Source organism: Tamandua tetradactyla, chromosome 3, assembly GCF_023851605.1.
Source record: "Tamandua tetradactyla isolate mTamTet1 chromosome 3, mTamTet1.pri, whole genome shotgun sequence".
Classification (NCBI taxonomy): domain Eukaryota; kingdom Metazoa; phylum Chordata; class Mammalia; order Pilosa; family Myrmecophagidae; genus Tamandua; species Tamandua tetradactyla.
In genome coordinates, this window is record NC_135329.1 from 94532009 (window position 1) to 94604097 (window position 72089).

The following is a 72089-nucleotide window of genomic DNA, read 5'->3' on the forward strand; positions in this document are numbered from 1 at the left end:
ATGTAAAAAAAAAGTAAAGAGATGAATGAATTTGAAATGTGAATTTGAATGAGAACCCACTTGTACCTACATTTTCATAGCTTTTTTTTTTTCAGTTTCCATTGCTAGCTTCATGGCCCCTGTGGGTGGGGAGTGATTTTAATTCAGATTCACCCTTACCTCAAGGGTGTTGTCCTTTGAAGTGCTACCTTTTAAATGTGAGGTCTCCAATTCTCAAATTAGGCAGGCTCTGAGATTTTACATTTCTTCTCTCATTGAAAAGGCTGTTAAATCAGGATTTTAATTTTGTCAAATCAGCAAATAATTTCAGGGCAAAAGTAGTTTCCTTTCTCTGCTTACTTCTCTGGGTTCCTACTTTCCTTTAGATTGTGGCCTGGTTATTTGTCATCATCTTTTCAGCTCTTTGATGCTTTAAGATGACAAGTAAAATATACTTGAACCAACATTGTTGTTTTTAGCAAGAGGGTTTATCTTTGTAAATTGGTCTAAGTTACATGCTTTAGACTTTCTACAAGCCACCATGCTATAATTCTTTTTTTTTTCTTTCTCTTCTAATGCTCCCTTTATTGTGAAATATAATATATACACACAAAAAAAGCAATACATTTCCATGTACATTTTAACAAGTAGTTATAGAACAGAGTTTAATGTTGGTATAGGTTACGGTTCCACGATTTTTCTTCTTTTTTCTTCTGGCTGCACCAAAACACTGGAAACCAACAGAAAGATCAATATAATGATTCAGCAGTCATACTCATTGGCTAAATTCTGTCTTCTCTGTTATAGTCCTCCTTCTCTTTAAATAACATAAAAACATAAAAGCAATACATTTCAAAGTACATTGCAAAAATTAGTTGTAGAATAGATTTCAGAGTTTGGCATGGGTTACAGTTCCACAATTTTAGGTTTTTATTTCTAGCTGCTCTAAGGTACTGAATTTTAAAAGAAGTGTCAGCATGATGATTCAGCACTCAAATTCATTTGTTAAACCTGACCTTTTCTGTGTAACTCCACCATCACCTTTGATGTTTCTCTCACTCTTTAGGGGGCATTTAGGCTGTGCCTATTCTAACTTTTTCATGTTGGAAGGGTCTGTTGATGATGTGGGATAGGAGGACGGAACTAGCTGATGCTCTGGGAAGGCTGACTCCTCTGCATTTCATGACTTTTCTTGTCCATGGACCCATCTGGAAGTTGAAGTTTTAGAAAGTTAGTCTAGTACATGGAGCCTTTGTAGAATCTTATATAATGCCCTAAGTATTCTTTAGGATTGGCAGGAATGGTTTTGGTTGGAGTTTGGCCAGTTATGACAGGTAGCAATGTTTAACTGAAGCATGTGTAAGAGTGACCTCCAGTGTAGCCTCTCAACACTATTTGAATTCTTTCAGCCACAAATACTGTATTTGTTATACTTCTTTTCCCCTTTTTGTCGGTATGGCATTGTTGATCCCATGGTGCCAGGGCCAGGTTCACCCCTAGGAGTCACCTCCCACGCCGCCAGGGAGACTTATATGCCTGGATGTCATGTCTAATGTAGGGGGGAGTGTAATAGTTTCACTTGCCAAGTTGGGCTTAGAGAGAGAGGCTGCATCTGAGCAACTCAAGAGATTCTCCGGAGGTGACTCTCAGGCATGCCTAAGCTTCTCCACTTCATACATAAGCTTCACGAGAGTAAGCTTCAAGATAAAGGGCTTGGCCTATTGATTTGGGTGTGCTGAATGTTTGGAACAGTATCCAAGGTTTCCCCAGTGGTAAAATCCAGAATTCTTCTCCCACCCCTCAAGAGACTTTGCCAATACTTTTTGATTATCTGCTTAATATCCTCTGGGATGTATGCAGGCATTACATTATGCTATACAGGAGTAAAGGCCTTCCATTCTTATTCTGGGCTCCCTGTGTTTGTATTGTTTAAATAATCTCTCTAGACAGGTTGAGTTAGATTATGTGCTACAGAAAATTTAGGTTCTGGACAAATACAACTTTCTTTGGTCTCAAAGAGTAGATGAGGTTCTAAAATGTAGATAACGTCTTTCTTACCCCTGTATTCTGAATTACCTTAATCCCAACCATCAGCTTCATACTTACCTCTAAAGACCAGGTCATACTTATATAAAGCAGCCCCTCAAAATCCAGAAATAACAACTACCACTCAAGACTAAATGTGACTGCTATGAGAACATACAATCTAGGCCCCAGTTTTCTTATAAGTATTTTCTAAATGGAATCATACAATATTTGCTTTTTTGTTTCTGCCTTATTTTGCCTCACCAAATGCCCCGCACGGTTGTTCACATCATTGCACACCTCACAACTTCGTTTCTTTTTGTGGCAGCACCAGGTTTGACCATATGTTTACACCATCGTTCCCCAATCTTCTCAGTCAGTGCATCTTTCAGCCACCTCCATCTACTGGGCCTCATGTATAATGTCCAACATACAAAGTCAACAGTTCATCAACACTCTCAATTTAAGATAGTTTTATTGTTCCCAAGAGAGAGATAGCCAATTAACACACCCTTACCAAATGGAAAATCCAAACTTCCCCCTAACTCATGTCCCTAATCCCATTTTTTACCCCTGGTGTTGCTATGTACTGTTGCTGTTTTCTTGTCAAACATAGCCCATGGCTTGCAATAGCAGTTTCCCCCCATACCCTGAAATTATACCCTCTTTGCAAAAGAGTAATATCTTTGCAGTAGTTCATGCAAGAACTTATTTATATTTGTAGTGTTAATTGGTGGGACACATGAATCTGTATGATCCCTTTCAATCATATTCACCTTCAGTATGGTAATATTGCTTATATACCCACTAGTGAACCACCTTCACTTCTATTCCCTAACAATTTAGTTCAACCTCATTAGCTAACTGTCCACCCATCTCAAGCTTCTGTGTATCTCTAGGCCATCTATATTTTGTATTATAAGCCTCTGATTTTACCTTTACCATAGTTATAAAAGTGGAATAATACAGTATTTATCCTTTTACATTTACCATGGTCATAAAAGTAAAATAATACAATATCCTTTTGTGTCTGGCTTATTTCACTTAGCATATGTCCTCAAGGCTCATCCATCTGATCATATGGTTCAGGACGTCATTTTGTCTTATTGCTGCATAATATTCCATTATATATGCATATCACATTTTGTTAATCCACTTGTCTGTTGATGGGCACTTGGATTGTTTCCATTTTTGGTGATTATGAATAATGCTGCTATGAACATCGGTGTACAAATCTCTATTTGTGTCACTGCTTTCAGCTCTTCTGAGTATACGCCAAGTAGTGAAATTGCCAGGTTGCATGGCAACTCGATATTTAGTTTTCTGAGGAACCATCAGACTGTCTTCCATAGTGGCTGCACCATTGTACATTTGCTCCAGCAATGCATAAGTGTCCCAATTTCTCCACATCCTCTCCAACATTTGTAGTTTCCTGTTAGTTTAATAGCAGCCATTCTTTATAGGTATGAGATGGTATCTCATTGTAGCCTTGATCTGCATTTCCCTTATAGTTAATGAGAACGAGCATTTCTTCATGAGCTTTTTACCCATCTGTATTTGCTCTTCAGAAAAATATCTATTCATAACTTTAGCCCACTTTATGATTGGGTTGCTTATTTTTGTTGTTGAGTTGTATGATTTCTTTATACATATAGAATATCAAACCTTTATCAGATACATGATTTCCAAATATTTTCTCCCATTGTGTTGACTGCCTCTTCATCCTTTTGACAAAGTATTTTGAGTACAAAACCATTTGATTTTGAGGAATTCCCATTAATCTATATTTTCTTTTGTTGCATGTGCTTTGGATGTAAAATTTAGGAAGCTATCTCCTATTACTAGGTCTTGAAAATGTTTCCCTACATTTTCTTCTAGGAGCTTTATGGTTCTAGTTCTTATATTTAGGTATTTGATCCACTTTGAGTTAGTTTTTGTATAAAGTAAGGGCTATTGATATCTGGCTCTCTCATGCCCAATGATTGAAAACACTATTTCGTCCCAGTTCAGTGGATTTACAGGCCTTGTTGAAGATCAGTTGACCATAGATTTGGTGATCTATTTCTATGCCCTCAATTCATTTCCTTTGGTCAATACTTCTATCTTTCTGCCAATTTCATGCTATTTTGACTACTGTGGCTTTATAATAAGTTTTAAAATCGGGGAGTGTTAATCCTCCCACATTCTTCTTTTTTTTAAGGATGCTTTTTAGCTATTCTAGGTTTCTTTTCCTTCCAGATGAATTTGATAACTAGCTTTTCCAAGTCATCAAAGTAGGTTGGGATTTTGATTGGTACTGCATTGAATCTGTAGATTAATTTGGGTAGAAGTGACATCTGAACTGCATTTAACCTTCCTATCCATGAGCATGGAATGACTTTCCACCTATTTAGATCTGTGATTTTTTTTTTAAACAATGTTCTGTAGTTCTCTGTGTACAAGTCCTTTATGTCCCTAGTTAAGTTCATTCCTAGATACTTGATTCTTTTAGTTGCTTTTTTTTCCCCCTTAATTGACTTCTTGGTTAGGTCATTGCTTGCCTATAGAAAATGTGCTGATTTTTGCACATTAATTTTATAACCTACTACCTTACTGAATTTGTTTATTATCTTAAGTATCTTTGTTGTATATTTCTCAGGAGTTTCCAAGTATAGTATCATGTCATCTACAAATAATGAAAGTTTACTTCCTTCTTTCCAATTTGGATGCCTTTATTTCTTTTTCATGCCTGATTGCTCTTGCTAGAACTTCTAGTACAATGTTGAATAATAGTGGTGATGGGTGACTCTGTCCCGATCTTAGGGGGAAAGCTTTCAGTCTCTCTCCATTGAATCTGATGCCTTTTAGCATGTTGAGGAATTACCTTTGATTCCTGCCTTTTTAAAATGTTTTTATCAGAAAAGGATGTTGAATTTTGTTGAATGCTTTTTCAGCTTCAGTTGAGATGATCATGTAACTTTTCCCTTTCGATTTCTTAATGTGCTGTATTGCATTAACTGATTTTCTTGTGTTGAACCATCCTTCCATTCCTAGTATAAACTCCACTTGGTTGTGGTGTGTAATTCTTTTGATGTGCTGCTAGATTCAATTTGATATGATTTTGTTGAGAATTTTTGCATCTATGTTCATTAGGAAGATCCATATGTAGTTTTCCTTTCTTGTAGTGTTTTTACCCGGTTTTGGTATTAAAGTGATATTAACTTTATAAAATGAGTTAGGTAGTGTTTCTTTTTTCTCATTTTTTTTTTTTTGAAAAGTTTGAACAGGATTAATGTTAGTTCTTTTTGGAATGATTGATAAAATTCCCTTGTGAAGCCATCTGGTCCTGGGCTTTTCTTTGTAAGAAGGTTTTTGATGATTTTTAAAATCTCTTTAGTTGTGATTGGTTTGTTAAGATCTTCTATTTCTCCTTGAGCCAGTGTAGCTTGTTTGTGCATTTCCAGTTATTTGTCCATTTCATCTAAGTTGTCTAGTTTGTTGCTGAATAGTTGTTCATAGTATCCTCTTTCTTTTTTTTAAATTTCTTCAGTGTCTGTGGTAATGGCCCCCCTCTCATTTCTGATTTTGTTTATTTGCATCCTCTCTGTTTTTTCCTTTGTCAGCCTTGCTACTGGCCCATCGATTTTATTGATTTTCTCAATGAACCAATTTTTGGTTTTATTAATTCTATTGTTCATTTGTTCTCCCATTCATTTAACTCTATTTTAATCTTTGTTATTTCTCTTCTTTTTCTATTGACTTTGGGGTTAGTTTGCTGTTCTCTTTCTCAAGTTCCTCCAAGTGAGCAGTTATGTCCTCAATTTTTGCTCTTCTTTTTTAATATAGGCATTTAGGGCAATGAATTTCCCTCTCAGCACAGCCTTTGCCACATGCCATCAGTTCTGATATGTTGTATTCTCATTTTCATTCATCTCCAGATAGCTACTGATTTCTCTAGCAATTTCTTCTTTGACCCACACATTGTTTAAGTATGTGTTATTTGATTTCCACATATTTGTGAAAGCTCTTGTTCTTTGGCGGTTATTGATTTCCAACTTCACACCATTGTGACCAGAAAAAGTGCTCTGAGGAATTTCAGTGTTTTTAAATTTATAAAGACCTGTTTTGTGTCCCAGCATATGATCTATCCTGGAGAATGTTTCATGAGCACTAGAGAAAATGTACATTCTGGTGTTTTGGGGTGTAATGACTTATATATGTCTATTAGATCTAATTCATTTATCAAATTGTTTAAGTTCTCCATTTCTTTGTTGATCCTCTGTGTGGTTGTTCTGTCTATAGAGTATAGTGGTGTATTGAAGTTGCCTAATATTATCATTGAAATGTCTATCGCTCCCTTCAATTTTGCCAACGTCTTTCTTGGTACTTTGGAGCTCCTTGATTGGGAGCATAGACATTTATGGTTGCTATTTCTTCTTGGTTAATTGTCCCTGTTACTAATATATAGTGTCATTCTTTGTCTCTAATGATGACTTTACATTTAAAATCTATTTTGTCTGATATTAGTATAGCTACTCCTGCTTTCTTTTGGTTAGAGGTGGTTGTGTGGCACATCTTTTTCCATCCTTTCACTTTCTATCTATTTGCATCCCTGTGTCTAAAATGAATCTCTTGTAAGCAGCATGTAGCTGTATTCTATTTATTAATCCATTCTGCCAATCTTTAATTGGCAGATTTAGTCCATTAACCTTCAAACTTATTACTGTAAAGGCATTTCTATTTTTTTAGAAAATTTAATTTTTATTCTATTTGTTTATTTTATATTTTTATTGACAAAACAAAACAACACACAAACATGAACATTCTTAACATATGAACATTCTACACATGGTGTACACTCAATGCCTCACAATATCATCACATAGTTGTATATTCATCACCATGATCATTTCTTAGAACATTTGCATCACTCTAGAGAAAGAAATAAAAAGAAAAAACTCATATATAACATACCCCTTACCCTTCCCTCTCATTGATCACTAGTATTTCCATCTACCCATTATATTTTAACCTTTCTTCCCCTTATTTTTTTCTATACTCCTTACCACACCCTTTCATTGATTACTAGTATTTCAGTCTACTCAATTTATTTTAACATTTCCCCCCCTATTATTTCTTTACTTTTTATCCATATTTTTTACTCATCTGTCCATACCGTAGATAGAAGGAGCATCAGACACACGGTTTTCACAATCACACAGTCACATCGTGAAAGCTGCATCATTATACAATCATCTTCAAGAAATATGGCTACTGGAACACAGCTCTACAGCTTCAGGCACTTCCCTCTAGCCACTAATACACCTTAAACTAAAAAGGGGATATCTATATAATCCATAAGAATAATCTCCAGGATAATTTCTTGACTTTGTTTGACATCTCTCAGCCACTGACCCTTTATTTTGTCTCATTTTTTCTCTCTTCCCCCTTTCAGCCAAGAAGGTTTTCTCAATCCCTTAATGCTAAGTCCCAGCTCATTCTAGGATTTCTGTCCCACATTGCCAGGGAGGTTTACACTACTGGGAGTCATGTACCACATAGAGAGGAGGAGGGCAGGGAGTTTGCTTTCTGGGTTGGTTGAGAGATAGGCCATATCTGACCAACAAAAGAGGTTCTCTGGGGGTTACTCTTAGGCCTAATTTTAAGTAAGCTTAGCCTATTTCTTGTGGGGTTAAGTCTCATATGAACAAATGCCAAGATTGAGGGCTCAGCCTATTGATTTGGTTGTCCCCATTGCTTCTGAGGATATCAGGAACTTCCCAAATGGGGAAGTTGAATTTTCCCCCTTTTTCACCATTCTACCAAGGGGAATTTGCAAATATTTCTTTATTCACTGTTCAAATCACTCTGGGATTTATCCGGGCAACACACTGGACAAACCTACAAAATCTCATGCCCTATCCAAAGTTCCCCGTACTTATGGTGTTCAATTAACCTGTCCATATAAGTTATATTAGGAAATGCACTAGTCAAAATATGAATTTTGCACCAAATAAACATTTATTTGCTTTGGTCTCACACAGAAGTTGAAGTTTTAAAATATGAATGACCATCTATTTTCAACACCCTGCAATATTGACATTCCTTTGTTTTTCCTCATGCAAAAACATTCTTTAATTTGTACATTTAGTCATGATTATTGTACACTCTAGGCATTCCTAGATAATACCATCTCAGTCTTTATCGCCTATCTTTCCTTCTGGTTTTATATGTGCCCCCAGCCCTCCTCCCTCTATCATTCTCACATTCAATGCACTTTATTGTGTAAAGGCATCTCTTAAATCCACCATCTCATCCTTTGGATTTTACTGTCAGATCTATATGTTCCTTTCCTTCTTTCTGCTTTTATCCTTTAGGTTACTCTTATTGGTACTCTTCAATTCTGTGCTCTCCTGCAGACTTCCTCTCCTGTCTTTTCTTTTCAGCCGGCAGAACTCCCTTTAGTATTTTTTGTAGAACTGGTCTTTTATTGACATATTCTCTCAGACTTTGTTTGTCTGTGAAAATTTTAATCTCTCCCTAAGATTTGAAGGGCAATTTGGCTGGGTACAAAATTCCAGGCTGGAAGCCTTTCTCTTTCAGGATCTTAAATATGTCATACCACTGCTTCTCACTTCCATAATGCCTGTTAAGTAGTCCAAACTCAGTTGTATGTGGTTTCCCTTGTACATAGTAGATTTTCTCTTGCTGCTTTCAGGATTTTCTGCTTCTATTCAACATTTGACAGACTGATTCTTAGGGTAGGCCTAATTGGATTTATTCTATTTGGAGTTCATTGGGCTTCCTTGATTTGCATATTTATGTCATTTACAAAGGTTGGGAAGTTTTCCCCCATTATATCTTCCACTAATGTTCCTAGTCCTTTACTCTTCTCTTCTCCTTCTGGGACACCAGTAACTCTTATATTTGTGTGCTTTGTTTTGTCCATCATTTCCCTGAGATCAAATTTAAATTTTTTTATCTTTTTTATCATTTGGCCTTTTGAGTTCAAATCTGCTGTTGTGTATTTCTAGTATATTGTTGATTTGGTCTACAGCATCATTAATCTCTGTGATATCTGCTATTTTTTAGTTTTTTCTTTCAATTTCCTCTTTATGCTCTTCTAGTGTCTTCTTGATCTTCTTTATGTCCTTATTTTGCTTTAAAATACAATAAAAATTTACGGATTTTATTTAGTAAATCTATTTGAACAACTTTAATCAGTTTTTCCAAAGTCTGTGTCTCCTCCGGTGTTTTAATTTGGTCATTAGGCAGGGCTGTATCTGTCTGCATCTTCATACGATTAATGATCTTCTGTTGTTTTTGTGGCATGTAAATATCTTGATAAGGTTACTTTGGATGTTGTGTTCCTTCAGTAGTCTAAAGCTTTGTATTTGCCAGGTGGGCCTGGAGCAGGATGTGGGGCATAGGGAGGGGCACAACAGTGCAGTGACTGGTTGCAGTGCTGGTATATACACAGGTTGGGGACTCTACACTGGTGCCTGTGAGTGTGGGGTTTGGGTCACAGGGTTGTCCACATGCGGTGCAGGTGCCGTGGGTGTGAGGTATAGCTCAGGCAGGCCGTGGAGCATGGGAGCAGGTTGCAGCATGGGGGACAGAGAGGTAGGGCACGGCAGGAGTTGGATGGGGGAGCTGAGTGGGTGCATGGGGGCTGGCAGGTGGGCGCATGAAGTGTGTGGGTCGTGAGTGTCAGGGTGTGGAGTACAGGGCACAGAAGCTGGGGCACAGGGAGATTGGTGCGTGGGTGTTTCCTTATGTAGGGGGAGAGGTCCAGGGGGGCCTGGATTCAGGTGTGTAAGTATGTAGGGACAGGACACAGGTCACGGACATTGCAGGATGTGTGTCAGGTGGGTGATTATGGGTGGGTGGGGCCCTGGCACGGATCTGCAGGTGCAACAGTGGGGTGCCATAGGGGTGCCCGCTTTGTGCAGGGCAAAGGCTATGTTGCACAGCTGTGCCGGAGAGTACCTGCCAGAAGGGTACTTGCGCTGTGGGGTGGGACAAGGGTGTGCACATGTGCGAGGCAGGGGGTTGGGATCCAGGGGTCAAGAGGGTCCATGCATGGATACATGGGTGCCCAGCAGGGAGGATGTGGCTGTGTCGGTGCATGGATCTGGGGGGCAGGGCCTTGGTGTGCACAGGCACAGAGCTTAGGGGCAGCGGGGTGGGACTGTGCCTGTGTGGGCTGGGAGTGGGTGTGGCCTGGATGCACAGGTCAGCAGTTGCCTAGAGCGAGGGGGTGTGGTGTGTGTAGGCACATGCATATGCATGTGTCTGGGAGAAGGATGCTGATGTGCCCATGTGCAGAGTTCAGGTGGGGTCAGACAGGATTAAGCGACTGTAAGGTCTGGGTGTGGATGTGGCCCAGGTATAAAGGTCAGCGCCTGCAGCCCAGATGGGCAAGTAAATGACTGCCTGCAGGGGACAGGGAGGGGAAGGTGACGGTTAAGGAGTTGGCTGTAGATACGGGGTCTGGGAGGGGTTGGGTAAGACCATGCGCTTGCGCAGGCAAGGTGGGTCAGGCTGGGACAGGTTTGCAAACATGCGAGGTGTGGGATATGGGGCTGGGATTCGCAAGGAGGGGGTCGTGGTGGAGGGTGCTTGGAGCATAGTAGGGGGCAGGTGATGGCGTTCAGGTGTGTGAAGTGTGGTGAGAGTTACCAATCGCAGGGCAGGGGCGGAACGTGTGAGGGTAGCACATTCAAGGAACAAGGCTAGGCTTTCTTCCTTGTCCCAGTTTCCCTGTCTGTCCACTCCTGACGGCTCCGGCCTCAGTCTGAAAATGTATATGCTAGGCTGTTAGCACTAGCTGGCCAGTCTCCAGTTTTCTGTGTCTCAATTCTTCTGCTTTTTCAACCAGGGCCTCTCTATGTGGTGTAGAAGACCCTCCCAGGTCACTTACACCCTGGAATTGCTCTCCTGGTCTTTTTTCTGTCGCTTCTTTAGCTGTTCTTTGCAGTGAGGTGAACTCCACCCATCCTACTCCTCCATCTTCCCCTATGCTTTAATTCTTAAAAAGAAACCAAACTTTCTTTTGAAATTGAAATGTTCCTTTGGAAGTACCTGGTGTAAAGTCTGAGTGCTCAGAACACCAAACTCAAACTTTCCTAAAGTAAAACTAAGGTCATTAGGTTCCTCTGCATTACATAATTGTCTCCAACATGTTAAAAGAGGATATACATTTTATGTGTAAACTATGCTGGTAGGTAATGATTCCATATCGCTTCTACTGCTTGATTTTTTAATCTACCTGGTCAGTATTTTAAGAGGGCTAAACTTATAGAATTCATCTAATACATTGCTTTCTAACAGAAATTTGTGCAATGATGGAAATTTGCACTAATCAACATGTCTATTGCACACTTGATATGTGGCTAGTGCGTCTAAGAAACTGAATATTTAAATTATTTTACTTTAATTCATTTAAATAGCACACGTGGTTAGTAGCTACTGTACAGGGCAGTTTAGATTCTAAGAGAAATATCTTTACAATACTTCAGAATATTCCAGGGTAAATATTACTTATATAAGAAGGCTACATAAAAAGTTTCATGATCACGGTCTTCTTTCCACATGCTTTGTTTCTTTCAGATGCAATATAGTTCCAGAAACCAAAATGACAGCAAGTGCTATTGCCATAATAAAACAAAATGAAACAAAACAAACAAACAAAAACCAAACGGCAACTAATTCAAGAATATTTATTGAACCACTGTACTGTACTGGCCATATGTCTGATGAAGTTTCTACTTTCTAAATTTCTCATGATAGATGATTTTATAAGTAATTTTCTCCATACAAATACAACTTCATTACTTCAATTTCTCATGGGTATGTTAGAGAAGAATATTTATTTGACAATATACAAACATAGTAAAAACCACTAGCCTTGTGAAATGCCCCAAAGGAAAAAAAAGTCCCATCATTTAAATTGTATGCTGGCATATTAAAGGAGCTCAGATTTCTATACTGAAAAAAAATCTGTTTAACTTTGTCGAACCCAATGCTCACCAAATATGAGGTTAGAATCCCATTTAACCTACAGAATATTTCTTAGCACTTTTTATCTTTGGAACACATTTTTGGAGTTGGATGTTTATTCCAAGGAAATTTACAATGGCATAAATAATCCAAAATACTGGATATCTAGGATAGTATTTCTCAAAGTGGGGTTTGTGGATCTTTAGGAAGCATCGATCTATATACACTTAGCTCACAATTTCTCTGGAGAACATTTAAATTATGTGATTTTAATTACATGATAATCATAAAATATGAATACAAGCATGTTCTGGATCATATTGACAAACATATTATAACAGAATATTGCCACATTATTTCACTTAAGATTGGCTCAGTGTCAAGTACTTCTGTACTTGTCTTAGGTTATTGATTTAAAAAATATACAGGCGGACTAAAATCATCATTTCCTCCAACTGAAGCCCAAATGATGGTAGGGTAGACTGTATAAATGAAAGTTTAATAAGGAAAAGTGGTAAGTGAGTTGAGCCATCATAGCACATAACCTGAAAAGCATGTGTATCTCAAAATAATTTGTTCTGTAGCAATCATTTCAACATTTATGCTGCATTTCAATTTCCATAAAACATCATTTGCATTATTATAATTGAAGTTTATTTATTTTATACTTTTGTTTATGTTTATTTTGGAAATATTTTGGTTTTAGAAATGTATATGAGTTTAAGCTTAGGAATTTTTTTTCTAGTTTTATATTTAGAACATTATAAGCTTTATAGGTTTAAGTATGAATATGATCAAAATATTTCAAGTCAAAATTAAGGGTACAGGGGGTGAGAGGGTAGTTTGGTGGTAGAATTCCTGCCTGCCATGTGGGAGATCCAGGTTAGATCCCAGCCCATGCACTTCCCAAAAAAGAAACAAATGATAAAACCAAATAAACAAAACTTCAACAAATGGTGCTGCCATAAGGGGATATTCACATGGAAAAAGAATGAAATATGACCCCTGTCATACAGCATACAAAAACAAAACAAAATAAAATAACTGAGGGTACAGAAAAATCATTCAAGTTTGGAAACACTGTTCTAGAATATTTATATTGCATTTCTGAATGCATCATTTAGCATTCTTCTTAAAGATAGCTTTTTTAGCCAATACTTAAAAAATTAGTTTGTATTCCATGACTATGTGTCATCTGCTAAATTTGCTATCTGGTCAGGGATAGTTTGTAAAGTATTAAAAACTCAACACAGATAAACATGAGTTGACTGTTTAATATCACTGCATATAATAGAGCTTTGTTAGCCTATTGAAATTTGGGAATTTCAGGGTTATTTTTCCTGCTCTACCTCTGTTGTCTTTTTTTTTTTTTGATTCATACATAGCAGACACATTATGAAAGACATCGTTCATTTAACACCTTTAAGTCCGTGACTCCAAATCCTTATTTAATGACCTGAATTCCAGATGCATGCTTCCAGTGGTCTAGTAGGCATTTTACCTGAATATTCAAATAGTATTTCAAACTCATTCAACCTAAAATTCAATTCTTGTATTCTTGTTCTAGATCAATAGTGTAGCTTACACTCAGTCTCTCAAACTTGAAACTCTTGACATCATCTTCCACTTCTTTCTTTTCCTTCCCCTCACAAAAGCAGTTAGCAAGTTCTGCTGATCTCTCAGCTGGGCAATGGCAATGGCCACCTACCAGATTCCCTGCCACCAGTTACCCTCCGTGACAATCTAGCTTAAAATAGGAAGGACGTATCTGATCTTACTAAGAGCTCTGGGTTGACGTGCTTAAGGCAGGTCAACCCAGAACTCTTAGTGAGATCAGATATGTCCTTCTTATTTTAAATAGGAAATAAAATATGGCAGCACCATTTGTTGAATGTTCAAATTGCTGACTGCTATTTGAACATTCAGGTGAAATGCCTACTAGACCATTGGAAGCATGCATCTGGAATTCAGGTCATTAAGTAAGGATTTGAAGTCACTCACTTACAGGTGTTAAATGAACGGTGTCTTTCATAATATGTCTGCTATGTATGAATCAAAAGCAAAAAAAAAAAAAAAAGACAACAAAGGTAGAGCAGGAAAAATAACCCTGAAATTCCCAAATTTCAATAGGTTAACAAAGCTATATTATCTGCAGTGATATTAAACAGTCAACTCGTGTTTATCTATGTTGAGTTTTTAATACTTTACAAAACTGGGCCAGCCTGGCTTCATTTAGTAAGACTTCTGCCTTACTATGCTTTGAGTTTATTGAAGGCAGAAGCTCTGTCTCATTCATCTCTGCATCCCCAGTGCTTAACAAAGTTTCTGGCATGTAACTGGTGCTTACTAATATGTGGTTGATTGTGGACAGGGTAATAGTGGATGGCTAAGAGCATAGGCTTTGCAATCAGACAGACCTAGGTTTCATTTTTAACTCCTCAGCCACTTACTTAGTTGCTGAGTGACCTTAAACAAATTAACTTTAAGCCACTGATTGTCAACTTTGGCTAAACATTTGGATTGTCCAAGGCATTTATTAAAATGATCTGGGTCCCCTCTATAGCCCAATTAAATCAGAATCTCTGGGTATGTCAACAAAATCCAGTCCCTTTTCTTGATGAAAAGTCCTATAACAGGAGGAAAGGAAGGGCACTTTCTTAACATGATAAAGACCATTTATCAAAAATTGACAGCCAGTACATTCAATGATGTAAGACTGGACACTTTCCCCTTAAGATCAGGAACAAGACAAGGATCTTGTCTGCTCTTCAATACTGTACTAAAAGTTCTTACTGGAGCAATTGGGCAAGAAAAAAGGCATGAAAGGTATCCAAATTGGAAAGTAAAAAATAAAACTATCTCTGCTGGCAGATGACATGATCTTATATATAGAAAACTCAAAGGAATTCACAAGAAAACTATTAGAGCTAATAAATGAATTCAGCGAAGTGGCAGGGTACAAGCAATGCACAAAAACCAACTGTGGTCCTATACACTAGTGATGAATAATCCAAAGAGGAAATTAAGAAAACAATTCCACTTCTAATAGCACTTAAAAGAATAAAATATCTAGGAATAAATTTAACTAATGATACAAAAGACTTATATTGAAAACTAAGACCTAAGTAAATGGCCAGATATTCTATGTTCATGAATTGGAAGAATGACATTAAGATGTCCATATTACTTAAAGAAATATACAAATTCAATGTAATCCTTATTAAAATTCCAGCAGCCTTTTTTTTTTTTTCCAGAAATGGAAAAACTCATCCTCAAATTTATATGGAATGGCAGGGGGTCCTGAATAGCCAAAAAAACAAAAAATCTTGAAAAAGAACAGGTTTGGAGGACTCACACTTCCTGATTCCAAATTGTATTACAATGTGACAATAATCAAAGGATCTGATCCTGGCAGAAAGAGAGAGTTAAAACTATAAAACTCTGAGAACATAACAAGGGGGAAAAATCTTCATGGCCTGGGATTTAGCAATGAATTTTTAGATTTGACACCAAAAGCATGAACAACAAAAGAAAAAAATTTGATTAATTTGAGTAGATTAATTTGAAAAAAAGATTAATTAATTCATAAAAAATAAACACTTTTGTGCATTGAGGGAAATTATCAAGAAAGTAAAATGACAACCTACAGAATGGGAGAAAATAGTTTCAAACCATATACAAGGACATAATATTCAGAATATATAAAGAACTTTTAAAATACAACAACAGAAAGACAAACAATCTAATTTAAAAAATGGGCAAAGGGGCAGTGGGTCAACAGGCAGAGTTCTCGCCTGCCATACCAGAGACCAGGTTTGATTTCAGATGCTTAACATCAGTAGCCATTGGGGAAATGCAAATTAAAATCATAATGAGATACCACCATCCTTGAAGATGGTTATTATTTAAAAACAAAACAAAACAATATAACAAGTGTTGGAGAGGATGTGGAGAAATTGAACTCTAATGCAATGTTGATGGGAACATAAGATGGTACAGCTATTTATGGAAAGCAGTGTGGTGGTTTCTCAAAATGTTAATCATAGAATTATCAGCTGATCTGGCAATCCCATTTCTAGGTTTACACCTAAAGAGAGTGAAAACAGGATCACAAACAGATACTTGTACACCAGTGGTTATAGCAGCATCATTCACAATAGCTAAAAGCTGAAAATAACAAATGAATGGATAAATGAAAAATGCTGTACACACACAATGGAATATTATGTGGCTATCAGAAAAAAATGAAGCTATGAGATATGGTCCCAAGTGGAAGAACTTTGAAAAGATTTGAAGTTTTAGTGCCTTCACACATGTTCCTTACCTTCCTCTTAGCAGAGCTCTCTCAAAATTCAAGTTTCAGCTAAATATACACACAGTCTCTACACCTTCCCCTTTATTCTCCCCCACAGTACTGCTTCACCATTCATTTGTTATTTTCAGCTTTTAGCTATTGTGAATGATGCTGCTATAACCACTGGTGTACAAGTATCTGTTTGTGATCCTGTTTTCACTCTCTTTAGGTGTAAACCTAGAAATGGGATTGCCAGATCAGCTGATAATTCTATAATTAACATTTTGAGAAACCACCACACTGCTTTCCATTGGTGAAATAAGTTAGACACATAAGGACAGAAATTGTATATTATCACTTATAACTTATATGAGATGACTGGAAATAGCAAATTTGCAGACATGAAAGCAGAGTTACAAGGAGGGGCAGATGGGTGAGGTGGGAGAAGAGGGGTATGAGTGTAAAATAAAAAATAAGTAAAAATATCTGGGAGCTCAGACATAACTTTAATAACTCCACAGGTGATCCTAATATGCAGGTTTGAGAACTATTGCTCTTAGCCTTAATATAAAAAGTATTTACTTCCAGGGTTTTTGAAGAGATGAAATGAGTTTATACTTAACACAGTGCTGGCTGGCACACAGTAAAGAAGAGTTAATATACAACCCCAATTTGTAACCCTTTTTCTTCTCAACTGCTACCTTCCAGCCACTCTTGCCTTCCTTTCAAATCCTGGCATGCACCAAGACTTTCCAGCTTTAGTGCCTTCACACATGTTCCTTACCTTCCTCTTAGCAGAGCTCTCTCAAAATTCAAGTTTCAGCTAAATATACACGCAGTCTCTAGCCTTCCCCTTTATTCTCCCCCACAGTACTGCTTCACCATCCTTCAAAGCACATATTCCCGCCCCATTGTGATACAGTGCATCACAACCAAAACCAAAACCAAAACCAAAACCAAGTCAAACAAGTAGAATTGTCTCTAGATTTTGTGGTTCTAGCTAGTGACTAGGAAACTGCAACTTTTTTTTTTTAATGTTTTAAATTTGGATTAGGCTTCCAAGTCCAAGGTTCTTAGAGGCTTACTGTAATGCTTTGTCATCAACCCTTGGGTAATAATTAATGTTAGTCTGACACTATCTAATCTCAACAGGGCAAATAAACTTTTGTGAGTGCTTATATCAGCTAACTAAAGGGCTTTTTTTTTGGTCTATGTTTTCTAATTTACCTTTCAGCCCATTCAATTGAGAGACCAAACAATGGTATCTCGTTAATGGAAAAAACCTTTTTCTGAAGTCATAGAATCACTGATATTTTTACCTATGAAAAGGACCGGAGAAATCCAGACCTATCCCTCATTTTACATATGAAAAAAGAAAGCCTTGGCAAATTAATTTATTTGACATGATTTCACACACACACACACATACACTGTCAAAGAGCTGAAATACAACACAGGTTTCAAGAATCCTTCACCAGTGTTCACTGGTATTATACCAACTTCAACGTGATCCCAAATTATTCTCATTTCTCAATGTACTTAATTTATGTTTGGGCACCAATTAACTTGGGATTTTAATGTTTTGACAATAATTGCACTTAGTCAAATTCATGAATGCTTGACATTCAGAACTCATGTCTCACCATACATTCTTCCACAGTCCAAGTCCTAAAATCTGTTTCTTGTTTTTCCACCTCCGAGTTCTCATCAGAATGTACAGCCCCAGCATATCTTTCTCCTCATCCTCAAGATCTACTCAAAGACCTCATCTTTCCTGAACACCATACTCAAACCTTCTAATCAGAAGAACATATGGCTCTGTGCATTTCTCCTAAGGAGTTTATATTCTGCCTGTTCTATAGTAGGAATTCAGGTATGAACCTTAGCAACTGTTACTGCATCATTCTTGCTTTTCAGGCCCTGCTCCTCATTGTTATAAAAAAATGTTTAAATTAAAATAAATGCTGCTCTAAGGGAAAATTTCCATAAGGATGCTCCTGAAGGCAATTTCTAAGAGTTTGAAGAAGCTGGGCAAGTTAGGCATGAGTTGTTTGAATAGGATTCATGTCACCCAAAAAAGAGCCATGATGTTAAGTCATTTTGAAGTTATTATCTCTTATGGGTGATTTTTTTCTTTTCTTTTTTTACATTCCTGATCCACTCAATATAACTGCCCATATCGTTTTAAACTGGTAGTGTGAAAACTTACAGAAGAGAAACTTAAGAGATAAAGGAAATGTTAGAGAAAACAAGAGTCATATAAATACTTGCCTAGACAAATTTTGTCATAAATTTAGTTTCTCCTTCAATTCTCAGAAATAAATGTACTGACAGACAGGTCAGAAAGATGAAAATTCATCTTATCATTTAGCAGCCCGTAGTAGAAGAAAACAAAAGCTTCACCAACTTCCAGTCGTTAGTAGAAATACTAAGCAATTATCTTAGTCTCAGATTCTACCAAAAACTTTCCTCAAGACCATTCTAACCTGAATACAGGTATAAAATATTTTGGAATAAGCAACCCACAAAGATGAAAAAATGGAATGGCCCAGTAATGTAATAAATTCTAGACGTATTTTGGTCTTGCTCTTTAAAACAAACAAACAAAAAAGGATTATCCTTTTTTTCTTCATTTCAGAGAAGGAAGACAATTCCTTGCCATGCCCTTTGGTCATTTACTATATGGCCTAAAACAAATTTCACAATAAAAAGTCCACAACACTTGGATTATTTCTTGTTCTAAAAATGCAGTTTCAGAGTCAGTGGAAAATAATGTCTATAGTACTTCTTCTGACAGATAAGGGATGAAAAATACGTATTTTTATTTTCTCTACTTTTGTGCAAACCTCTGTTCGTATGAGCAAACTGTCCCCAAAGCATGTTACCTGATTGCCCTTGGGGCACGAACTGTCAAAGACAACCGCATAAAGTGCTGACAGATGGAGAAGAGAGAAGTATCATCTATGCTTCTTATCCTCAAAAAGGTTATGACTTAATAAAGAAAGAGAAAGGACAGCAAAGTCCGGCAAAAGCGAAGATGATATAGAGGGCTGTCCTCAACTGGAAGAGCCTGGAGGCCTGCGCTCCAGGGCCCGCAATTCGGCTCCAAGGAGAAGGACACGTAGAGGACCGCGCCTCTCGGGAGAGTGTGTGTGTCACTGCACGATTCTCTGACACCGCCCACGGGGTCAGGGCACCCTTCACAATCCACAGTCCTCTGGTTAGCAAACAGTTGATATGACAGCCTTCCACCGGCCACGCCTACCAATTTCCTGGAGACCGGAAGCCCTCTTGCCCCGACTCCAGTGCCAGGCGAATAGTGGTGGCAGGAACCGGAAGTTCTTCTTCCCCTATCGCCCTAGAGCTGTCGCGTCGGCTGCACAGGCGTAGTAGAGCTGGAGCAGAGCAGTGGGAGGGGAGAAGGAAGAGGTGGAGGTGGGGAAGGGGATGGTCCCAGAAGATGGCGGAGGCGGGGGTAAGTTGGGGTTTCCTGGCGAAGCGCGGGTGACCGAGTGTTGAGGTAAGCAGCCTGAAGGGGATGACCTAAGGGAAGAGTTGCTGCTTGTGTTTTTGCAGGCTGGGAACCCCGGTCGCAGGTGAGGGGAGCCAGGACCACGGATGGGGATGAGGACCTGGCGCCAGGGCCTATTGGGCGAGGGCTCCTGTTACGTGGAGAGGGGCAGCGAGGTCGGAAAGGGGTCTTCGGGGTCGGGAAGAGGTCGTAGGAGAAGCCGAGGCTCCGCGGACAGTGGAAGAGTGTTCGAGCGTGAAGAAGGCTGGAGGACGCGGGAAGGGCGACCCTGGAGGTCTGAGGGATGAAAGTGGGTACGCTGTCAAGCACGGAGCTGTCAGCACTTCAGAAGCTTGTAGACAGGCCAAGGAGTCCCAGGCTTGGGAGGGAGATAGATCCCAAAAGGTAGGTGGTGCAGTATGTTTCGAATCCGCAAAAGGATTTGTTGACATTGAGTCGGAGTGGAACTTTTGCATTGGGATTGGATATCTTTGGAGTAGATAGGGTAGATCAGTCAGAGAACTCTCGCCTGGGCCTAGAAATGAATTGGTTATAGTTACTGGGGTTTAGGGGCTAATGGGGTTTGGGGAAAGGAATGTGATTAAGGGAGGAGGGAAAGGGTTAGGGTGTTAAAACTTAAGGGCTGATGATCCAATGTCCAGTTAGTATTGAATAAAAGTTGTCTAAGTATGGCGTTAAATAGGGTAGGAAAATACACTGTGAAGAGTCTGTTGTTTTGTAGAATTAATGAGGATATACTTTAAGAAGGAATAGTTAGGCATTTCTTGTCAGTTATCACTTCTCCAGGTAGCAGGGGAAGGTATTCTCCAGTCCTGGTTGCAGAAAGAATGAGGACAGCCAAGCAATGACTAGATTGCATTTTCTTCCAATTTGGGGGTTTGTCCCTGTTAGTGAGCCACTGAATGAAAATGAATAATGGGAATGCTGCCACTATAGGGGCCCCATGGGAAAATATTCGTGACAGGACCCTAGCAATTATCCCCCTTTTTGCTTTCTCTGGGCATTGTGTTCAGTGTAGTGTGTTTTGTCATAGTTCTCAGAACGTATCTGGTGTAAAGTAGCCAAACTGTGATTCATGCACATTTGAGAAAAAGGTTGATTCTTTTTAAACTGACAACTGTTGCTTTTTACATATGGTTTTGCTGAAAAGGAAAGAATAAAATTTAGTTCAGTAATTTAAAGACAGTTTGTTTTCTTTGCTATCAGAAAAGTATTACCAAATGAAGGAGTAGCCTTTTTAGGAACTGAAATTTGACAGTTAAAAGCAATAATGGGATGTGAACCCTGCTTGTTTAATGATTTCTGTGTTTGGGTTTTACTATTGAAAGGAAGGATGATTTGCAATGTCTATAAGATGAACCTTTTTTGTTTGTTTTTCTTCCTAGAAGTTAATTAGTGTCTCTAGACTATGATTCACATTTCTGTGCTTTTATTTGTGTTTTTTTGATTTAAGTGATTTCTTATAAAGTTGATGCTTATACTATTTTGAGAATGTCATTCCAATTAAAAGAGCACATGATGAAAAAGATGTGGAAGTAGTAATTTAACTTTATTATTGAGCAGCCTGCTTGACTTAGGCATCTGAAGACATAGGGTAATCCGAGGGAATAACCATATGTCTTTGACTTCTAATTATTAAAATGTCCTTGCTGTTCGGTTTTAATGAATGTTGCAATTATTACACTGCAGCCAGTTATTAAAGTTACCAGGAAATTTTCTTGGTGTGCTTGCTTTCCAACGCTCTTTGCCTAAAGTTGGTTCAGTGGCAAACATACGCTTTGATTTTCAGTAGTAAAACTTATAGTTTTCTTTTATTTATCTAAAAGGATAGCCCATCAACAAGCAGTCATACACCTGGAAAAATATTTTTACATTACTAATGTACTGGTGATTTGTCATTGGTCAATCCGAACTATTTGAACTATTTGTCTTTTTGTTCAGTAGTGTATTCTTTAGAAATTGTAGGTCAAGTTTCAAGGTAGAATTTTTCATGTCCTGTGGAAAGATTTTCCTTGTGAATTGTTGAAAAAAAGCATTATTTTGGTATTGCCAGTAGTTATCAACATGACTTTAAAGACTGTTTCTTGTGTGACAATTAAATTGTTCTTGTGTAGTGTTTGCAGATGGAAGTATTGTGAAAATGGAAAGAACTTTGGCACACATACACACACACGCAAAGAAAACTTTGGCTATGGAGTCAAAACATGTGATACTTGTCCTGGTACTTCCTGGGATTAGCATTGTTATTCCAGAAAGATGTTTAACCTACTTTATATTATAACATGGAGATAAAAATACCTGACTACTTAGACAGATATTATCAAGGATTTACTGAGATATTGTCCTATAACACATATTTTTTTGCCAGAGACTTCTTCCCTCATCAGCAAATTATTTCTTGTGTAATAACATTTTCAGATAGATCTTTTTATATATTTTTAATTTTGGAGGCTCAAAGCTGATCTAAGTACTTTTAAAAGTATAGGTATGCTTTGTTTTAAGAAAATAATATCATATATATAATTAGAAAATCAAATTTCAGAACAAGGTTCACTTTACATGTTTGTGGTAGCAATATCTGGTACTACAGTCTTGATCTTGTCAGTTTGCTTGACCACTTTAGGTCTCATATGCTTTGCCAGCAAAACGACAAACTGTTAGTTCACTGATTCTTATTTTTAAACAATCTCAAGAATCTTTATTGAAACCAGTATTCAGATATTAATTTCTTGAGGGTGAAATTCTGTTTCAGTAAAACAAACTTAATAGTTCTAAATGCATAACATTTAAAAATTAATCTTGTTCTCCATTTTACCTGCTATACTTCATTGCACCAAATAAAGAGATAGGGAAGACTTTGCTTAATTATCTGCACACATACACACACACGCAAAGAAAACTGCACTTTGATGAATGTCAAATGTCAGAAATGACATGAAATCAAAAGTGTAGTTAGACTTAATGTGGTATAAGGTTTCTGATACTCCAGTTCACAGACCTAATGTGAATCCCCACCATTTTAAAAAGATCTATACGTTGAATTTGCTGAACTTAAAAGGCACAAGGGCCGTTACTTGTGCTAAAGGAAGTGATGCAGTGCTTTTGGAAAAGTAGAAACAGGGAGTAACGAAGGACTTAAGTTCACCAATTCTTAACTTCTTTAGGATCATGGACTTTTTTGAGTACTTGCTATAAATCATGGAACCTTCGACCCAGAAAAATGCACAACTTTTCTTTGTTTTTGAATGGGGCTCTCATTCCCCCGGAATTGATGATCTCCCACTTCTCTTCTGTTTCTTAAATTTTAGGATACTTGGATTCTAAATCATTTTAGCTTTTATTTTGTCTCAAGTAATTATGTACTACTGTATTGTGATATAGTCACATAATCAGCGTTTTGGATCTCATTCAAACATCACACAGATGTTCTGTTATTTTTAACGGAAGCTTTTGGGGTGAAGTAGGAAACTGTAAATTAGCACTGGCAGGAAAGTTAAATAAAGAACTGTGGCAGAGTAAGGTAAACAAACAGCAAGTCTCTAGCAGCCGTGAAATAGAAGGAGGAAAGAAATCTCTAGCAATCATTGACACTCCGTGGGAGGACAGGGCCTTCTTGGGTGCATCTGGAAGTATGTGGGGACACTTTTGGTTGTCACAAATGGGTGTGTGTGTGTATGTGTAATGGGCAGGAGCCAGGGGTGCCAAATATCTTGCAGTCCTTAGGACATTTCCGCATAGCAAGGAATTGTCCTGCTCAAAATGCCAAAAAATACCTCTTGGCAAAATTCACAGATAGAAACAGATGATTTGATGTAGCAATTTAGATTACTCGATACATATACTAATTGTCCTCTAGCAGCTTTTTTAGAATGTAGAGCAGTTTACTGTGTTTGCTGGGAATCTGGGAAGGAAACACAGCTGTTGGTCTCATACAGTGTATTAGTTGGATATTTGAGTTTTTCCCTTTAAAATATTTTTATATTACCTTGATCTAGAACTTTTGAGAAAAACTTCAGGTGTTTGTACATTTCTCCACATGGTTTTATTCTATTATATAATTGCCTACTTACATTGGCATTATTACCTGGAGAATTTGTTACAGTCGAGATGGTTCTCCAACGTTTACTCATCTTTTCAGTAACTAAACCCCCTTATATAGACCCATGTATCAATAAAGACATCCTGGGGTGTTGGGGTGAAATAGCGCTCAAGGCATAGAAGAAAGAAGATGGGTTTTGGAATCAATCAGACGTGAGGTAAAATTCTAGTTCCAATACTGTATATCAAGTGACCCTAAGCAAGTTCATATATCTCTTGTCTTAGGATTCTCATTTGTAAAATGTGGATGTTAATAACTTCCTTAAGGATGGTTTTGAAGATTAGAGATACTATAATCTTATATTTTGAAGGTTAGAGTTCAATAGTGATGATGATGATGATAATGAAGAAGAAGGAAGAGGAGTAGGAAGGGAGGGGAAGAAGGAGAAGGGAAAGGGGAATTGTTATTCCATAGCTATTGAACAGCCTGCTCAAAGTGAGCATGACACATGGCCTTCTAATATACTGGAGCAAAGGGTAGTCTGCAAGAGTAGGTCAGGAGATGTTTTCTGAACATTTTTGGCTGGCATTTAGACTATGTTTTCCTGCTAATCAGCTGTAATATGTATTCATTTCTTTAGTCTTCTTAGCCATAGAGCTCAGTCAGTTCTGCTGTAAACTAAGGAGGTTTGTGAAGACCACTTTAGGCATGGAACCACTTCCTTCCTTCCGCTGAGTGTTGGGCACAGAGCTTTGGGTGTGAAGAGCCTCAGTAGCAAACTCTATTTTGTAAGTGTTTATGACGTGGAACTGATAGGCTATGAAAATTGCTAGTACTTAAAAATATTCCCTTTTGTTATATTGGTTGTTTCTCATGTTAGCCCCGGTTTATACATTGGTTTTGTTCCAAAATTCATTTGTAAGGTAGTTCGAAACTTGGAAACTCAGAGGAAATATATTTCAAATGATTAGATGCTAGGCTTACCTTCCAAAAGGCTTGTAACCCAAAATTATTTGATTCAAAAAGTGTTAACCCAACTTAAACAAGAATGAAGATATGGAGTTCTTCCTGTGGGTTAGATAGGAACCTTTCTGGATATATGGGGACAGTGGGACATATGATAATGAATAAGACCTATATAAAAATTTTATACTCCATAAAGCAACTATGTGTATAATTATAAGGTAACTATTATAAGTGTTGTAGTAAGGTTATAAATAAACTACTATGGAATTCAAAGGGAAGATCATATATGTTCTGACTTGTAAAGATGCCCAAGTATATTATTGTTGGGCAGGATAAAAATAAGTTACCAAAGTAGTCTGCATAGTATTTTCCCATTTTAAAAGTGTTAGTATTCGTAGAGAGCGCATAGAAGAAGATGGGACAGTTTGAGAGGCTGACCATTGTGGTAAGAATCAGGGCTTTTGAGCCAGAATGTCTGAATTTGAATCCAGCTCAGCCTCTTACTAAGCATATAAGCTTAACCTCTCTCTGCTTTATTTGTCTCCTCTGTAAAATGGACATCATAATTGCACTTGCCTTGAAGGGTTATTATAGGGGTTAAATGAGTTATCATATGGCAGGTGCTTAGAACAGCATATAGAAAGTCTCAAATGTTACTCGTCTTGAACAAGCACTTACAATGGAAAGATCATTTTGGTTAGAGGAGTGAACAGATAACTAGACTGGTTATGCTAGCACAGTTCTGGGTTTTAGGAGTCAGGAGCCATGTGGATGACTTTGAATTTAACCATTAGGTTATTCATTTTCTTTAGCCTTTTAGTTTAGCCATTAGGTAGTCATTTTCTTAGCTCCTTTCAGCTTCTTCCTTCAGCTTTCTCACAATAGCTCCCAGGGCTGCGAGGGGCAGGCCCAGCCTAAGCAAGAGGTGGGACAGAGTCGTGGACCCAGGGGAGACCCTGTCAGGTCTGATTTTTTTGATTGGGGAATGTGTAGGTGAATGGGTGAGGATATGTCCTTTGTAGAATGTTTTTGTGCAGAAATTCAAATATATAAGCATTATACATTAAAGCAGGTCGTTTAGCTCTCCTGTGGAGGTTACCCTCTTTAGCAAATCATATTTTATTGTGAAAAATACAATATTTTCAATCAGAAAATATTGATTTTGTGTAAAGTATAAAATACTCTGTTGTAACTGATGGGCTGGAAATTTTAGGTAGAAGATCTTCCAGATTCTAGTGTAATAGTCTCAGATAACCTGCTCTGCTTTTACAATTGTTCTGACCTTTAGGTCTCTTAGGTCACTGGTCCTCTTATAGTTAACACAAGTGTAGCACTATATTTTTTATTACCTTATGCAGATAAAAATACTTTTTAAACCTCATCTTAGTCAAATTAATTAGTATACAAACTTGTCATTTCATTATTTGTCCTTTTATATTAATCGGCATTGAAATCAGGAAAATTGATTAGACACACATTGATTTTTTTTTTCTTCTCTCTTGCAGGATTGCTGGTAGATCCTATTTTAGGAAGAGATGAGGTACTGTTGAAACGTCGGTCTGCTTTGATTCACAGCCAGTTGAGTTTTTCAGCTGGGAAGCCAGTTTTTTTGCCAGCTTACTGAACTTATGAAAACATGGCAGAAGGAGAGACAGAGTCACCTGGGCCCAAAAAGTGTGGCCCATATATCTCATCTGTCACTAGCCGGAGTGTGAATTTGATGATTCGAGGAATTGTTCTGTTTCTGATTGGAGTATTTCTTGCATTAGTATTAAATTTACTTCAGATTCAGAGAAATGTGACCCTCTTTCCACCTGGTGTGATTGCAAGTATCTTTTCTTCAGCATGGTGGGTACCACTGTGTTGTGGCACAGCTTCAGGTATGTCAAGGATGTTTCAGTAATGCTTAGAAACGAAACATGGGGTAAATGAGTGTGGGTGTTGTCTGAGCAGCAACTGTTTTTAAAATCAGCTTTACTGAGGTAAAATTTAAATACAGTATAATGGATATGTTTTATGTGAACAGTTTGATGAGTTTAGACAAATACATACAGTCACGTAAACGCCACCACAAATCCATAGACAAAACATTCCCATCCCCCTCAAATTCTCTTCTGCTATGCGTCCTCATAGTCTTTTTTCCCCATCCCTAGATTACCACTGATCTGTTTTCTGTCACTGTAGATTATTTTTGCCTATTCTAGAATTTAATATAAATGGAACCATAGAGTGTGTACTCTTTTATGTCTGCCTTCTATCTGAACTATGAGCATTTAAAAGTTAACCCAAAAAAATCTTAATTCCCAACACAGGAAAGAGACATTTAACTTATTAATTTTGTCATTTCTTCAATCTATCTCATAAATGTCTTATTTTAAGTTGTTTTGATGACGATCACAACTGTTTGGTTTTAAGTTTTTGATGTGTGTGTTATGATCTGGTTTTCAAAGTAGATTCATTCTTGAAAGATGGAATAGTTTTATTCAGGTTTAAAGTCCATGTTATTTTTTTAGATTTTTGCATATGCTTTAACTGCAAAAACTGTCCTTTAAGAATAATAAGTACTTAAAAATAGACTCTCTTAACTTAAAAGTTATCATTACCTTATTAGTTACTTTAGATGTTTTTTTTGGTGGTGGACAGTGTGTATTGGATAAAGTGGAGCATTTCAGAATGCTTATCGATGCTGAAGTTCCATAATGGAAAACTCTTTAGCTTTTTCTAATGACTGAGACGAATAGAGTAAGAGAAAGAAGCCATAATCATGTGGTAGAAGGAAATTGTGATGAGGGAGAAAATTGCTTTTTTGTATGTCCATTTGGTCACAAACTTAATGTACGTGAATACCTTGAAATATAACCTAGTTCTTCTTGGTTTACTCTGAAACTTGGAGGTTGAAGGGTGAAAAGTTAGTTGTGAGCCATTTTAGAGTGACCTCATGAAATATACTGGACAATTACATAATCCTGCCCTATGAATGGAAGGACATTGTTGTGGTAAGGGTTCAGGTTTATATATTGATGGCTCACTATTAAAAGAGAAATCATCAAAAAGTGACTTAAAATCATGTTTCCCCACGGTTATTATCATTCTCCAAGAGAACAGGCAAAATAGTTAAAAAAGACAAAGAGGAAAAAAGCATAACTTTGCTGTATCATCACTCTATTGTATCTACTGGTCCTTGTATACTTTGCTTTCTTTCATTTAAATCCAGAAGAGAAAAAAATGGTTTTCTCAACAACTCTTTCTAGTCCTTTTTTATCTTCTCCTATGTTATAGCTATTGTCTGACCGCTGTTAGAAGCTTTTAGGCACCTGGAAGAACATGTCTTTACAGGAGAGACAAAAGGAAAGTCAGATAGGCAAGAGAAACTATTACTTGTTGAATGCTAACATGCCAGGCACATCCCTTAACCCCAAGATATTTAGGGCACCACTGGGGGAGAGATGGTTGGTATTGTTCCTATTTGAAGGGGATGAGGAAGCTGAGATGGGGAGAGGAAATAAACGAGCCCAGAGCCGTGAATGGTGGAGCCATGTTCAACTGTCACACGCTGGAGAAGCAGAATAAGGAGCTACTTACATTTACCCCTACTCAGAGTCCCTCTTTCCAGCCCTCTAGATGGGGTACCAGGCTGGGCTGGATCAGACTGAGACATATTAAATGCCATTGCAACTCTGGCTGGGCTGGAGAACTGGATTAAGCTTCTGTTGTATCTCCATTATGGAGAGAAACTGGGGCTGCATTTCTTCCTGGTCCTTCTGGTCCTGTGATGTGGGCACTTACACTCCGAATGCTTACTTAGGAAAGAAAATTCTAAATGGTAACCCTGTTTTTCAGTCCCTTTGTCCCTACTTCTCTTCCATTCCCAATTACTAGGTTTATCACACTTACCCATTTATCCTCCTACCTTTTCATTTGGGGAATTTGCATTTACATTTCTTGCTTAGGCATTTCTTCAGAAAGCAATACATTCCATGAGTTACCTGAGCATAAGTAGAGAGACCTTAGGAAATCTAGATTCCAGTTAACTTTGCATTTTTATTGGGTGAGCCATGGTTTGATAAATGAGAGTGAAGGTAGCAGATTTGTGGAAGGTGCCAAAGATGAAAACTGGATTCTTGCACCATCTGTGCTTCCTTTTCCATACCCTGCTCCCCTTATTTTACAGAAAGTATCTAGGGGAAAAAAAGAGGTAAACAATGTAAGTTACATCGTATGTATAAGTTTGTGGTGTACATATATGTATTTGGGTATATATGTTGGCAAGCATTTTCAAAACTCTCTAGGTTAATATCTCTTGCCGTTGATAATCATCCTAAGATTTTCTTATCCAGCTAACATCTAGAGACTGAGCCAGTACCTTCCCGAAGGTCTCTAGGACCACCACTTTCTACCTGTAAACAGAAGGACCCCCTGGTTATTTACCCCTTTTCCCTATAGCACAGTCCTGGAAAATTTGCCAGTGGTGCTTCTGGAGGGATAACTAGTAGAGGACTTGATAAACTTTTTTTGGTTTCATTTTCCATTTCTTAGTTCCCTGTTTTTAGTTTAATAATAGGTGGTGTTACAAGTTAATTAATCTCTGTATGTTTGCAGTGTACTAAAATTGGAGTTTGAGCATTATGAAGGGCCACAAAGAATCTTTATTCTAAATGAATAAGTAGGAAAGAAAAGACAACTACTATTGGGTCAGTAAAAATAGCTATATAAGTTGCCTCAAAAATTACAAGTAGTCAAGATGTGTCCATACTTATGAACGCAGTATCTCACTTTAAAAAGGAAAAAACAAAACCATCTTTTCTGTTTAGCTCTGCAGTCATTTCCCCAGTCCTGGAGAGCCCTGTAAGACTCCTCCCTCTCTGCCACCTCCCATACCTAATTTCCTAGGTTTAATCTTTCCTCTGTCTCTTTCTTGGTCCAGGCCCTCAACCACTCTGCTTGGAATTTTAAAAGTCTTCTCTTTTACTGATTCTAATTCCTATCCCACCCATCCCCCTGACCCCCCCCCCCCCACACACACACAGGTATTATATCCTTACTGCTGTAAGAGCATCTCCTCCCTCTCCCATACAATTATCTGATTGCCTTATTCTCATGATTCCCCAGTTCTCTGCAGGGCAAAATCTCTTTGTGATATGGTCCTTGTCTACTTTTATCCTCTTCAGAGTCTCTCTGGACCCTGAAGCTCCCTTTGTGCCTAAAGCTTAGAGTTTCCTGGTAATACCAGGAGTTTTCAGTTGTCTTTGCTTTTCTTCAAGCACCTCCTTGGATTGGCATACCCTTTACCCCCGCCCCCCGCCCCACTCACTTAGTGAACACTCCTGCCAGAAGGGTCACCTCTCCTATGAGGTGTTCCTGACTCCACAACAGCACACATAAGGTGAAGATGACTGGGTCCCCACTAGCCCTCCGAGTGCCATCCCCAGCACATTATTGCATTTAGTTGTTGCTGTGGTCTCTCGGTAGAATGAAATTTAGGGGTGGAACCACGTCTTACTGTTTTTTCTTTTTAAATCCTCAGCAACTACCAAAAACCAGATACATTCCTGGGGCTTAAGTATTTGTGAACAAAAAATTACCTTACCCTGTCAAAATTTTACAAAAAAGTAAATCCCATCTAGTGGTCTTGTCATTGCCCCTTTCTTGCCTGACGTTTGATTTGACTATTCCTTTTAATGCATCACTGGATTCAACACACCACTATCAAAAAATGATGACTTAATACTGTTTTACAAACTTCTTTTGTCTTCGGTCTTGGTAGATGGTAACTAGTTACTGGGAAATAGCTTAAGGCTATCACAAGAAATGTGATTTTTGCATTAGGCAAGCATATGATTATGCAAGACCGTGTTTATATGTATACAAGTATGATTTGAACAAATCTTACTTATACAAATAAGAAAGTGGAAGAAGAGGAAAAGTAGCTCAGATGTACCTCTGAGTTCTCAAACAGTGAAACCTCGTGGTGGTGTATATATTGCTATCCAACTCTGCCATGCCTTTGTTTAAAGGAAAGAAAGAAGACATGTAATGGAAAGTGACAAGCTTCCTTGAATTCTCCCTCTCAGTGAGCAACTGAGAACCATGCACACTCAATGGATTTGATTTTTATTGGCAAATCCCAAGGTTGGCAGCATGGCAGTTTAAATTCTTTTTTGTGTTTTTGCTTCCTCTCCTCAATTGTCTTTTGCTTGCAAGTCTGACATCACGTGCATAAAAATATAGTCAATTTTACTTATTTATATCTTTGCACACACATGTCAGCCTTCTCTATGTGATAATTCTTTACCTATGGCATCAACTGCTGAGGAAAACTGACTTGGAATACCTGATCTTAGTTGATATTACTCAGCAACAGGCAAAGGGAGGAGAGAGAGTGAGTGGGAAGGAGAAAGGGGACAAATGAGCTGATAGTCACAACCCCTTGAGAAAAAAGGGGTAATATTCATTTAGATACATTTCAACTGTTAGGCATGCTTGTTGCCATTTTAATTGCATAAACTTTTGGAAATGCTGTCAATTAATCTAACAGCATTTTAGAGCAGTCTTTTAAATAGGAGTTTAATGTGAAACTTTAAAATTTACTAATAGCTGTTAGAGGTGTGCATTCTGAAATTATTGTTAATCTCTCTGCTCACAGATCACACCTAACTCAAAAGGCCACTCAGTTTTGTGGACTATAAAATGTGTATATTATTGCAGGATTTCACTTCCAGGTGGAAGGGTGGGCATGCAGCCTCTTTCTAATGCTGCTCTATTGGTCTGTTAGCCTGTGGTTTTTTATATTAATTGATCGCATTTTTCATTGAAGGTTAAATGCATAGCTTGTAAAATATAGCTAGCCAATACCAGGCCAGGGAGGGGCTTTTGACCCTCAGGTGCTTATTTTGGTACAATAATTTCATGATATATCATAGGTGGCATAGAACATTTTAATTCTTTTCAACTCATGTGACAGTTGTTTCTTTATTACCAGAATAGCCATAATCGATCTGTTTAGGAAGATTAGCAAATCAAAGCTGCCTAGTTATTTTGTTTTAAATCTGTAGAAGTACATTTTCCTTATAACTTGCTGAAAATGTTTTGGTTCATTGGACAGTCTTTTTTTTTTTTTTAATGACTGACTTTTAAAATCCTCTCCCACTTAATGAATAGAATGTTGAGATTTGACAAGTGTTAATGCTAATTGGGCGAAAATATTTTGGGTCTCAATCATAAACATTTTTATAGTTGTTTATAGTTAATTATACAGCATTCAAGATGTGCTTTCCAAAACTAAGAAATTGCTAAGATTATTTCTTTTCTTTTAATAGTGAATTTAAATTTTAACCAACAATTTGTAATTCCTAGACCATGTTTCTCCATTTTTTCTACATTCTGAGTCTAAATTGATTTCCATTGCAAGTTTCCCTGCTATGATAATATCGCATATTGTCTCATTAGAGGGCCAGGATGGAAGAGAGTCAGGACAGTCAGGGCTTCAGCCCTAGGAGACTGAAAAGAGAAGCTGGGAGGGGCAAGGCCATCCATGTGATGGGACAGCTGGGCCGTGAGAACATGTGACATTTAATAGCATGTTTTATGGTTATGTGACTTAAAGAGAACATTGCTTAACTATTAACTGGCTTGGTGCTTTTCAGTCCTCATAGATATTAGTAGTACAAAGGTAGCCTGAATCATGTAGTCCTGATGATAATCTGTGAATCCTATACTTCAGTGTTTTGTCTGTTATAATTTAGAATACTGTTGTAATTGTTTACAATGCTTTCTTCATTGGTATTACCATCTTTTTCTTTTGGAAGGTAATTTTGCAAACATCAGTGTTTTATGTTAAGTAACTTAAAGAGTTTTTTAAAAGGAATTTTAAAATACATATGGTGGTTGAGATAACTTAGCTTAAATGTTGCCAGTACAACTTGAGATGACTTAATTTTTTCTCTTTTTTTCCACAGCTGTGATTGGGTTATTATACCCCTGCATTGACAGGCATCTAGGAGAACCACATAAATTTAAAAGAGAGTGGTCCAGTGTCATGCGCTGTGTAGCCGTCTTTGTTGGGATAAATCATGCCAGCGCTGTATCCTTTATGCTGTAATGAAATGTGTAATAACAAAACAGCTTCTGACAAACCAAATGTTAAATAGCCTTTTGCAACTTTTCGTTGTCAAACTACGATGTGTCCACTTAGTCATAAAAAGAACGGGAACAGTTTTGTTGAAACATCACAATAGCAGCTATGCAATTATAGTTTGAGGTATAACCTTTCTCTTAAGTCCCTGTTTTTTGATATCACTTAGAAACTGCACTTTGTAAAAATTTACGTTTACCTTAAATTAAGTTGCTTAGTTACTTCCGAATGGTTTTGGTAATTCTAAGATTGAAACAGGTGTGTTTTCAAAGGAGTCTCTTCCTCTCTTTCTTTTTTCATGTAAGATTTACCAGTAAGCACATGTGGCATCAGATGCTGGTTTGTTTTGTTTTGTTTTGTTAATTTAAAGAAGTGACGCTTTTCTTTTTTTTTAAAGTCAGACTGTCATTTACTGCTTTTAATCAATACCAATAAACCACGTAATTCAAAGTGGAATAAGTAGAAATATTCAGCTTAGCTCTTGGCCAAAAACTCCTTTTTTCCTAAGGTACCTATTTTAAAATTTTAATCATTGAAGGATTCTGGTCATTTTATGGCAGTTAATGGGTGTTTTTATAGTGTCCTGTCTAGAAGTAGTGAGGTAGTCTTTGTTTTGTTTTCCTTCTCTTGCTACCTTCTACTCCTAGAAAAAAAAAGTCAGCCCTAGGAAAAAAAATTTTTTTCTCTCAAATTTTGTCCTCGCTGCCTTTACCTTCTCTTTGTAGAAAGATCTCAGGAAAACTGGTCATGTCTTCTCTCTTCCTGAAGATGCGGTTTAGAGAGTGGAGGTGGCAGGAGCCTTTGATGCTGGGAAGAGCAGGAAGTGTGATGCAGGCTGCTGAAGGTTTGCCTTTATGACTGCACCAGGCTCAGGGAGGGCAGAGTTAACTGGAGAGAGAGGGTGGGTCATGTGGCAAGTAGATTCTGATGTCTTTTATATAAAGTATTGAGGTGTTTTGGAGAAGCATGTGTACAGAAATGTTGAAGGAGCCAGGGTCCTGGATTTTGAAAACACATCTGCCTTTCTAAGTCCCAGTTGTGCTGGTCTTTGGAAGTCTGTGAATTTCAAAATCCCTCTATGGCTGTGATTTTGGTTTTCCATTTCAGATTTACCTTTTGTATTAAAGAATTTCCTCAAATGTTTATTTTAGTGAAATCTTTACATCTATGATTTTATAAAAAATGAATCTGGTGGTTAGGTGGGCTTAAAAAGATACAATTGTAGACTAGTATATATAGAAGAGAACTTAGAAATCATCCAATTAGACATTTCTTTATAGCGATAACCAGATAACGGAAAGCTAGAGAGGCTAGGTAGTTAGTGCAGCCATTCCTCCTGGTGGGGTTGTGACAGAGCTGAGACCAAGACCTCAAAGGTCCTGACTCAAGTCTAGGAATATCTCATTCTCCTACCCCAGGGCCTCTTAGTGTGTAAATTCCTTACTCTGTTTTTAAAGAGAGACTTTTAAGTAGCCTTTTCTGAAATTTGCAAAACTTCATATTCTTAATTTAAATTCTTTGCCTTGGTTCCTCCTTTTCTCTCTCTGAATGAAATGCTTAAATATAACAATCTTAGCTGTCCCTGCTATCCTTTAAGGAAAATCCAAAACTTTTATAAAATTTATCATAGACTTTTTTTTATTACTTTAGAACATCACATAGTACTACTTTTTGCATGGATGTATTTTTAACTGTTTTCCCTGGAAGCCTCCTTATTTTGCTTTGACTCTTAATGAAGTTAACGTAGTTAGCAAAGATGAAACCCAGTTAGTGTCAAATTGCAAGGATATTTGTTGTGTACAGAAAATCAGAGCTCATAACCTTTTCTTTTGGAGTTTTAGGTAGAATGACAGCCAAAGAGTAAGAAAAGCTTTTTCAGAGAGCACAGCCATAAACCTATAGGCTTTTTTGAGAAATCAAGTCTAAACAAAGAATGACTTAGAGGGATTAGCCCACAACAGCCCTCAGATGCTGAGAAGTATAAGCAAGCCGGGTGTTCAGGCTGGTTTGGTGTGGCTGGGGGTATAGTGGTCAACAGTGGGGTGCTTAAAAGGGGCTAAAGGAAAGGGGAAATGGCTTTATATAGTTTTTTTTTTTTACTTCTTTCTTCTATATAGTGATAGCATGACCAGTTAGCTTGGTGAGGCACCCATTGCCCCCAGGGAGCTGGTTGTAATTGAAGAGGGACGTGGATAACGCCCTTTTAATGACACTTAGAATTAATTCTGTGAGTGTGATCCTCCAGCAAAGAAACAAGAAAATTGAATTTGTAAGGTTTCTTTTTGCCCAGAGATTTTGTAGTTGAAAGGGCCTCACATTTATGAATAAATGCTTAAGTAGGTGATGGAAATAAAATATCATTCGAGCAAACTGTTTAACAGCAGCAAGTCTGAGGCACCAAAATAGCTTGGCAGGTTGTAAGATAATGTTCACTTCAAGGCTTTATCCTCAACAAATTAAAAACTAGAACAGTTGACATAATAGAAGGGGATACTGTGTCCTTGGTACTCTTGTTTCTGAGCTGCATTATTATAAAATGTGTCTGTCAGTAAATCATAGAGAGAATGTGGTACCTTGCTAAATAGCTGTCAGCTCCTCTATTTTCAAGTCCCTGTCTGATTCTCAAGTCATTCTAAACCTGTTTGAGAAGTAATATTGGTTTCCTTTTTAGCAAGAAATATGTTCCTTTAGTAATACTTATGTTCTGAAGCTTCCAGTTACATTTTTTTTTAGCAAGGAAAATGTTTCTTAAATAATGGGCTGGCCTGCTCTTCTAATTGGGAATTTATCTATACTTATTTTGGGGGCGAGATTACAGGTCAGTATGATCTGTTAATGAAGTATCATGCCCTCTGCATATCTTTATTTACTAAAGATAAATGCTAGAGACAGCTTTAATCCTAGGTTATCTATTACATTGTATTAAAAGATTTAATACATTCTAGGATAAACAATTCCCTTCTCAGCATAACATCTCTTGTTTTGGAAAAATGGCAAGTTGATATTATTTGGTCACCAGTTTTAAGATGACTCTTTAACACTGATCTCAGAAAGTGGATTTTGATAACAACATTCAGCTGTCTCTCACACTGGCTGCATTATCCATTGGACTGTGGTGGACTTTTGATCGATCTAGAAGTGGTTTTGGCCTTGGTGTAGGAATTGCTTTCTTGGCAACCTTGGTCACTCAACTGCTAGTCTATAATGGTGTTTATCAGTAAGTACTATCCTTTTCATGCTTGTTGGCTAGATAAATAACTAAATTCAGAATTGAGATTTTGAAATTAGGCTAGCCAGTTTAATCTATAGAATAATTTATTTTAGTTGCAATTATCTTAATGTCATTGTACTTCCTTTGTGGGTTGTTAAAAATATTTCTATCATTCTAGATATACATCTCCAGATTTTCTCTATGTTCGTTCTTGGTTACCATGTATATTTTTTGCTGGAGGCATAACAATGGGAAACATTGGTCGACAACTGGCAATGGTAAGCTGATGCTTATTAGGACAAGTTTTGTCTACATGGCATTCCTTCTTTGAGGGAAAGCATTTGGGAAGACAACATTCTTGTGATCTCTCTTTTTCAATGCTATTAAGAAAAATTTAATTATAGGTATAATAGAAGTTGAAGGGGCACTATAGAAAAGCCAGTATGTGTTATGGATAAAGTGACATGCTTTATCGTCTAAACTGGTATATTAGAATTTTTTAAATTTAATCTTTACTTTCTTACTCCTTCAAAAAGGGACCATTAATAGAGGCACTATTAATAACTACTTTGCTGCAGTGTGTGTAAATTGGAAATGTCCCCAGCAAATCAAAACATTTGGTCATTTTAGTCATGAAAGAAAAGTACCTTGATGGTCACCCCAGTCATAGGTGGCAGAGGTCGTGCAGTAGTATTCAAAGGCCACAGCAATTTCATGGTTAAGAGTTGTCATTTTTCTGTTTTAGCCAGCTAGTAGAATAGAGGGCTTTACTTTGCTATCTTTTAAATAATCCAGCCATGCAGTTTTCCTAAGCCTGTTGTTGGTTTCTTTATTTTGAAGTGTGTGCATACATTTTTATAGCTGTATTTTTATTTTTATTTTTTTTAAACTTTTTTTATTAATTAAAAAAAATTAACAAACAAAACATTAAGATATCATTCCATTCTACATATACAATCAGTAATTCTTAATATGATCACATGGTTGCATATTCATCATTTCTTAGAACATTTGCATCGATTTAGAAGAAGAAATAAAAAGACAACAGAAAAAGAAATAAAACGATAACAGAGAAAAAAAAGATCATACATACCATACCCCTTACCCCTTGCTTTCATTTACCACTAGCATTTCAAACTAAATTTATTTTAACATTTGTTCCCCCTATTATTTATTTTTATTCCATTTGTTCTACTCTTCTGTTGATATAGTAACTGAAAGGAGTATCAGACACAAGGTTTTCACATTCACAGAGTCTCATTGTGAAAGCTATATCATTGTTCAATCATCATCAAGAAACATGGCTACTGGAACACAGCTCTGTTTTGACCAGAAGGTTTTGTTAATGAAATAGATTTTTTCTCTCAAATCATAAAATGATTAAAAATAATAATCTGAATTTACTACATCAGTCTTGTTCTTAAATTTATGACCTTTCCTTTGCTTGATTCACCCTAGTGAGAATACAGAGAAAAACTACGTTGCTTCCTTTTTCTCCTTTTTAATTCATATTCTAATACTGATCTAAATCACATACTGTTATTTGCTTGAAATGCAGAAGGGTTGTGTTTCTCCTGCCTCTTGCTATGGCTCTTGTCATTTCTAGGATGTGAATTTTCATTTTCCCTAAAATATTTGTCATTTAATCATAATCACTGTAAGATTCTTTGAGAAATAGAGTGAGCGTAGATTAATGAAGTATTAATTTTTATAGTTTTTAAGCATATTTGGAAATTACTATTCAAAATAAACTGATCTGTTAACCTTTTAATTTTTCAGTATGAATGTAAAGTTATCGCAGAAAAATCTCATCAGGAATGAAGAAAGCAAAATATATATCTTTCGTACAGAGGAAAAGATGAAAAGGGCATGTAAATGATAGATATCCCAACAAAACTTCAGACTGTAAAATTGCCAGGATGCAGGTTTTTCTTGACTGGTATATTTATATATATATATATAACTGCAATCTGTGATTGCTTCATCTGTAAATTAGTTGCAAATCTTTATGTATTTGACTTAAATAACTGTAAAATATATATATGTACTACATTAAAAAACGTTATTAGATGAAAATTTTAAATTAATTTTTTAAACATACCATACATTGTATCACAATGTTGATGTGCCAAAATATTCTGTTACTGTCATGCAGAGTACAAAAATGCTTTGAACAATTTATAAGCAGTGAAATAAAATAAGAGGCAAACCAAAACACACACACACGCACACACACACACACACACACAGAAAACTGATATTTTCTCTTTCACTTACTGTTGTGCCTTTTTATTTTTCTAATCACCGCAGGATGAGTATGTGTACCATAATGTGTGACACATTTCTGTCTTAATGTTTCAGAGAGCATTGGGTGTTTTAGTATATGAAGAACTTCCGTAGAATGTTTTCAAGCCTGCGTTGCTGGAGAGTCCAAAGAGTAATTTCTGTTTAGGCAGATTTTACTGAAAGTATATGTGATGACCAGGAGGGATTATCAGCATTAAATTGTTTTGAGTCTAAATTAGAAAAGTATATATAATTAAAAGTAATGTTCATTAGAGAATTTAACTAGAATAAATATATGTCTTGGAGATACAAAGTGACCTTCTTCAGTGCCATAAAGTGTAAAGTGATGTTAGCTGTCATTTGCAAACCAATGTTCCCCTGGTTGTACACTTGGAACAAATAAGAAATCCCAAACAGATCAAAATGAAGTTCCTAATTCTGCTGGCTTCTGTTATTAGTGGCAGCAAACCACTTTAAGCTGGGTTGGGTCAAATGACTTATTGTCAGCGGAACGCTTGGATTTTGCAACCTTATCATATGCAGTCTGGGGAATTGAAGGGTACATAATTTCTAAAGTATTTATTTGCCCATTACTGGATAGTTCAAGTCTGTTTAAGAATGTATTGAGATGGTATTTTGTGCATGTTAAAGATCTTGATAGCAGTTTTGAGCATATCTTTTCAGCGATTGAAACTATTTAAATGGTTTAAACACCTTTTTAATTTCGATATTGATGGCAATTGTCTGATAGACAAGGGCAAAGTCTCCCAAGTTCTCTGGGATGTGTGTGTGTGTATGTGTGTGTGATGGAGAGAATGTTAGTGTGTATATATGTATGTGCATGTGCCTGTGCTCTCCTAGAATGTCAAGTAGATATTTTCAGTTTTTGGTTTTAAAAACACTGCTATCTGATTGAGATCTTGTATGCCAAACTTTGATCTTACGTTTTAAGGCTGAAAGTGTGAAAATTCTAAAAGGATTTCATATTGAATATATGCATACAGCATTATCTAGAGTGGTATAAGCATATGACTATAATTTATTATTCTGTCTTCCAGATAATATTATTCATTTAGTACAGATAAGGTATATTTTTAGAATCAACTTTGTAAGTGCTATAAAATCTTAATAAGTTATAAAGGTCTATGATATATTTACTTTGAAAATTGCTATTGAAAGCAAGATGTATTAAATATATAATTATCATCTTGGTTAAGAGTCTTTTTTTCTTCCTTGTGGTAAGTCTTACAGTATAGTACTATGGATTAATTGAATGAGATCAACATGCATGGTTGCATTTACCAACAAACAATGGAAAGAAATTAAGTACATATTAGGGCAAGTAAATGTCAGTGGAATTCAGTTTTTTTTATTTTCCTCCCCCTGCCCCCCGGCATGGGCAGGCACCAGGAACCAAACCTGGGTCTCCAGCATAGCAGGCGAGAATTCTGCCACTGAGCCACAATCGCACCACCCTTTTTAAAAAGTATTTTATTGACAAATCTTCACACACATACATGGTATACAATCAGTGGCTCACAGTATCATCAGTTAGTTGTGTATTCATCACCATGATCATTTTTAGAACATTGGCATCACTCCAGAAAAAAAAAACAAAAAACAACTCATACATCCCATACCCCTTCCCTTCCCTCTCATTGACCTTCGGTATTTCAATCTTCCCAATTTTATTTTATCCCATATCCCCCCATTATTTATTTATTTTATCTGTATTTCTTTACTCATCTGTCCATACCCTTGATAAAAGGAGCATCAGACACAAGATTTTCACAGTCACATTGTAAAAGTTGTATCGTCATATAATCATCTAAAAGAATCAAGGCTACTGGAATACAGTTTAACAGTTTCAGGTACCTCCCTTCAGTCACTCCAATACACCATAAACTGAAAAGGGATATCTACATAATGCATAAGAATAAACTCCAGGATAACCTTTTGATTCTATTTGAAATCTCTCAACCACTGAAACTTTATTTTGTCTCATATATCTCTTCTCCCTTTTGGTCAAAAAGGCTTTCTCAGTCCCAGGATGCTGGGTCCCACATTGCCGGGAAGATTTATACCCTGGGAGTCATGTCCCACGTAGGGGGAGGGTATGAGTTCACCTGGCTTACAGAGAGAGGCAATATCTGAGTAACAGAAGAGGTTCTCTTGGGTGACTCATAGGCATAATTTTAAGTAGGTTTAGCCTTTCCTTTGCAGGAATAAGTTTCATAGGGGTGAACCCCAAAATCGAGGGCTCAGCCTCTTGATTTGGTTGTCCCCACTGCCTATGAGAATATTAGAAATTCTCCAAATGGGGAAGTTGAATATTTCCTCCTTTCTCTTCAGTCCCCCAAGGGGACCTTGCAAATACTTCTTTATTACTGCCCAAATGACTCTTGGATATATCAGGGCATCACACTAATCTGGACAAACCAACAAGATCTCACACCCTAGTCAAGATTCCATGTACTTATGGTGTTCAACTAAACTGACCATCTAAGTTAAATTAGGTAATACACTACCCTAAATACATATTTTGCACCAAATAAACATCTCTCCCTTTGGTCTCACTTAGAAGTTGAAGTTTTAAAATATGGATGATAATCATCCTTCACCCTCTATTCTGATCTATCCCAGTTCTATCCAGATAACTTTCATATCTCTAGTCAAAGTCTGATCCCTTTTTCAAGTTTTTAAACATTTCCTGTATGGGGTACTGCTGACTTTCACAGCTTCAGAACTCTAACCCGAAGTTTCTGGTAATGACCAGGCTTTATACAAACAGCTCAGTATCTCACAATTTGTCACTGGAATTCTTAAATAATTTTCAGGTTTTTTTTTTTTTTTTTTTGCAAATGAAAGGAAGTGGTAAGCATTTTCTAAGATTGTTATATTGGCATTGCTTCTTTCCTTTTTGTTATCTAAAGTTACAGAAATTACACACTTGAAAATTCAAACTAAATTCTACAAAGGTATGAGAAAACTATTAAAATGAACTAGCTTGTCCCTACTACAAAAGTTAAAGTAAGCGTTATTTATTTGTTGGAATTGAGCTGGAACCTCTCAATGGTATGCACATTTCACACCTTGTATTTTCTAGGTGGAGTCAGGCTTGTTTGTTCAATATCACTGCATACCTCTCCACTCTTCTTGGTTCACTTTTCTTAATGAAGCATTTTTGTAAGATAGTTTTCTAGTGATGGTCTCTGAATGAATAGGAGAGCTTAGGTTTATGTGCCTGAAAAAGTCTGTTTCATTCTTGAACAGTTTAGGAGGCTATAGAATTCTAGGTTCACAGTCTCTTTTTCTTCTGCTCTTTTAACTCATTGTTTGCTGTCATCTAATAATGCAGATGACAAGTCTGCTATCTGTGTGATTTTCTTTTCTTTGTAGATAATCTGTCTTTTGACTCTTGGAGCTTTTGACATGCTTTCACTTTATTGTAAGGTTTTCCAGTTTTGATTTATTTAGTTGTAGATTTGTTTTAGTTTTTCTTTATTGGTGTTTGGCATACACTTTCTATCTGTGGGCTCATATCTTCAACTCTGGAAAATCCTTAAATGTGGCTACATATATTTGAAATTGCTGATATGTGGGCCCCTGGAAGCTCTGATGTACTTGGCCTGGGTGTGTACCCTGGGCATTAGGATTTTTAAAAATCTCCCAGGTGATTCTAAATGTACAACTTTAATTGGCTGTATTAAAGTGGAGAGGGCCCAGTTACTAGAGATGGGGTTGGATGTGAAGAGTGAGGGATGTATTGAAGTATTTTGGAGTAAAATCATCTGAATTTGCTGACTTGGTGGTAAGGTTAAGGAAGAGGAAGGGTCAATGGTGATTTAATTTGTCTATCTTGGGAAATTAGATGAATGGTATTTCCACAAACCCCAAAGAGGAATGCAGAGAAGCAGGCTAATGGGTCACGTTGAGTTTGTTGTGATATGTGGATATTTGATTCTGGGTTATTGGATGAAAATGAGAGAGTCATCAACATATAGCAATAGTAAATGAGGCTGTGGGAGTGGATAAGCTCACCTAGACAGCATGTTATAGCAAGAAATAAAGAGGTCTGTGGCCTATAAGCATGTTAGCAGAGAAACTGGTAAAGGATATAAACATGGTGTGGTCAGAAGTAGGAGGAAACCGCAAGAGAAGGGAGATGTAGACAAAGCCAAGGCCCAAGGAAGTTTCAGGCAGAGGGTAACTGGTATTATGAAGAGCAGCTGGATAGGTTAATTTATCTTAGAGAAGGTGCATTTATAATATATATATATATCTTTTTTTTTTTTACATGGGCAGGCACCAGGAATCGAACCCGGGTCCTCTGGCATGGCAGGCAAGCGTCCTTGCCTGCTGAGCCACCGTGGCCCACCCAGAAGGTGCATTTTTATTGTTTTATTTTGAAAAATGCTTTTTCTAACCCATTATATCTTATTTATTATTTATTATCCATATTTTTACTTCTCTGTTCATAGCCTGGATAAAAGGAGCATAACCCATTGTATCTTAGCATTTCAAATATTTCTGTAATAATAAAATAGCTCATAAAACATATTTAAGGAAAGCCTGATCATATACTGGATCATTTATTGGGAGTGAGGGGAGCTGGAGGTAGCTAGAGAACTGAACAAGTTGGACAACATTATAAAGTTGCACAGCAACTGACCAGAGATGAAGAAAGAACTGGCAGACAGTTTTGAGGCCCTTGAGAACCCAGAAGAGGGTGGAGATCAGATGTTTGCAGAGGAACCAATCAACATGGTTGAGCCATTTTTCTCTAAATGGTTTTAGCAGCCCAGGAGTTGGACTAACCATGATGGAGCAGGTTGATTTAAGTCAGGGATGAATTGATAGGCATGGCACAAAGCTAGGTGAAAAATTAATTGAGGGTCCTATCAAAAGTTCAGACAGGTTTGGGAAGGAAGTTGAAATTAGCCATTTTGACATGACAACAGACGAGAATGGGTGAGGTCAAGGACTGTAGGCCTTAAGGAGGTTAAAAAAAACCTACTTAATGGGAAGTGTGACAGACTTGGGGTTTGTAGTTAAAAAGAAATTTAAGTGGAACATTTCCAGATCTTCAGGTGCATGATGTGAATCCAAACAACTCTGTGTACATGGTTCACTGAAGTGGGTGAAGATAGACAGCGGTACAGTGGAGGTTCAAGGCCTGGGTGACCAGATCTTAATAGCAATGATGACGTTACCTGGAATGATCTCAGAGGCCCACTCAGAGGAGGAAATAAAGGGTGTCATCTCTATTCCACCATTTGAGTGGAATACCTATCCAGATGACAGGATTGTGTTGGGATTTTAATTAGAGTCCCTTTCCTCCTCTTTAAAAAAAAAATGTTTCCTGGCTTTTGCCATCATCTTGGACGTTCTGAAATTTCACTGCAACATGTTAAGAGTGAGTCTTTTGTTAATTCTGTTCAGTCAGAGAAAACCTCTGTATAATCCTGGGAAATATTTTTCTGTCACTGCTTTTGGTATTCCTTTATCTACCTTCTCTGTTCTTTTCTTCTAAAACTTGCCTATTCAAGAGATCCTTGCCATTTTGTTTCTGCTTTCTATCTATCCCTCAGCTTTTCTCTGTTTTGCTACATTCGAGAATTACTTAACTGGATCTTCCAACTCTGAATTGCTCTTCAGCTGTATCCGTTCTGCCTTCAGCCCATCTTTTGAGTTTTTCATTTCAGTGATCACCATTGACATTTCCAGGATCTTTAATTGTTTCTTATTTTCTTGTGGAAGTGTATTGCATTTCTAGTTTTTCCTGAGTCTGTTATTCTTCTGAAGTCTTTCCGTTTGCTCCATTAAATGCTTGCTTGAGTAGAAGTCTCCCATTTGTTAAATTTAGTGACTCTTTTTCATATGTTGGTTTTTCCCAAACACAGTGTGAATATTTTTTTGTATTTGATATTCCCCACAACCCCTTCTGTGAAAACTGTATCAGTTCCCACAGCCAGCCTGGATTCATGGCAGGAAAGGACAGCTATGCTTCTGGGTAGAGCCAGCCACCAAGTCTTCTGGATGTGAGTGCTCCTTGGCTTGCCTTGGATACACTGCCATGCCTCTCTGGTCTAAATGCCACTCTCACCACTCACATCTGGGGAGTAGCTACTGCTTTGTTCTGTCTGGTCCGAGTTTGGAGAGTGGGAGAAGCATGAAGTGTTGTACAGCCTGCTTGCTTCCATAGGAGCTGGGTCGAACCCATCAGATCAATTTCCCTGACCGTTTCCTGCACAGGCATCTACACTCTGAGCTTTGTATACCTATGGAGCCATTCTCATTTTTAGCAGTTCTTTCTCCTGGAATGTTTGTAGCTGTGGTTTCCCTCTCTAAATCTGCTGTTAATTGTTTCAGGGAGTCATCTTTGTTTCTGGCCCATTGAGGGCCTCACTCCTTAATTTGCCATCTACTTTTCCTTTTGAAATCTTTTTGTTTGTTTGTTTTGTTATTTTTATGGGTTTCGGCTAAGAAGGAGAAGCTTCAGCTTGACTTTGTCTGCCAATATGATTCAGCCTTCCCTACCACTTTTTTTCTACCACAAAATCATGTCATCTGCCTGATCATATGTCTTTGCATTCCACAAACTCAATTTTGTTAGGAACTGAGATAAAGAGGTTAAGAAGTTTCTTACTTGGGCTCAGTAAAAATAGGCTTATGGGGATCCCTCCTCCCCACCCCCCCTTCAATCCATTTAGTGCATTCAGTTCTTACTGTGCCAGTAAGTACAAGGATACTGGTGTCTCTACTTTATGCCTCCCTTCTTTTTATCACTGATGAAATCTGTGAAACATGTCATCCTTCTTCTTGATTTACAAGATAGACTTCTTTGGAGCATGTCAGCTGTTCTGAAGACAATGTTAAATATCAGATTTGGCAGATCAGATAGATAATGATGTGCCTGGGAAAGACTGGGCTATTGATGAGTCTCGTGTCAAAACTGATGGCCATATATGGGCAATTTTTCCCTTTCATCGTTTCCCTGGTTGCAGTTTGAGTATTTTTATGAACAAGGGACAGTTTTGACTCCAAAATTGTGCTCTGGTGGAACTGTGTCATTCTATTGTGACCCTGCTTTTTTTCACATGGTGAGATTTGTAAATGCCAATTATTCAGTGGCCTTTCCAAAGGTGGACTGTAAAAGTAATGAGCACTTGAGAAATGTATTGCCATTTAAAAACAGTCTTGTCTTCCAAAAACAGTAAATTTACTCAGTACTACTGTGCTTTGTTCTGTTTGCAACACTTGTCTCTCTAAGAAATACTTTCTTGAGGAAACTTGTACAGAATGTGACTGCGGACCGATTCATTATGATGAGCAATTGAGTCGATAAAGGAAAGAGAGGACCCAAGTGCTGAAATGGTTTTAGAAGAAATCTTTCTGAAATGCATTCCCTGGGAGTTTCTGCCATTGAATGAAACTAATTTTTATTCCCTTTCTAGTTAACACATGTCATTCCTAGATCATCTGAGATTGTCTGCTTGACCAAAGTCTGATGGTGACAGTTCTGTTTTAAAACAGTTCTTTCTGCTTTGTACAAAAGCTTGAGATTTTCCAACAGGACATTATAGAAAGAAGAAAGGGCTACGCCATCACCTTAGGATCTCATGGAAACAGCTGGTGTGCAGTTTTCATACTTGACTTGGGGAATCCTGCAGCCAGACACATTTAAGATGAAGCTCAAAGATGTTTGTAAAAGACAAATCTTCATGAATTTTCCATGCCCCAGAACTAGTTCATGTCAAGATCATGCCTGTCCAAGAGGAGGCAGATCAGTATAAATTGAAGCAAATCTTTCCAGAATATATGTAAAATTTATAATAGAGTTAAGTCCAGCTTCCTTCCCCCCCAAAAAAAAATTAATTAGCGATCTTTAAATATCTGATATTTTTATCTGACTTTCAAGTGGCAACTTGTTTTTACTAATGTGTATTTGGCTGGTGTATTAAGATAGTCTATGCTGTAATAAAAAATACACCCTGAAATCTCAGTGGCTTGTTTCTTATGTGACAAGTACAGCCTGGGTTTGTGGGGGCTCTGCTCCGTGGCAGATGGTGGCTCTACCACAAACATGCAGCCTCTTTAGTCACTAATCAGAGCAAAAGGGCTCATGGGCTCTCAGACCCACTCTTTCATTCTCGAAAAACTTCACTTCTGCTCAGCATGTTGACCAGATCTATTCCTCTGCGCCAGATTTATCGCCAGGGGACTGGAACATGTGATCCCTCCAGGGAGAGAACCAAACGTAGGTGATCATGGAGAAGCCTACTACAGTTAGTCTAGAATGTTTTGCAGTCCTACATTTCCACCGGAATGTTTTCCTTCCTTAATGACGCATAATGAACACAACTAAAAGAAAATAAACGATGTATTTGTGGTGGTAAAATAAAAAAAAAAAACTAAAATTACAATCTTTAAAATGCATACAGTATATACTCTATAGCCAAGGCCTGGAATGGTGAGAAAGACAGAAGGGGCTTACTTCTATCTTTTCCCATCAGCTAGAAGGAGAAATGAGGGGGAGGGAATGAGTCAAGTGTTTCTTCAGTGCCTCCTAGGATCCTCCTCCCACACCCCTGTGTGGGACCCTAGTTTACAGCTGCCCAGGTCCACATTTTTTCTGAATGGCAGAACGTGGTTTCAAGCCCTATCCTGGTTGCCCTCCAGTTGCCAAGGACTTGCCCCATCACCATCCTGCCTTCTGTCTTAGCAAGTCCCTAACTGCTTGTGACTCATTTTGCCTGTGCGTTTCCAGCAGATTTCTAATACATCAGTTAGAATGCATGACTTGGCACCACAGGCGTTTCTGACATGAATGCAAACTTAGGTTTCAAGTAGAAATGCAAAGGACCTTGTAGTAAGACCGATGCTTCTGTGTTTCTCCACCCTGGAATCTGGATTTCCATAGGGAGCTAATGAAAGCCCCCCTGGAAAGCCTAAAAATGCCTCCCCTCCCTGAATGCCCGGGACTTGGGACTCAAGCCTCTCTCAGGTTTGAGATGTTTGACACTGGCCTCCATGGGCTCAGTCTCATATGGAAATCTGACAGAATAGAAAGGAGGTAAATTTTTTTACAGGTTTCCACTTCTGATCTTTTCAAAACGCTCAGTCTAAAAGAGATCTATGTGAGTGATTGTGCCGGGTGGCATAGTTTTTGAGGTGGCCCATAAGGAGCACCGGCCTTGTTGGATCAATGCCCACGGGCTGTGTAGACGGGAAGTTCTGCGAGAGGAAGAACAGAGTATTAACGTGGTGGTGAAGAAAGGCCTCTGGAAGGCAGGGGTGGGTGGGGTCACAGGTATCAATGGCATTCAAAGGACAGGTCAGACTCTGCTTGAGAGAAGGGCATTTCCCCTTGGAGTGGGATAGACAAGGAAAACCATAGGAACAGATGGGTGAATAAACTGCAGAATTCAGTCTAGTCAGGTTGTAGTGAAGATACCAGGCAGAGAAGGGGCTGGAAGGTAAGGCTTGAGCCTTTGCTTCTCTTTGGAGATTTAAGTATCTCCTCATAAACTTACAAGCAGGGCAGGCTTCTGCTCAAGCAGGGAAAACAACTACATGCTTGGTTGACTCTTAGGAGGCCAGAAAGTTGAGTTTGCCCTCACCTTCCAAAGTTCAAAATGTTCTCATTATTAGTCAGCATCATTATTAGACTTTGGTTGAAAAAGGACATTCTGTGGCTGATCAAGGCATGATCCTGAGGTGTGGCAGAGTCAGGGATGCGTCTGCCTTTGGAGTCAGAAAAATCCAAGCTCGAACACTGAATAAGTAGCTTATAAACAGGGACCCTGGGTAAGTTCCTCAAGCTTTCCAAGCTTCAGTTTTCTCATCTATAAAATGTAGATGCAATACCACCTTCTGTAAGGGAGATTGACATTAAATGCCGTGATACGTAAAACACTTAATTCATGAGAGGCATTTAATTAATTTTTCTCTCCATTTATGTAATATTCTTTCGAAGATTATATTTTACTATTGTGGGTTTACAGAGCAGTCATGCATAAGATACAGGATTCCCATATACCACCCTATTGTTAACACTTTGGTGTGGTACATTTGTTACAATTGATGAAAGCACATTTTTATAATCACACTGTTAATTATATTCCATGGTTTAATTTAGGCCCACTGTTTGTATAGTACAGTTCCATGGATTAAATTTTTTTTGATTACTATATACAACCTAACATTTCTTCTTTTAACCACATTCAGATATATATTTCAGTGCTGTTAATTACATCCACAGTGTTGTGTTACCATCACCACTATCTATTACCAAAGCATTGTCATCATTCCAAATAGCAACTCTGCACATAATAAGCCTTCACTTCCTATTCCCTATTCCCAACCCATCCTCTGGTAAACTATATTTTAGATTCTGACTCTATGAGTTTGCTTATTCTCATTGCTTCAAAACAGATCATACAATAATTGTCCTTTTGTGTCTGACTTATTTCACTTCACATGATGTCTTCAGGGTTCATTCATGTTGTCTCATGTATTGGGACTTCATTCATTTTTATGGCTGAATGACATTTCATTGTATGTATGTGGTACATTTTGTCTATTCATTCATCGCTTGATGGACACTTGGGTTGCTTCCTCAATTAAATTTTAATTCCTCTCCTTAGCCTCTCTCCTTATTCACTTCAACGTATGTATATTGAGCAAGTTCATTAGCATTTCCTTTGGATTAGGATACTTTTATAATGTTCCTGCCAAAAAGAAAGGAAGCATAATGCATGAATCCACTATTGTCCACTAACCACCTTGTCACAGCTTTGCTCACCAGGTTAGATAACAGGGAGCAGAGAACTGGTTAGTTTTTATTGTATTGATTAATTGATGGATGACAGTAGGGCTGGAGAGGTTTGGCCAAGTTAGGCTTGGGATGTTGCCACAGTGGGAAACTCAGGTAGGAGCCACAGGATGGCATGAGGACACTATAGGGAAGGAAGAGGTGGGAACTAGGAGAGGGGTTTTGTCAGCATCTTAGTCCTCACGCTTTATAGTGTCACCGCTGTGGAATGTGGTTACCCAAAAGAAAAGTTACATTTTAATTAGCCACAAGGTACCTGATTTCTGATGTATCAGTCCTTTTCTTCCAGCCTCATCATTTCAGATTATTTTTGCCCATGCCTGCCACTTGCCTTCTCCTTTCATGTGCATCAGAGGGCAACCACCAAGCAGCCTGGAAATCCTATTACTAGACCTCGGGATATTAATTGTCGAGTTCTCCCCCACGGTTACACAAGTGCTGAAAAAGTGGTTCTCTCTCAATAGTGTCTTGTCAAAACGCCAGGCACAGTTTGTTTTTGACATTTGCTGCTACTGTTAAATAATAGTCTTGCTTCTGTCATAGCTAATGTTGACTTGAAGGCATTTGGAGGGCATTTCTCAACTCCAGCCTTATCAGTGAGTCCTGGGTCTTGACATTTCTCTTGCTTGCCCAGGGCAACTGAATGTAAGGGTTTCACCCTTTGCTTTTCTGAGCACCACGGAAATTTCAAATGGACACCCACTACTTAAAATTTGAGATACAATCGTATATGTGCACATGTACAAAACACACACACACAAGTTGAGGTTCTTGAAGTTTTGCCATCCTGGGAATGACATTTGAATCAATTAAACAGTATTCCATTCTGGGGCACGCAGATTCTGGCTGTTCTGCTTTGGTAAACCTCTATCAGTTAGAATGTCATACTTAATTACAGATCTCTTTAAAATCAATAAGCATTTTTATTGTTTCTGTATCTGCAATGGAGCAAGCTCCCGAGTGCTACCAGCGAGCGGCATGCACTGTTTGCCATCTGTCGGAGAGAATCTGGGCTCTTCACGCACAGCGCTTTCTTGGGTTGCTATGTCCATTACAAATTTAATTTATGCTCCTTTTTTCCACCTTTGTGCAAAGGCATCTTTTGAATTTTTCCTCCAGTGCCTTAGAAACTAACATGTAGAGACCTGCGAATGGGATTGTTAATTCCGAAGTGTTCACCATTTATGAGGTAATGGAGGGGAGGGCAAGGAAAAAAAATAAAGTGGGCAGAACAAGTGAGAACTACACACAGATTCCATGGAACTGTGTAGGAGTTGGTATTGTTTGTACGTGAGGGGCCAAGAAACGCGCAGTTGGTTTCAAAATAAATACCAAGGGAATGTAGTTAATCAGATAAGTTTGTTTTGCATTTCCAGGAAAATGGGAGTGTATCAGACACAGCACTGGATTTCCAAAGCGTAAGACCACTTTGTTTGGAGTCTTAAATGTGCAGCTCCACATTAAATGTCAACCTAATGGATGAGTGTCCATCATGACTTTCGACACACTTTTTTTTTGCTACATCTCTATCACAAAATTAAATTTTGTCTTCAAATTTTGAGAAATAATTTTTAGAGATTTTCAAAATTGCAAAATCTGAGCATATGTGTTATTTTACCATCACCTCATCTCACTCACTCTCTCTCTCCCTTTATACTGAGACTGATATTTGCTCGGGAAACTCGTTTAAGATGGCAATAGTTTTCCTTCTTTTGGGATGAGTAGGGATTCATTTAAAACTAAGATGCGATTGTCCCATGATGATTCATATTGATCACACAGCCACTTTACTGAATTATAAGATTGATAAAAAAAAAAAGAATGCTAGAGCTGGAAGGGAACTTAAAATTCATCTGGGACAGTCCAGTCTTGACATTTTATAAATGTATGTACAAAACTCACCTTGGCTAAGTGTTTATTCCAGGGCATACAACTAGTTAATGGCAGAATAATTTCAGTATCTTTAACATGGCATCAAAGCCTCAATTTATGAAAGATGAAGATTCAGTTTATAAGTATGCAAGGTTGTAGCATATATGTTGGCATAGACATTCATGAATTTTGTTTCTATTATGAAGGACAATTATTTGCAACCTTACGTAATGGCTAGTAAATAACATTTATTGAGTGCCCATTATCTGCTATATATATGCCACCTCATTTAATTGCCCCAATAAAGCTATGAGGTAAATATTATTACCTACAAAAGTATAAGGTCAGTACTTCACATGTGGAAAGCACAGAGGCTCTGAGAGATTATAAGTAACCTGCTAAGGTCACTCAAATGGAATGTGCAGCTGGAAATGGAGCCCCAGCCCTCACCCTCCCAGGATGGCACCCGGGCTACCTGTGGACGCCAACACATGAGCATGTTGGTGGAATCTTGTTTATTCCTGGGACATGTCAGATGCGAACTTAAACATATATGTGGAATTCATGCTCCTGCCCCTTCTAAAAAAATTCAAATTTCAGTTGGAGCAGTGAACAACTTCACGATACGATTCTTGGGGAAGAAATGCGTTTTGCGCATGAGATTTACTATTTTGTGATGAAGCAAGTTGGATGTCTTCAGAGAAGAGATGTAGAAAGATTTGAATCATGATTTATTAAAGTTGAAATATTTTTAAATCAAAGATTTAATCATTCTCATAATGAATAGAGAGGATGTAAAGTATATTTTCCCATATAAATGTTTATTTATGACTTAAATTTGAACCTCTAAGCCAATCTATTGTTTTCAATTTTGAAATTAAAGTTGATATACTGAAAAAATGAAAAAAAAGCACCCAGCATTTTCCAAATTTCCATCAGACTTGCCTGTGAAAAACATCACAAGCATTATGTAGAAATTTGATGTGATTTTTGCATATCACCCCTTATATTTTGACATTCACGACATTAATGAATACAGGGCAGCACAAATATGATTAAGCTAATTGTCAGATCAAGGATTCTAAATAATGAATATAAATGCAAGAATTAAATTATTTCTCCTCTCTCCTGCACTTCTTAACAATCCTACCACACCTTAGCTCTGGAAAGGACGGCCCTACTTACCACGTTGCCCTCCCTCCTCCCTGAGCACACTCTTCCTAACTAGGCCAATCTGGAAACTAGGGCTGCAAGGTCATGTCAAGTAATGGTGGAGTTGACACAATGGTACTGCATTCATGACAGCTGTATCAACTGGGACTTTTGAGGTTTATACATGACGGAGTGCCTGATTGGAAATGACTTAAGCAAGAAGGAAAGTCATTGGCTCAAGAAATTGAAAAATTGTATGGGATACAGGTTTCAAAAAATATATCATCAGGAGCTCCTTTCCATCTCTTTGTCCTTCTGCTGTGTTGGTAATAGCCTTGGACTTCACAGGGGCAAGATGGCTCCAGTGGCTCCTGCTTCATACCCACTTCAAAGCTTATCTCTTAAAAGCCTCAGCAGCACGCCCCGCAGCAGCCGGCCTGCCCGCCCTCCTCTGCCCTCTTCCCCCTCCTGCTCCGGCGGCTCTCCAACCACCACCGTGCCCTCTTCCGCCTTCACCGGCTCCTCCGCCACCAGCCTCGACAGCCTTGCCACCCTCACCTTTCCTCCTCCAGAACAGCTACTGGGGGAGTGGAGACAATACAGAGCAGCTCCCAGAGCCACAATGGAGATCAAAGGGACGGCGTACCCCATCCTGGAACGGCTGACTGTCTGGGAGAACCAGCTCCAGTGAGATCGCCGAGGGGCGCGGGCTTTCCCGGGCGGGACGGCAAGCGGCCAGAGTCACTCCCTTCCTCCTTCCCAGGCCAGCTGGCAGAATTGGGCAGGAGGTCCCCGTGGGCCGCGGTGGCTAGCGCCCCCACCACACGAGGCCCCCCGGACCAACTGAGAGAGTTGGGTCGGAAATCCCCAGACTGCGGAGAACGGTGAACGGGGGTTCCCTTCCAAACACGTGACTCCCCGGTCCGGCTGGGAACAGTGCACTCTCCCGGGCTGCGACAGCTGGTGCCCTCCCGCCACACTTGGCGCCCAGGGCCGACTAGGAAATTCGATCGGGCGCTCTCCCGTGCTGCGGCGGCCTGCGACCCTCCCCGCGTTCGGACCCCCGGGCCGGCTGGCACTCTTCCAAGACGCTTCGGCTGCCCTCCCCTATGGCGAGAGTTTTCCAAAGTTAAAGGACCCACAGCAACTTTCACTGGTGGAACCTGTAGACAAACGTGTGCCACGAGCGCCACCTACTGGGCAGGATAAGAAAAACAGAACCCAGAGATTTCACAGAAAAATCTTTCAACCCGTGGGGTCGAACACCCAGGGAAATCTGACTAAATGCCCAGACGCCAGCAGAAGATAACGGATCACGTTCAGAAAATTGAAAATATGGCCCAGTCAAAGGAACAAACCAATAGTTCAAATGAGATACAGGAGCTGGAACAACTAATAATTAATATACGAACAGAAATGGAAAACCTCTTCAAAAACGAAATCGATAAATTGAGGGAGGACATGAAGAAGACATGGGCTGATCAAAAAGAAGAAATAGAAAAACTGAAAAAACAAATCACAGAGCTTATGGAAGTGAAGGATAAAGTAGAAAAGATGGAAAAAACAATGGATACCTACAATGATAGATTTAAAGAGACAGAAGATAGAATTAGTGATTTAGAGGATGGAACATCTGAATTCCAAAAAGAAACAGAAACTATCCGGAAAAGAATGGAAAAATTTGAACAGGGTATCAGAGAACTCAAGGATAATGTGAACCACACAAATATACATGTTGTGGGTGTCCCAGAAGGAGAAGAAAAGGGAAAAGGAGGAGAAAAACTAATGGAAGAAATTATCACTGAAAATTTCCCAACTCTTATGAAAGACCTAAAATTACAGATCCAAGAAGTGCAGCGCACCCCAAAGAGATTAGACCCAAATAGGCGTTTTCCAAGACACTTACTAGTTAGAATGTCAGAGGTCAAAGAGAAAGAGAGGATCTTGAAAGCAGCAAGAGAAAAACAATCCATCACATACAAGGGAAACCCAATAAGACTATGTGTAGATTTCTCAGCAGAAACCATGGAAGCTAGAAGACAGTGGGATGATATATTTAAGTTACTAAAAGAGAAAAACTGCCAACCAAGACTCCTATATCCAGCAAAATTGTCCTTCAAAAATGAGGGAGAAATTAAAACATTCTCAGACAAAAAGTCACTGAGAGAATTTGTGACCAAGAGACCAGCTCTGCAAGAAATACTAAAGGGAGCACTAGAGTCAGATACAAAAAGACAGAAGAGAGAGGCATGGAGAAGAGTGTAGAAAGAAGGAAAGTCAGATATGATATATATAATACAAAAGGCAAAATGGTAGAGGAAAATATTATCCAAACAGTAATAACTCTAAATGTTAATGGACTGAATTCCCCAATCAAAAGATATAGACTGGCAGAATGGATTAAAAAACAGGATCCTTCTATATGCTGTCTACAGGAAACACATCTTAGACCCAAAGATAAACATAGGTTGAAAGTGAAAGGTTGGGAAAAGATATTTCATGCAAATAACAACCAGAAAAGAGCAGGAGTGGCTACACTAATATCCAACAAATTAGACTTCAAATGTAAAACAGTTAAAAGAGACAAAGAAGGACACTATATACTAATAAAAGGAACAATTAAACAAGAAGACATAACAATCATAAATATTTATGCACTGAACCAGAATGCCCCAAAATACGTGAGGAATACACTGCAAACACTGAAAAGGGAAATAGACACATATACCATAATAGTTGGAGACTTCAATTCACCACTCTCATCAATGGACAGAACATCTAGACAGAGGATCAATAAAGAAATAGAGAATCTGAATATTACTATAAATGAGCTAGACTTAACAGACATTTATAGGACATTACATCCCACAACAGCAGGATACACCTTTTTCTCAAGTGCTCATGGATCATTCTCAAAGATAGACCATATGCTGGGTCACAAAGCAAGTCTTAACAAATTTAAAAGGATTGAAATCATACACAACACTTTCTCGGATCATAAAGGAATGAAGTTGGAAATCAATAATAGGCGGAGTGCCAGAAAATTCACAAATACGTGGAGGCTCAACAACACACTCTTAAACAACAAGTGGGTCAAAGAAGAAATTGCAAGAGAAATTAGTAAATACCTAGAGGCGAATGAAAATGAAAACACATCATATCAAAACTTATGGGACGCAGCAAAGGCAGTGCTAAGAGGGAAATTTATTGCCCTAAATGCCTTTATCAGAAAAGAAGAAAAGGCAAAAATGCAGGAATTAACTGTTCAAGTGGAAGAACTGGAGAAAGAACAGCAAACTAATCCCAAAGCAAGCAAAAGGAAAGAAATAACAAAGATTAGAGCAGAAATAAATGAAATTGAAAACATGAAAACAATAGAGAAAATCAATGAGACCAGAAGTTGGTTCTATGAGAAAATCAATACGATTGATGGGCCCTTATCAAGATTGACAAAAAGAAGGAGAGAGAGGATGCAAATAAATAAGATCAGAAATGGAAGAGGAGACATAACTACTGACCTCACAGAAATAAAGGAGGTAATAACAGGATACTATGAACAACTTTACGCTAATAAATACAACAATTTAGATGAAATGGACGGGTTCCTGGAAAGACATGAACAACCAACTTTGACTCAAGAAGAAATAGATGACCTCAACAAACCAATCACAAGTAAAGAGATTGAATTAGTCATTCAAAAGCTCCCTAAAAAGAAAAGTCCAGGACCAGACGGCTTCACATGTGAATTCTATCAAACATTCCAGAAAGAATTAGTACCAACTCTCCTCAAACTCTTCAAAATAATCGAAGTGGAGGGAAAACTACCTAATTCATTCTATGAAGCCAACATCACCCTCATACCAAAACCAGGCAAAGATATTACAAAAAAAGAAAACTACAGACCAATCTCTCTAATGAATATAGATGCAAAAATCCTCAATAAAATTCTAGCAAATCATATCCAACAACACATTAAAAGAATTATACATCAGGACCAAGCAGGATTCATCCCAGGTATGCAAGGATGGTTCAACATAAGAAAATCAATTAATGTAATACACCACATCAACAAATCAAAGCAGAAAAATCACATGATCATCTCAATTGATGCAGAGAAGGCATTTGACAAGATTCAACATTCTTTCCTGGTGAAAACACTTCAAAAGATAGGAATACAAGGGAACTTCCTTAAAATGATAGAGGGAATATATGAAAAACCCACAGCTAATTATCATCCTCAATGGGGAGAAATTGAAAACTTTCCCCCTAAGATCAGGAACAAGACAAGGATGTCCACTATCACCACTATTATTCAACATTGTGTTGGAAGTTCTAGCCAAAGCAATTAGACAAGAAAAAGAAATACAAGGCATCAAAATTGGAAAGGAAGAAGTAAAACTATCACTGTTTGCAGACGATATGATACTATACGTAGAAAACCCAGAAAAATCCACAACAAAATTACTAGAGCTAATAAATGAGTACAGCAAAGTAGCAGGCCACAAGATCAACATTCAAAAATCTGTAGCTTTTCTATACACTAGTAATGAACAAGCTGAGGGGGAAATCAAGAAACGAATCCCATTTACAGTCACAACTGAAAGAATAAAATACCTAGGAATAAATTTAACCAAAGAGACAAAAAACCTATATAAAGAAAACTACAAAAAACTGCTAAAAGAAATCACAGAAGACCTAAATAGATGGAAGGGCATACCGTGTTCATAGATTGGAAGACTAAATATAATTAAGATGTCAATCCTACCTAAACTGATCTACAGATTCAATGCAATACCAATCAAAATCCCAACAACTTATTTTTCAGAATTAGAAAAACCAATAAGCAAATTTATCTGGAAGGGCAGGTTGCCCCGAATTGCTAAAAACATCTTGAGGAAAAAAAACGAAGCTGGAGGTCTCGCGATGCCGGACTTTAAGGCATATTATGAAGCCACAGTGGTCAAAACAGCATGGTATTGGCATAAAGATAGATATATCGACCAATGGAATCGAATAGAGTGCTCAGATATAGACTCTCTCATCTATGGACATTTGATCTTTGATAAGGCAGTCAAGCCAACTCACCTGGGACAGAACAGTCTCTTCAATAAATGGTGCCTAGAGAACTGGATATCCATACGTAAAAGAATGAAAGAAGACCCGTATCTCACACCTTATACAAAAGTTAACTCAAAATGGATCAAAGATCTAAACATTAGGTCTAAGACCATAAAACAGTTAGAGGAAAATGTAGGGAGATATCTTATGAATCTTATAATTGGAGGCGGTTTTATGGACCTTAAACCTAAAGCAAGAGCACTGAAGAAAGAAATAAATAAATGGGCGCTCCTCAAAATTAAACACTTTTGTGCATCAAAGAACTTCATCAAGAAAGTAGAAAGACAGCCTACACAATGGGAGACAATATTTGGAAATGACATATCAGATAAAGGTCTAATATCCAGAATTTATAAAGAGATTGTTCAACTCAACAACAAAAAGACAGCCAACCCAATTACAAAATGGGGAAAAGACTTGAACAGACACCTACCAGAAGAGGAAATACGGATGGCCAAGAGGCACATGAAGAGATGCTCAATGTCCCTGGCCATTAGAGAAATGCAAATCAAAACCACAATGAGATATCATCTCACACCCACCAGAATGGCCATTATCAACAAAACAGAAAATGACAAGTGCTGGAGAGGATGCGGAGAAAGAGGCACACTTATCCACTGTTGGTGGGAATGTCAAATGCTGCAACCACTGTGTAAGGCAGTTTTGCGGTTCCTCAAAAAGCTGAATACAGAATTGCCATACGACCCAGCAATACCATTGCTAGGTATCTACTCAAAGGACTTAAGGGCAAAGACACAAACGGACATTTGTACACCAATGTTTATAGCAGCGTTATTTACAATTGCAAAGAGATGGAAACAGCCAAAATGTCCATCAACAGAAGAATGGCTAAACAAACTGTGGTATATACATACGATGGAATATTATGCAGCTTTAAGACAAGATAAACTTATGAAGCATGTAATAACATGGATGGACCTAGAGAATATTATGCTGAGTGAGTCCAGCCAAAAACTAAAGGACAAATACTGTATGGTCCCACTGATGTGAACGGACATTCGAGAATAAACTTGAAATATGTCATTGGTAACAGCGTCCAGCAGGAGTTAGAAACAGGGTAAGATAATGGGTAATTGAAGCTGAAGGGATACAGACTGTGCAACAGGACTAGATACAAAAACTCAAAAATGGACAGCACATAATACCTAATTGTAAAGTAATCATGTTAAAACACTGAATGAAGCTGCATCTGAGCTATAGCGTTTTTTTTTTTTTTACTATTATTATTACTTTTATTTCTTTTCTCTATATTAACATTTTATATCTTTTTCTGTTGTGTTGCTAGTTCCTCTAAACCGATGCAAATGTACTAAGAAACAATGATCATGCATCTATATGATGATGTTAAGAATTACTGAGTGCATATGTAGAATGGTATGATTTCTAAATGTTGTGTTAATTTCTTTTTTTTTTTCCATTAATAAAAAAAAAAAAAAAGCCTCAGCAAAAGTCTCATCATATCCTATTGGATTTTATCAGGTAAGGCATCACTTGCCAGACCAATACACATGGCTGTTCTCCAAAGAAGAAATGGAATATGATGATAAAAATAAAAATACATACATACATGCATATACATATATATATATATATATATATATATATATATAAAGATGGCCGAAATAAGAATCACAAAAACATAAAGAAGTGGAAGCTGTAAAAGCAAGTGAAAGGAGCTAATGGCAGAGAGAAACAGAGACAGGGGACAATGAAGAAATGAGAGGGAAGGGAAGAGAAAATCCATCTGACGTCCTTCTACTTTCCACAAAACCTATCCTTTCCTTCAAGAGCCCTGTAAGAAATTACTTTAATTCGACTGGTGTTCTGTTTTTGTAATCAAATGGCCATGCCTAAAATAATCTGCTAAAATGTTCCCTTTACAACCAATGCTATATGCCAGGAAATATGTAAGTTATAGATGCCCTACAAACTACTTGTGTTCCTCAATGGGAAGAGAAGTCTGCCCACCAAACAGATCCCCCAAAGAGATCCTTTGGAGCAATTAGACGCATGCTTTGAACTAAATGACCTTGGAGACACCAGTGAGACTTGTTTTCTAGCTTTCATATCATACCTACACTCAGTTTCCTTAGAAACTCACTTTTGACCCCTTCCATTCCCGGTTTAACTTTCATACTACATGGAATATCAGAAGGCTCCTGCTTTGTGGTTAAGTATGAATTGGCTAGACTTTCTTTTTTTTTTTTTTACAGGCCCACAATTTTATTTATTTACTGTTTAAAAAGTTTAAATCCTTGAGGGATACTGCATCACATGGATTTGGTGTCCAATGGCCTTAGCAGAAAAGTTGCTTTGGAATTTGGCACAAACCATGTCATTATTTCCTAGGTGAGAGTTAACTTTCCCCTGATGATTCTGGTCTTGTTTGATTTGCCACCAAGAGGACTTTGTTGGTTTTTGCCTTGTACACATGAGCACATCTCTTGCCCTAATAGAAATTCAGTTTCATCTTGGGCCTAAATGACTTCAATTTTAAGAAGACCTGTGTGTTCCCTGTGGTTCTGGAGACCTGCTCACAGCCAGCAAAGACCGCTGTGACCTTGGACCACGACCTTCCAGATGTACTTGCCTGTTCCCTGCAGACCTCCACAGGCTCCAAGATGGCAAAAGAGCCACACCTCTTTTTAAATAGGATCTTTCTTTGTGAACAGGAACATTTAGTCCAGTGGAGCCCGAGAGGACATTGAGGCAGAGCTCCTGAATCTAAGCTGAATCACAACTAAACGATTCCCATTGAAGATTCTAGAAACTCTTTAAGATATCCATCCCAATGTCTCAGCAGTTCGCTTCATTTTGGATTTACCAAGTCCTAGGTTAGAGGGCATGGGAGGTCAATTTGCTCTTCAAGGTGATGGGTAAGCATTTAATTCAGTTTCTGCTTCAGGGCCCAAAGTAGGCAGGTGGTGGGTGGATACGTCTTTTTATGGAGTCTTGATTTGTGAGGAAGAACACCATTCCCATTCCCAGACTTCACAGAGATGCTGTAGGTTTCTAGGGCTTGTTGACCCTATCTTGCTGGCTCTTCAGGAATGAATCCAAGTGGAGCACCACCAACCCAGATCAGAATGCCTTCTGAAAGCCTCTTGATTGTGGAGCTGTTCAGGAGTTCCACCCTCTAGTCCTCTGGCTCAGGGCCCTGCCCTAGCCAGCTACACAACTTTGATTGTTGGCACATCAAGGAATTCCACAGGGATAAGATGTCTTTAGAATTTCAGAATGGAATTCTCTTATCTTGCCAAAACCATTATGTTCTTTCTTAGTATAGTTGAGACACTGAGTCAACCTCCCCCAAAATGTAATAAACTCCTTTCTCTTTTCACAATTACTGGAATGAATGTGGAATGGAGAAAAAAAAAAAAAAAACCCTCATCATCTGAAGCTAAGCTGTGCAGGGAGATGTTAGATCACTTCTGGCACCAGAGAAAGACTCTGAGAGCTGGACTTGTAGAGAAATATAAGGAACTCACATCTTTATGTGCTGTTTTTTAATGACGATCCTCTCCCCTGAGGGTTGGTCAGTGTTCTTTTCTATTGGCTAACTTGAATGCTTACTTGAACTGGGAAAGTACCTGTTTTCAAGCCCAACACACACAATTCATGAAACAAAGAATGAGGTCCGTACACCTGGGAATTGGGGAGCACAGGAGGTATAAATTAAAAATTCAAGCCTTCCCACCTACAAAAATTTATCCCCTTTAGAATTTTAGATTGTTTCTTTTGCTTACAACCCCCGACCCTCATTTATTCTATATGCCCAAATCATAGTATTAAAAGTGGATTTATTCTATCTCTATGAGTGATTAAATGGTAGCATTTAATTAAAACATCTTTACAGGAAGAATGGCATTAGCCCTGAGACAGTTGTTGCTATTAAATGGTTAACCCATATCATCCTGGAAAGCATAACTCCATTCTACCACAAAATACTGCTCCTGTGCATACGAAAGAGCAATGCTGTATAGTAGGAAGACTCTAGATGGAGAGTCAAAAACCAGGAGTCTAGTTTTAGCTCTGCTAGTAGCTTGCTGGCTGACTTGCTGTCTTTGAGTCTCCATTTCTTCACCTAAAAAAAGAAGCTGCTGGAGTAGATAGTCTTAAAAAGAGAAGCAGGACGGACTTGGGCATTATCTCACTTTCCCTTGCCTCAGTTGTTTTTCATCTGTAAATTGGGGTATAATGAGTTGAGGTATGGATTAAATAACCTAAGACATGCAAAGTTCCTAGAAAACAACCTGGCTGGTAGTGAACACTCAAATGTTCTTATTAACAACATCATCATCTGAAACCCCCCCCCCCCCCCCCCAGCCACAGACAGGACCTTGTTGTATTCAATTCATCATGGAGGATACCAAAGAAGGACTGGGTATTCCAACCTGATTTGGCAAGCAAAATCCATATACGGGAAGATTAGAGAACAATACAAAATTCCCAGATTAAATGTGAGGTTGAATCTTCCTTCTTTTAAGTGATACTGACACAAAAGAGGAAGTATGACCTTGCCCTCCTCTAATTTCTTTATAGCAAAAGTGATTTGGTTGGAGACGATTTAACAGACATCTCAAGCAGACCTCGTGATTACCCCACAGCCCACTTCCCCCCAAACTGGCTTCTCCCCAGCTTTTCCACATTACAGGAAATGGCAACATATTCTCTCAGAGCAACTGGCTCAAAAATGAATAAAGACATAAAAGTGAAAAAGAATATAGATATGAAAGCTATGTATCAAACCGCATGCCCTGAAGGTAGGGAACATATTTTTTTTTCAAATGTCCATGGAATAGTCACAATAATTGACCATACCATTGGTTACCACGCAGGAAATTTTAATACATTTCAGAAAGTAGAAATAATATAGACTTTATTCTCTGTTCTCAATGCCACAAAAGTAAAAATTAATACGAAAGCAGAGAATTTTTTTTTTAAAAAAAACATCCTGTAAGCAGCTTTTTAGTTTAAAGGAGAGATCCAAATCCAAATCCAAACCACCGAATTTCTAGACAACAATGATAGTGAAAATACTACGTTTTAGGTTTTAAATCTAGAGGATAGAACAAAAGCCATGCTCAAAGAAAACATCAGAGCCTTAAAAACTCACAAAAGGAATGGAATTGAGGGAACTAAGCATTAACTCAGAAAATTAGAAAAAGAACAACAAAGTAAACCAAAGGAAAGCAGAAAGAATAAAATAGTAATAAGAGGAATGAATGAATCTAATAACAGGGAAAAACACAGTAAAAAATAACTGAGCTATGGGGAGAAAAGCAAGAAAAATAGATGGGTCTTATCAGAAATCAAGGGAGAATGAACAAAGAAAAAATAATAACTAAGAGAGTATAATGCAGAAACCAAGGACATTAAAAAAACCTATTTCATAGAACTTAAGTATATAAATTTGCAAACCTGAAAGAAACAGATATGAAGGAAAACTTCCAAATTCTTTTTATGTAGCAAGGATAACTTTGATAATAAAACCTGACAAAAGCTGTACAAATAGGAAACTGTAAATGAACCTTATACATGAATATTGATAGATACATTCTAAATAAAATATTAGCAATCAGAATGCAGCAGCATACTGAAATAATAATGCTTCATCACCTAGTGCAGCTTATTTTAGGGATGCAAGGATAATTCATCAAAAGAGAGCTAAGGAGAAAAATCATCATCATATCTACTGATTCTGAAGATGTCTTTGACAAAATGCCACAACGGCTTGCATTTACAAGAAGAAACACTGGAAGGATAGATAAGAAACTAATGAAAGTGGTAACAGGGCAGATATATGCACAAAGGTGGCAAGGTTCCCAACATACATCTTTTTATATAATTTTCACTTTGTAACCAAGTGATTGTTTTACCTAGTCTATAATTAAAGCTCTCTGGAAATGTTTAATATTAGCATTTGAGTTACTGTTTTATTCCATACTGGGGACTTGGAGATGTGTTCTTGTTGAAAAATCCAGCTTCAAATAAATCACAGACCCGAGTAACATTATGTCATGGAATTTGAGATCAGCATTAAGTAAAATGAAGGCCAAATAGGCTTGCTACTTTCCTTCCGGAAGACGTCTCACTGCTCCATCTGGCCTGCAGGAGGTAGGCGAACCTTGGGCATGTTCTAGCATGAACGACCATGCAGATGGGCTTCGATAACCCACATATCGTCCCACGTCCATGAAGCTGATAAGGGAGGGAAACAAAACCTTAAATGAATTGCTCCACCATTCTGGCAGAGCCCAAGCCTCCAATCTTTCCATTAAACCCAACTTCCTTCCTCAAACAGAATCGTGAAGTGGTGAAACAGGCGGGATCAATGGCCCAGTATTCCTCAAGGGGTTCTGAGGTGCCCTTGGAAATCTGCTCCGTGTGCTGTGGCTGTTCCATGGATGAAGGTCGGGACCTCCTCTATGCTGGTACTGTGGACAGAGAGCTAAAGACACCTGGCTTCCGCCAGAGAGCTCAGAGTAAGGGGAGGCAGGTGGGGGAATACTTACCATCCCAGAAATGTGCAGAGGCTGCAGAGGAAACCTGCAGGAAAGCTCTTCAGGGAGGTCAGGCAAGAGTCTCCAAAGGGCTGAGTTTCCCCTGAAACTCGGTGGAGAGAAGTAGGAGCTGCCCCGTGTTCCGAAGACCCACCATCTGCCCTGCTGTACCTCGCACTCCTTCAGGCCATCCCTTCCTCAGAGCATCCAAGGACGGCCCCCTTGTTCTCTCACACACATTTGTGTTTACTGTTTGTCACTGTATCCCTGGGATCCAGTCTGATGTTTGGCATCCAGCGGGTACCTGGAAAAGATTTGTTGAATGAATGAGTGATTTGTTGAATGAATGTAGATTTGCGTTCTTAAAGGAACGCTGGCTAGCGTTGTTTGCATCAAGGTTTCCTGTTTCTCGGGCTAAATCTCTCTTCGGCATGAAAACTCATTCAGGTTGTTATTCCTTATTGAAAGAGCCTGTGCAGGGCTGTGTATTGGAGGGTGCAGCTAATGATTTAGAATTTGGAGCTTGGGAACAGTAATTCTCCATTCTGAGTCCTCTTGGCCCTCTTGGTTTTGCTCTGCCTTGTCCTCACTCTCCAAGTCTCACACATAACTCCTCCTCTCCCCCTACGTCATAGCAGAGATACCAAGAATATCTTTTAGAGTGAAAATGCATTTTAAAGGGCAGCCTGCAGACACTGGAAGGAGCAAGTGGTAACACACCCTCCACTGCTATTTACTATTGGCTGCGTGACCTTCAGCCACTCACCTTACCTCTCAAGCCTTCATTTCTCCCTCTGTGGAAGAGAAATGGCCTATCTGCCCTGTTCATTGACCATGTTTGTAAAACTCACAACAGGGTACCTGGTACATAATAGATGCTCGATAAACGCGAGCTGAGGCGGTCGCAATTATTATTGACTGTGGCTATGGTGTGTTTATCAGTTCATCCATCAATCTTGGCACATTGCAAATACCCACTGGCCGAACCTCCTCCTTCATCCCTTTATGCCCATGTGTGTGGAGAGCAGTAATGAGAAGACAAAGATATTGAGAAATTACAATACTAAATGAATGAGGCGGTGACATGTGAAGTCTTGGAAAATGAAGACTGGGAAAACAAAGACTAAAAATCAGGACCTTTTGTAAAGCAAGAAGCAGCACTCTTCTTTAAATATCTTGGTATAATCTAGGAATGCCTAGAGTGTATAATGATGGTGACTAAATGTACAAATTTTTAAAAATGTTTGTGCATGAGGAAGAACAAAAGAATGGCATTACTGCAGGGTGCTGAAAATAGATGGTAATTAATATTTTAAAATTTCAACTTATGTGTAAGATTAAAGCAAAAAATGTTTATTTGGTACAAAATTTATATTTTGACTAGTGCATTTCCTAATATAACTTATGTAGATAGCTTAATTGAACACCATAAGTATATGGAACCTTGAGTAGGACATGAGATTTTGTTGGTTTGTCCAGAGTGATGCCCCGATAAATCCCAGAGTGATTTGATCAGTGATTGGAAAAGTATTTACAAAGTCCCCTTCGGAGAGAACGGGGAACATTCAGCTTCCCCAAGTTGAATTCTTGATATTCTCACAAGCAGTGTGGACAGCCAAAGCTATAGGCTGAGCCCCCAGTCTTGGGGTTTGTAAATAAATAAATAAATATCTTGGCTTGGATTTACATTTAAGGATTCTCACTGCAAGTAAATTCTCAAGGTCTAGGCTAAGCTCTTTCACTCATCAACTTCCCTCGGTTTCTTGGGAAGACGCTTGCTCATTTTCCTCTGTCCCCTCTGCTCCCTCTTTGTCAGTTTTCTCGGGGCTCCATGTCCTCTGCCCTCCCTCTATAATGTGAGGGCTTCCCAGGTTTCATGCTCAGTTTCTGGTACATGTCATCCCCATCCACCCAGTCACCCAGGCCAGGACCCAGGAGATACTTGGCTACTCTCCCTCTCTCTCTCTCTCTCCAATCACCACATCCTTGACTTTCCATCCCATGGCCAGGCTCTACCTTCAGGCACGAGTAAAGCCACTGGACTTCTGTGGCAGACCCTGTGCTGGGCTCTCTGCCTTTAGCTATGGCCTGTCCCCCATCCCCATTGGCCATCCACACTGCAGTCCCAGGATGCCTCCCAGCACACACGTCTCCACTGCCCTCAGAAGCATGGCTCCCGGGTCCCTCTTGGCCCTGCCCAGGTCTCCAACCAGCCCCCACCCCTTCCATCACTCTCTCTTTGTCCCTTCCAGCTGATTGATCTAAGCTCTGTTCCCTCCCCTCAGGGTTCTGGCTTTGACTCTGACCTGGCCCTCTTTCCCATCCTCCTAGCCAGGACCCCACTCAGGGACCGTCTCCTCCCAGAAGCCTTGCTGACAGCATCCTCCACCTCACTTAGCTCACACCCCTTTGTTCTCCCAGGAACTGAGTGTATGTACCCTGTCATAACACTCTCACAGCTCTCGTGGCATTGTGTCATCCACCTCTTAGGTGTCCTTCTACCTGTATGGGGCAGTTGGGAGAGTGTGGTCTCAGAGGCCCTCTGCCTGTGTTGACCTAGGGCTCTAACCCCACCTTCTTTGGGGCCTTGCACAAATCACTGAACCCCTCTGTGCTTCAGTGTCCCCCTCTGCACAGTGACAACAATGGTAACACTTACTCCTCAGGGGGTTGTGAGGATGAAAGGAGCTAAACATGTAGCGTGTTAAGAATAGCGTGTAGCACATAGTATGCCCTACGCAAGTAAGCAATTAAAGGATGTGATGGCCTGGAGAGTGGGGCTCTGTTTCATTCATCTCTGGGTCCTCAGCTCTCAGCAGAGGACATGTGACAGCACATTAGCAGTTTCCAGGGCTAGACAATGTGAAAGGACAGATAATTTTAAGCAGTCTTGGAAATATATTGATTGATCTTATTGAACCTTGATCTTCTCCTGTATAACACAGAGATCCTGCTATTGTTTGGCAGAGTGGTTGTCAGGATGAAATAAAATGAACAGATATGGTTATTGCCCTCAGTGAATCTCTTTCTGGCCAAACCAGGGAGCCAAGTCTTTGGCAATGTGCTGCTTTGAAACTGTTAGGTACCTTAGAAAAGCCAGGATCATTTTTTTTCCTATTTTTTTTGTTTTAATTTTTATTTTTTGATATTCTTATTGACAAATCTTCACACACATACAGTCCATACATGGTATACAATCAATGGCTCACAATCTCATCACATAGTTGTGTATTCATCACCATGATCATTTTTAGAACATTTACATCACTACAGAAAAAGAAATAAAAAGAAAAAGGAAAAGCTCATACATCCCATACCCCTTACCCCTCCCTCTCACTGACCCACAGTATTTCAATCTACCCAATTGTGTTAGTTAGATTCAGTTGTCAACTTGGCCAGGTGAGCATACCTAGTCTTGTTGCTGCGGACATAAGCCAACGGTACGTGAACCTCATCTGTTGCCAATTACATCTGCAGTCAGCTAGGAGGCATGTCTGCTGCAATGAGTGATGTTTGACTTAATTGGTTGGTGCTTAAATGAGAGATTGCAACGTAGCACTGCTAAGCAGCTCGGCATTCCTCATCTCAGCACTAGCAGCTCAGCCCAGGCCTTTGGAGATGCAGAAAGAAGTCACCCCGGGGAAAGTTGTTGGAACCCAAGGGCCTGGAGAGAAGACCAGCAGAGACCATCTTGTGCCTTCCACGTAAGAAAGAACCTCAGTGGAAAGTTAGCTGCCTTTCCTCTGAAGAACCAACAAAATAAATCCCCTTTTATTAAAAGCCAATCCGTCTCTGGTGTGTTGCATTCCGGCAGCTAGCAAACTAGAACACCAATTTTTACCTTTTATCTTTTATCTCCCCCTATTATTTATTTTTATCCTTTTCTTTTTTTAGTTTACTCATTTGTCCATACCCTGGATAACAGGAGCATCAGATGCAAGGTTTTCACAATCACACAGTCACATTGTAAAATCTATATAGTTATACAGTCGTCTTCAAGAAGCAAGGCTACTGGAACAAGCTCAACAGTTTCAGGTACTTCCCTCCAGCCACTCCAATGCACCATAAATGTAAAAGGGGGTATCTATATAATGCATAAGAATAACCTCCAGGATAACCTCTTGACTGTGTTTGAAATCTCTCAGCCATTGATACTATATTTTGTGTCATTCCTCTCTTCCCCCTTTTGGTCAGGAAGGCTTTCTCATTTCCATGATTCTGGGTCCTGGCTCATCTCCAGGAGTCAGATCCCATATTACCAGGGAGATTTATACCCCTAGGAGTCATGACCCATGTAGTGGGGAGGGCAGTGAGTTCATCTGCCATGTTGGCTTAGAGAGACAGGACACATCTGAACAACAAAAGAGGGAAGCCATGATCTTTTAATCCAACTTGTGGGGCCAGATCTAGTGGGACCGCTTCGTTAGATTGTTTCCATGGAGATATGAACCTGTCCGTTCAAGGTGGGCCTTAATTAGTTTACCGGAGTTCTTTAAAAGGAGAACATTCTGGACAAAGCTCAGACACAGACATTTGGAGCTGCTGAGAGGAACCAGAAGCCCAGAGAGAAATACAGCAGATGTCACCATGAGCCTTCCCATATGACAGAGAAACCGTGGATTCAATTGGCCTTTCTTGAGTGATGGTATCCTCTTTTGGGGGCCTTAATTTGGACATTTTCAAAATCTTAGAATTGTAACTTGTAGCTTGATAAATCCCCTTTAGAAACGCCAATCCATTTCTGGAATATGGCATTCCCACAGCTTTAGCAAACTAAAACAGTGGATTAGCAAGGAACAGGGCCTGGAGTAGATTACATCATTCTTTACTCTCACGGTCTCCATGTCTGCTGCTGTGCAGCTCTGCAGAGCTTTCCTGCTCTGGCTCTGACCTCAGCTCTGTGACTTCTTTTGGCCAATAGAATAGAGGGGAAGAGATGATATGCCAATTGAGAAACTAGGTGTCAGCAGTCCTAGCATGTCTTTACTTTTCTTCTTGTATCTCTCCCACAATGGTAAGAGGGACATGTCTGAGTTAGCTACTGGTTCTAGAGGAGAGTAAGGAAATGCAAAGTAGAGATGAGTCACCTCAGCCAAAGCCTTAACTAGCCACCCCCAGATGTGATCCTGGTTAAGGTCAGCAGAGTGGTCCAGCAAGTCCAGTTAAGATCAGTGCTGAGCCCTGCAGACATGTAAGAATTCTTTTGCTATACCTTCTGAGGTTGTTTCTTATGCAGCAAAAGCTACCAGATGCAGGATCTTATGACTTGGGAGGATAGTAGGAGTGGGGATCCATGGCTGGTTGGGGCATGAGTGGTTCAGAAGACCCAGAGAGTCTTATAAAAATTCATTATAACTGTGTGATTCTAGATTTGGCTCTTCTTGGTAATAGACCTTGCTTATATACAATCAGACTTTCAGAAAAGCTTTGTGCTTATAGAGGTTTGCCCAGTTGAGAGATGGTGCTGGAAAGGAAGTACATGGAAAAGGAACCTTTCTTTTTATATCAATAAATTACTTTTTCTTATTTTGTACAGCTCATTGAAACTTTTATTATTCTTGTCCTGTCTTTCCCTGTTTCTGTTGGGATGATTAACACATAATCAGTGATTAAAGACCAATGTTAACTACAAAGATTAGTGATCAAATATTTCTGTCCAACATGCACACATCATGCATCTCACTTTTCATTCAGGAGAATTTATAGTGAATTCTCTGGCTATGAGTTTCCAGCAAATGAAACTTCAGATTCAATTAGTTATTATCTTCTTTGAAATTTGGGCAAGTGTTTTTATGGTGGAATTGTGCCGTGTCCCAGTACTCACACAATTCTCCCTTTGTTCGTACATTCCCTGGAATGCCCTTCATGGCATTTAAAAGTTTATAAACCATGCTCGTATAGGCACTCTCTTTCCATTTCACCACCGATCTCAATTCCAGCTGTCTAATTCAATGAGTATGGGCATCAATTGGCCTGGGTGTATGCCTGGACTGGCTGGTGGCTGAATGAACTTAATCAAGTTACTTAAATTCTCTAAACCTCTATTGCCTTATTTCTAATGGAAGTAGAGTAGTTAACCCTAGGGTCATTGCAACTATTAACTATGATAGCAAATGTAAAGCACCCAGCACAGGGCTTGGCACCTAGCCACAGTAAATAAATTATGTTTCTCCTGTCCTCTTTCTTCTTCCATTCCTTCCTTTATTTTATCAGTTCAGATTCATCTCTCCTCTTGAACACCACACAACACACTTTCTCTCTCCCATGTATTTGGCAATTAATTCTGTGCTAACCCATAATAGATCTTGTATTGGGTCTTGCCAATTCCTTCTTGTATTTTTCACTTATTCATTTGATTAATATTTTTGAGCTCCTATTCTATGCCTGGAGATTATGTTGGGCATTGGGGTTACAAGAGGTTGTCCCTGCCCCAAGCTTCCCAATCAGATTATTTACTCCTTGAGAGCAGAGATGCTTTAACTGAGGCCCCTTGAACCTCAGTTAGTGAAGACTCTATGTTCTAAGTTATAGAAAACCCAACTCAAAGGGGCTTCAACAATAAAGGACACTTAGTGAACTGTGAAAATGCTTGTTGCTTCAGGAAAATGTTTTTTTCCCACTTCAGTTTGTCCCTTCAGGACTTTTTGCCACAGTTTAATCCCACTGTGCTATTATTAAAATTTTTTAAGTAAATTTAATTTAAAAGGGCACTTTGAATCACTACTATATAATAAAATGCAGTGTCCTTTGCCATAAGAAGGCAATGCCAAAGATAAGTACAATCAAATGAGGAAATCCAGGCTCGGATCCTGAGGAGCAGTTAGGTCTTTATTGGGAAGGGAGATTAGAGATAGAGTGGTGTTCTAACCACTAAACCAATACCAAACTAAGACTTTCTCTTTGGTATAATCAGAATTGAAAAGGGAACTTCTTTCCACTGTGTGATTCACTATTGTTTAATATATTGTCCAATCTCTCCCTACGTGGTTCCATCAGTGAGAAACACCAACCCTACAAACAACCATAAAAAGGCATACACGGTGGTATCAGAATGTGGACAGATTCTTTCTTAGGAGTCACACTAAGGGTTGAACTGATGTGAAATAGCCGTGGTGAGGTTTCTTCTTAAAGGAGTGGGTGATGGAGCAAACTTAAGGAAGGCAGCAGAGAAAAAGTAGAGGGAAGATAATCAGGAATGACATATCTAGATTTTAGAGACTGGAGACTGGTGCACGGTAGAATTAGAGCTGTAAATTGATAAGGGTAGGGGAACCTTAAAGGCGTTTCACAAGAAAGGCTATAAGATGGTGAAAGAGCTGAAATCTAGGCCCAGTGAAGAGTGCAAAAGAAACTGAGTCTATTAAGTCACTTAGAACACAACGTCCTCTAAATCATGGTAGAATATTGATCAGAGGGTAGAAGTCAGTGGGTCCCTGGATCAGAATTCAGGAAAAAAACATGAGAGATCTGGCATTGTATCTTATTCCCTAAGCAAGTATGTGCATTAAATTATAGATTCCCCACTCTAATTCCTACATGTACCAGGCAGGTAATGTGAACAATTAATTTGGGATGGATGTAAGATAAGATGAAATAGAAGGGTTTGGAATACAGCATTTGCCGCTCTAAAGTTTTAAAATTGTTTTCTTCAATTCAGTTAAAAGATGACAAAACCCTGGGCCTGTGAAAAAAAATACATCTGCGAGTCCTCCACGTCAATGGACTCTTCCTTTAATTATCTGTGTCTGTTCCCACATCTTTGAGTCACTCTTCGAGATACAAGTCCTGAGGTATATTGGCTCAGGTCCTCCAAGAAGCAGACCCCAAGATGGGACTAGACATGCAAGAGATTTATTGGGGGAAACACCTGTGAAGGGAAAGATGGGAGAGAGCCAGAGTGAGCAGGGAGAGCCTTCAACTGTGATGCTTGCCTGATACCTGTGAGGTGGGAAGGGATGGATGGAGGATTGGTGGGAGGAGCCTCAGGCTGTAGAACAGTCATAAGAAAGTTTCAGCCAGACCAATGGGGAGCCCTCGAGCTACAGGTGTCTTTACAGGGTTCCTGTGTCTCACAGGAATGGGCTATCAATCCTACCTCCGTGCTCAGTCTTTGGCTGGGAGCAGTCCAGGCGAATCAGGGCA

The 72089-nt window shown here is 38.6% G+C and overlaps 1 protein-coding gene and 1 pseudogene across 6 annotated transcripts; one reads left to right on the forward strand and one right to left on the reverse strand.

Moving 5' to 3' along the window:
- The first annotated feature begins 19673 nt into the window (after window positions 1-19673).
- INSIG2 (insulin induced gene 2) lies at window positions 19674-46796 on the forward strand. Of its 6 annotated transcripts, none has more exons than XM_077153545.1 (6): window positions 19674-19754; window positions 26322-26696; window positions 32772-32896; window positions 35998-36164; window positions 36337-36436; window positions 37938-46580. In XM_077153545.1, exons 2-6 carry the CDS (start codon window positions 26453-26455, stop codon window positions 37977-37979), a joined length of 678 nt encoding a protein of 225 aa, XP_077009660.1. In that variant the 5' UTR covers window positions 19674-19754; window positions 26322-26452; the 3' UTR covers window positions 37980-46580. The 6 variants fall into 6 exon arrangements, with proteins under 6 accessions (XP_077009660.1, XP_077009665.1, XP_077009661.1 ...); XM_077153550.1 differs by having other exon boundaries at window positions 19726-19754; window positions 26322-26356; window positions 37938-46796; XM_077153546.1 differs by having other exon boundaries at window positions 19735-19799.
- Window positions 46797-59691: 12895 nt separating this feature from the next.
- LOC143675717 (large ribosomal subunit protein eL33 pseudogene) lies at window positions 59692-63580 on the reverse strand (annotated as a pseudogene).
- Window positions 63581-72089: the final 8509 nt, after the last annotated feature.

What these genes read in the sequence shown, in the direction of transcription:
- INSIG2 (XM_077153545.1), top strand. Translation starts at nt 26,453, where the DNA reads ATGGCAGAAGGAGAGACAGAGTCACCTGGGCCCAAAAAGTGTGGCCCA. An exon ending in GTGTTGTGGCACAGCTTCAG is followed by an intron (nt 26,697 to 32,771) that starts GTATGTCAAGGA and finishes TTTTTTCCACAG; the next exon opens with CTGTGATTGGGTTATTATAC. An exon ending in GTCTATAATGGTGTTTATCA is followed by an intron (nt 36,165 to 36,336) that starts GTAAGTACTATC and finishes CTATCATTCTAG; the next exon opens with ATATACATCTCCAGATTTTC.